The sequence below is a fragment of the Haematobia irritans genome, chromosome 4, assembly GCF_050003625.1.
Source record: "Haematobia irritans isolate KBUSLIRL chromosome 4, ASM5000362v1, whole genome shotgun sequence".
Taxonomy (NCBI): Eukaryota; Metazoa; Arthropoda; class Insecta; order Diptera; family Muscidae; genus Haematobia; species Haematobia irritans.
The window spans coordinates 34,840,875-34,912,963 of NC_134400.1; positions in this window are offsets into that span (position 1 = coordinate 34,840,875).

Consider the following 72,089-nt stretch of genomic DNA (forward strand, 5'->3'; position numbering starts at 1 on the left):
AAAAATTGAAAAATCCACCCAAACCTAAAAAAATTGAAATTTATATATGAAAAACTTCTTTTGCCCATATCTCCTTAAATATGCGTCCTAGAGCGAAAAGGACTTTAATTCGTGACCACCCAAAAAAAAATTGAAAAATCCACCCAAACCTAAAAAAATTGAAATTTTTATATGAAAAACTTCTTTTGCCCATATCTCCTAAACTAAGCGTCCTAGAGCGAAAAGGACTTTAAGTCGCGACCACCCCAAAAAAATTGAAAAATCCACCCAAAACCTAAAAAAATTGAAATTTTTATATGAAAAACTTCTTTTGCCCATATCTCCTAAACTAAGCGTCCTAGAGCGAAAAGGACGATAATTCGTGACCACCCCAAAAAATTTAAAAATCCACCCAAAACCTAAAAAAATTGAAATTTTTATATGAAAAACTTCTTTTGCCCATATCTCCTAAACTAAGCGTCCTAGAGCGAAAAAGACTTTAATTCGTGACCACCCCCAAAAAATTGAAAAATCCACCCAAAACCTAAAAAAATTGAAATTTTTATATGAAAAACTTCTTTTGCCCATATCTCCTAAACTAAGCGTCCTAGAGCGAAAAGGACTTTAATTCGTGACCACCCCCAAAAAATTGAAAAATCCACCCAAAACCTAAAAAAATTGAAATTTTTATATGAAAAACTTCTTTTGCCCATATCTCCTAAACTAAGCGTCATAGAGCGAAAAGGACTTTAATTCGTGACCACCCCCAAAAAATTGAAAAATCCACCCAAAACCTAAAAAAATTGAAATTTTTATATGAAAAACTTCTTTTGCCCATATCTCCTAAACTAAGCGTCCTAGAGCGAAAAGGACGATAATTCGTGACCACCCCAAAAAATTGAAAAATCCACCCAAAACCTAAAAAAATTGAAATTTTTATATGAAAAACTTCTTTTGCCCATATCTCCTAAACTAAGCGTCCTAGAGCGAAAAGGACTTTAATTCGTGACCACCCCCAAAAAATTGAAAAATCCACCCAAAACCTAAAAAAATTTAAATTTTTATATGAAAAACTTCTTTTGCCCATATCTCCTTAAATATGCGGCCTAGAGCGAAAAGGACTTTAATTCGTGACCACCCCCAAAACATTGAAAAATCCACCCAAAACCTAAAAAAATTGAAATTTTTATATGAAAAACTTCTTTTGCCCATATCTCCTAAACTAAGCGTCCTAGAGCGAAAAGGACTTTAATTCGTGACCACCCAAAAATATTGAAAAATCCACCCAAAACCTAAAAAAATTGAAATTTTTATATGAAAAACTTCTTTTGCCCATATCTCCTCGTGACCACCCCCAAAACATTGAAAAATCCACCCAAAACCTAAAAAAATTGAAATTTTTATATGAAAAACTTCTTTTGCCCATATCTCCTAAACTAAGCGTCCTAGAGCGAAAAGGACTTTAATTCGTGACCACCCAAAAAAAATTGAAAAATCCACCCAAACCTAAAAAAATTGAAATTTTTATATGAAAAACTTCTTTTGCCCATATCTCCTTAAATATGCGTCCTAGAGCGAAAAGGACTTTAATTCGTGACCACCCAAAAAAAATTGAAAAATCCACCCAAACCTAAAAAAATTGAAATTTTTATATGAAAAACTTCTTTTGCCCATATCTCCTAAACTAAGCGTCCTAGAGCGAAAAGGACTTTAATTCGTGACCACCCCCAAAAAATTGAAAAATCCACCCAAAACCTAAAAAAATTGAAATTTTTATATGAAAAACTTCTTTTGCCCATATCTCCTAAACTAAGCGTCCTAGAGCGAAAAGGACTTTAATTCGCGACCACCCCAAAAAAATTGAAAAATCCACCCAAAACCTAAAAAAATTGAAATTTTTATATGAAAAACTTCTTTTGCCCATATCTCCTAAACTAAGCGTCATAGAGCGAAAAGGACTTTAATTCGTGACCACCCAAAAAAATTGAAAAATCCACCCAAAACCTAAAAAAATTGAAACTTTTATATGAAAAACTTCTTTTGCCCATATCTCCTAAACTAAGCGTCCTAGAGCGAAAAGGACTTTAATTCGCGACCACCCCAAAAAAATTGAAAAATCCACCCAAAACCTAAAAAAATTGAAATTTTTATATGAAAAACTTCTTTTGCCCATATCTCCTAAACTAAGCGTCCTAGAGCGAAAAGGACGATAATTCGTGACCACCCCAAAAAATTGAAAAATCCACTCAAAACCTAAAAAAATTGAAATTTTTATATGAAAAACTTCTTTTGCCCATATCTCCTAAACTAAGCGTCCTAGAGCGAAAAAGACTTTAATTCGTGACCACCCCCAAAAAATTGAAAAATCCACCCAAAACCTAAAAAAATTGAAATTTTTATATGAAAAACTTCTTTTGCCCATATCTCCTAAACTAAGCGTCCTAGAGCGAAAAGGACTTTAATTCGTGACCACCCCAAAAAATTGAAAAATCCACTCAAAACCTAAAAAAATTGAAATTTTTATATGAAAAACTTCTTTTGCCCATATCTCCTAAACTAAGCGTCCTAGAGCGAAAAGGACTTTAATTCGTGACCACCCAAAAAAAATTGAAAAATCCACCCAAACCTAAAAAAATTGAAATTTTTATATGAAAAACTTCTTTTGCCCATATCTCCTTAAATATGCGTCCTAGAGCGAAAAGGACTTTAATTCGTGACCACCCAAAAAAAAATTGAAAAATCCACCCAAACCTAAAAAAATTGAAATTTTTATATGAAAAACTTCTTTTGCCCATATCTCCTAAACTAAGCGTCCTAGAGCGAAAAGGACTTTAATTCGCGACCACCCCAAAAAAATTGAAAAATCCACCCAAAACCTAAAAAAATTGAAATTTTTATATGAAAAACTTCTTTTGCCCATATCTCCTAAACTAAGCGTCCTAGAGCGAAAAGGACGATAATTCGTGACCACCCCAAAAAATTTAAAAATCCACCCAAAACCTAAAAAAATTGAAATTTTTATATGAAAAACTTCTTTTGCCCATATCTCCTAAACTAAGCGTCCTAGAGCGAAAAAGACTTTAATTCGTGACCACCCCCAAAAAATTTAAAAATCCACCCAAAACCTAAAAAAATTGAAATTTTTATATGAAAAACTTCTTTTGCCCATATCTCCTAAACTAAGCGTCCTAGAGCGAAAAGGACTTTAATTCGTGACCACCCCCAAAAAATTGAAAAATCCACCCAAAACCTAAAAAAATTGAAATTTTTATATGAAAAACTCTTTTGCCCATATCTCCTTAAATATGCGTCCTAGAGCGAAAAGGACTTTAATTCGTGACTACCCCAAAAAATTGAAAAATCCACCCAAAACCTAAAAAAATTGAAATTTTTATATGAAAAACTTCTTTTGCCCATATCTCCTTAAATATGCGTCCTAGAGCGAAAAGGACTTTAATTCGTGACCACCCCAAAAAATTGAAAAATCCACCCAAAACCTAAAAAAATTGAAATTTTTATATGAAAAACTTCTTTTGCCCATATCTCCTAAACTAAGCGTCCTAGAGCGAAAAGGACTTTAATTCGTGACCACCCCCAAAAAATTGAAAAATCCACCCAAAACCTAAAAAAATTGAAATTTTTATATGAAAAACTTCTTTTGCCCATATCTCCTAAACTAAGCGTCCTAGAGCGAAAAGGACTTTAATTCGTGACCACCCCCAAAAAATTGAAAAATCCACCCAAAACCTAAAAAAATTGAAATTTTTATATGAAAAACTTCTTTTGCCCATATCTCCTAAACTAAGCGTCCTAGAGCGAAAAGGACGATAATTCGTGACCACCCCAAAAAATTGAAAAATCCACCCAAAACCTAAAAAAATTGAAATTTTTATATGAAAAACTTCTTTTGCCCATATCTCCTAAACTAAGCGTCCTAGAGCGAAAAGGACTTTAATTCGTGACCACCCCCAAAAAATTGAAAAATCCACCCAAAACCTAAAAAAATTTAAATTTTTATATGAAAAACTTCTTTTGCCCATATCTCCTTAAATATGCGGCCTAGAGCGAAAAGGACTTTAATTCGTGACCACCCCCAAAACATTGAAAAATCCACCCAAAACCTAAAAAAATTGAAATTTTTATATGAAAATCTTCTTTTGCCCATATCTCCTAAACTAAGCGTCCTAGAGCGAAAAGGACTTTAATTCGTGACCACCCAAAAAAATTGAAAAATCCACCCAAAACCTAAAAAAATTGAAATTTTTATATGAAAAACTTCTTTTGCCCATATCTCCTCGTGACCACCCCCAAAACATTGAAAAATCCACCCAAAACCTAAAAAAATTGAAATTTTTATATGAAAAACTTCTTTTGCCCATATCTCCTAAACTAAGCGTCCTAGAGCGAAAAGGACTTTAATTCGTGACCACCCAAAAAAAATTGAAAAATCCACCCAAACCTAAAAAAATTGAAATTTTTATATGAAAAACTTCTTTTGCCCATATCTCCTTAAATATGCGTCCTAGAGCGAAAAGGACTTTAATTCGTGACCACCCAAAAAAAATTGAAAAATCCACCCAAACCTAAAAAAATTGAAATCTTTATATGAAAAACTTCTTTTGCCCATATCTCCTAAACTAAGCGTCCTAGAGCGAAAAGGACTTTAATTCGTGACCACCCCCAAAAAATTGAAAAATCCACCCAAAACCTAAAAAAATTGAAATTTTTATATGAAAAACTTCTTTTGCCCATATCTCCTAAACTAAGCGTCCTAGAGCGAAAAGGACTTTAATTCGCGACCACCCCAAAAAATTGAAAAATCCACCCAAAACCTAAAAAAATTGAAATTTTTATATGAAAAATTTCTTTTGCCCATATCTCCTAAACTAAGCGTCATAGAGCGAAAAGGACTTTAATTCGTGACCACCCAAAAAAATTGAAAAATCCACCCAAAACCTAAAAAAAATGAAATTTTTATATGAAAAACTTCTTTTGCCCATATCTCCTAAACTAAGCGTCCTAGAGCGAAAAGGACTTTAATTCGCGACCACCCCAAAAAAATTGAAAAATCCACCCAAAACCTAAAAAAATTGAAATTTTTATATGAAAAACTTCTTTTGCCCATATCTCCTAAACTAAGCGTCCTAGAGCGAAAAGGACGATAATTCGTGACCACCCCAAAAAATTGAAAAATCCACTCAAAACCTAAAAAAATTGAAATTTTTATATGAAAAACTTCTTTTGCCCATATCTCCTAAACTAAGCGTCCTAGAGCGAAAAAGACTTTAATTCGTGACCACCCCCAAAAAATTGAAAAATCCACCCAAAACCTAAAAAAATTGAAATTTTTATATGAAAAACTTCTTTTGCCCATATCTCCTAAACTAAGCGTCCTAGAGCGAAAAGGACTTTAATTCGTGACCACCCCCAAAAAATTGAAAAATCCACCCAAAACCTAAAAAAATTGAAATTTTTATATGAAAAACTTCTTTTGCCCATTCTCCTAAACTAAGCGTCCTAGAGCGAAAAGGACTTTAATTCGCGACCACCCCAAAAAAATTGAAAAATCCACCCAAAACCTAAAAAAATTGAAATTTTTATATGAAAAACTTCTTTTGCCCATATCTCCTAAACTAAGCGTCCTAGAGCGAAAAGGACGATAATTCGTGACCACCCCAAAAAATTGAAAAATCCACCCAAAACCTAAAAAAATTGAAATTTTTATATGAAAAACTTCTTTTGCCCATATCTCCTAAACTAAGCGTCCTAGAGCGAAAAAGACTTTAATTCGTGACCACCCCCAAAAAATTGAAAAATCCACCCAAAACCTAAAAAAATTTAAATTTTTATATGAAAAACTTCTTTTGCCCATATCTCCTTAAATATGCGGTCTAGAGCGAAAAGGACTTTAATTCGTGACCACCCCCAAAACATTGAAAAATCCACCCAAAACCTAAAAAAATTGAAATTTTTATATGAAAAACTTCTTTTGCACATATCTCCTAAACTAAGCGTCCTAGAGCGAAAAGGACTTTAATTCGTGACCACCCAAAAAAATTGAAAAATCCACCCAAAACCTAAAAAAATTGAAATTTTTATATGAAAAACTTCTTTTGCCCATATCTCCTCGTGACCACCCCCAAAACATTGAAAAATCCACCCAAAACCTAAAAAAATTGAAATTTTTATATGAAAAACTTCTTTTGCCCATATCTCCTAAACTAAGCGTCCTAGAGCGAAAAGGACTTTAATTCGTGACCACCCAAAAAAAATTGAAAAATCCACCCAAACCTAAAAAAATTGAAATTTTTATATGAAAAACTTCTTTTGCCCATATCTCCTTAAATATGCGTCCTAGAGCGAAAAGGACTTTAATTCGTGACCACCCAAAAAAAATTGAAAAATCCACCCAAACCTAAAAAAATTGAAATTTTTATATGAAAAACTTCTTTTGCCCATATCTCCTAAACTAAGCGTCCTAGAGCGAAAAGGACGATAATTCGTGACCACCCCAAAAAATTGAAAAATCCACCCAAAACCTAAAAAAATTTAAATTTTTATATGAAAAACTTCTTTTGTCCATATCTCCTAAACTAAGCGTCCTAGAGCGAAAAGGACTTTAATTCGTGACCACCCCCAAAAAATTGAAAAATCCACCCAAAACCTAAAAAAATTGAAATTTTTATATGAAAAACTTCTTTTGCCCATATCTCCTAAACTAAGCGTCCTAGAGCGAAAAGGACTTTAATTCGTGACCACCCAAAAAAATTGAAAAATCCACCCAAAACCTAAAAAAATTTAAATTTTTATATGAAAAACTTCTTTTGCCCATATCTCCTTAAATATGCGTCCTAGAGCGAAAAGGACTTTAATTCGTGACTACCCCAAAAAATTGAAAAATCCACCCAAAACCTAAAAAAATTGAAATTTTTATATGAAAAACCTCTTTTGCCCATATCTCCTTAAATATGCGTCCTAGAGCGAAAACGACTTTAATTCGTGACCACCCAAAAAAATTGAAAAATCCACCCAAAACCTAAAAAAATTGAAATTTTTATATGAAAAACTTCTTTTTCCCATATCTCCTAAACTAAGCGTCCTAGAGCGAAAAGGACGATAATTCGTGACCACCCCAAAAAATTGAAAAATCCACCCAAAACCTAAAAAAATTGAAATTTTTATATGAAAAACTTCTTTTGCCCATATCTCCTAAACTAAGCGTCCTAGAGCGAAAAGGACGATAATTCGTGACCACCCAAAAAAATTGAATAATCCACCCAAAACCTAAAAAAATTAAAATTTTTATATGAAAAACTTATTTTGCCCATATCTCCTTAAATATGCGTCCTAGAGCGAAAAGGACTTTAATTCGTGACCACCCCAAAAATTTTAAAAATCCACCCAAAACCTAAAAAAATTGAAATTTTTATATGAAAAACTTCTTTTGCCCATATCTCCTAAACTAAGCGTCCTAGAGCGAAAAGGACTTTAATTCGTGACCACCCCGAAAAATTGAAAAATCCACCCAAAACCTAAAAAAATTGAAATTTTTATATGAAAAACTTCTTTTGCCCATATCTCCTAAACTAAGCGTCCTAGAGCGAAAAGGACTTTAATTCGCGACCACCCCAAAAAAATTGAAAAATCCACCCAAAACCTAAAAAATTGAAATTTTTATATGAAAAACTTCTTTTGCCCATATCTCCTAAACTAAGCGTCATAGAGCGAAAAGGACTTTAATTCGTGACCACCCAAAAAAATTGAAAAATCCACCCAAAACCTAAAAAAATTGAAATTTTTATATGAAAAACTTCTTTTGCCCATATCTCCTAAACTAAGCGTCCTAGAGCGAAAAGGACTTTAATTCGCGACCACCCCAAAAAAATTGAAAAATCCACCCAAAACCTAAAAAAATTGAAATTTTTATATGAAAAACTTCTTTTGCCCATATCTCCTAAACTAAGCGTCCTAGAGCGAAAAGGACGATAATTCGTGACCACCCAAAAAAATTGAATAATCCACCCAAAACCTAAAAAAATTAAAATTTTTATATGAAAAACTTATTTTGCCCATATCTCCTTAAATATGCGTCCTAGAGCGAAAAGGACTTTAATTCGTGACCACCCCAAAAATTTTAAAAATCCACCCAAAACCTAAAAAAATTGAAATTTTTATATGAAAAACTTCTTTTGCCCATATCTCCTAAACTAAGCGTCCTAGAGCGAAAAGGACTTTAATTCGTGACCACCCCGAAAAATTGAAAAATCCACCCAAAACCTAAAAAAATTGAAATTTTTATATGAAAAACTTCTTTTGCCCATATCTCCTAAACTAAGCGTCCTAGAGCGAAAAGGACTTTAATTCGCGACCACCCCAAAAAAATTGAAAAATCCACCCAAAACCTAAAAAATTGAAATTTTTATATGAAAAACTTCTTTTGCCCATATCTCCTAAACTAAGCGTCATAGAGCGAAAAGGACTTTAATTCGTGACCACCCAAAAAAATTGAAAAATCCACCCAAAACCTAAAAAAATTGAAATTTTTATATGAAAAACTTCTTTTGCCCATATCTCCTAAACTAAGCGTCCTAGAGCGAAAAGGACTTTAATTCGCGACCACCCCAAAAAAATTGAAAAATCCACCCAAAACCTAAAAAAATTGAAATTTTTATATGAAAAACTTCTTTTGCCCATATCTCCTAAACTAAGCGTCCTAGAGCGAAAAGGACTTTAATTCGTGACCACCCAAAAAAAATTGAAAAATCCACCCAAACCTAAAAAAATTGAAATTTTTATATGAAAAACTTCTTTTGCCCATATCTCCTTAAATATGCGGCCTAGAGCGAAAAGGACTTTAATTCGTGACCACCCCCAAAACATTGAAAAATCCACCCAAAACCAAAAAAAATTGAAATTTTTATATGAAAAACTTCTTTTGCCCATATCTCCTAAACTAAGCGTCCTAGAGCGAAAAGGACTTTAATTCGTGACCACCCAAAAAAATTGAAAAATCCACCCAAAACCTAAAAAAATTGAAATTTTTATATGAAAAACTTCTTTTGCCCATATCTCCTCGTGACCACCCCCAAAACATTGAAAAATCCACCCAAAACCTAAAAAAATTTAAATTTTTATATGAAAAACTTCTTTTGCCCATATCTCCTAAACTAAGCGTCCTAGAGCGAAAAGGACTTTAATTCGTGACCACCCAAAAAAAATTGAAAAATCCACCCAAACCTAAAAGAATTGAAATTTTTATATGAAAAACTTCTTTTGCCCATATCTCCTTAAATATGCGTCCTAGAGCGAAAAGGACTTTAATTCGTGACTACCCCAAAAAATTGAAAAATCCACCCAAAACCTAAAAAAATTGAAATTTTTATATGAAAAACCTCTTTTGCCCATATCTCCTTAAATATGCGTCCTAGAGCGAAAACGACTTTAATTCGTGACCACCCAAAAAAATTGAAAAATCCACCCAAAACCTAAAAAAATTGAAATTTTTATATGAAAAACTTCTTTTTCCCATATCTCCTAAACTAAGCGTCCTAGAGCGAAAAGGACGATAATTCGTGACCACCCCAAAAAATTGAAAAATCCACCCAAAACCTAAAAAAATTGAAATTTTTATATGAAAAACTTCTTTTGCCCATATCTCCTAAACTAAGCGTCCTAGAGCGAAAAGGACGATAATTCGTGACCACCCAAAAAAATTGAATAATCCACCCAAAACCTAAAAAAATTAAAATTTTTATATGAAAAACTTATTTTGCCCATATCTCCTTAAATATGCGTCCTAGAGCGAAAAGGACTTTAATTCGTGACCACCCCAAAAATTTTAAAAATCCACCCAAAACCTAAAAAAATTGAAATTTTTATATGAAAAACTTCTTTTGCCCATATCTCCTAAACTAAGCGTCCTAGAGCGAAAAGGACTTTAATTCGTGACCACCCCGAAAAATTGAAAAATCCACCCAAAACCTAAAAAAATTGAAATTTTTATATGAAAAACTTCTTTTGCCCATATCTCCTAAACTAAGCGTCCTAGAGCGAAAAGGACTTTAATTCGCGACCACCCCAAAAAAATTGAAAAATCCACCCAAAACCTAAAAAATTGAAATTTTTATATGAAAAACTTCTTTTGCCCATATCTCCTAAACTAAGCGTCATAGAGCGAAAAGGACTTTAATTCGTGACCACCCAAAAAAATTGAAAAATCCACCCAAAACCTAAAAAAATTGAAATTTTTATATGAAAAACTTCTTTTGCCCATATCTCCTAAACTAAGCGTCCTAGAGCGAAAAGGACTTTAATTCGCGACCACCCCAAAAAAATTGAAAAATCCACCCAAAACCTAAAAAAATTGAAATTTTTATATGAAAAACTTCTTTTGCCCATATCTCCTAAACTAAGCGTCCTAGAGCGAAAAGGACGATAATTCGTGACCACCCAAAAAAATTGAATAATCCACCCAAAACCTAAAAAAATTAAAATTTTTATATGAAAAACTTATTTTGCCCATATCTCCTTAAATATGCGTCCTAGAGCGAAAAGGACTTTAATTCGTGACCACCCCAAAAATTTTAAAAATCCACCCAAAACCTAAAAAAATTGAAATTTTTATATGAAAAACTTCTTTTGCCCATATCTCCTAAACTAAGCGTCCTAGAGCGAAAAGGACTTTAATTCGTGACCACCCCGAAAAATTGAAAAATCCACCCAAAACCTAAAAAAATTGAAATTTTTATATGAAAAACTTCTTTTGCCCATATCTCCTAAACTAAGCGTCCTAGAGCGAAAAGGACTTTAATTCGCGACCACCCCAAAAAAATTGAAAAATCCACCCAAAACCTAAAAAATTGAAATTTTTATATGAAAAACTTCTTTTGCCCATATCTCCTAAACTAAGCGTCATAGAGCGAAAAGGACTTTAATTCGTGACCACCCAAAAAAATTGAAAAATCCACCCAAAACCTAAAAAAATTGAAATTTTTATATGAAAAACTTCTTTTGCCCATATCTCCTAAACTAAGCGTCCTAGAGCGAAAAGGACTTTAATTCGCGACCACCCCAAAAAAATTGAAAAATCCACCCAAAACCTAAAAAAATTGAAATTTTTATATGAAAAACTTCTTTTGCCCATATCTCCTAAACTAAGCGTCCTAGAGCGAAAAGGACTTTAATTCGTGACCACCCAAAAAAAATTGAAAAATCCACCCAAACCTAAAAAAATTTAAATTTTTATATGAAAAACTTCTTTTGCCCATATCTCCTTAAATATGCGGCCTAGAGCGAAAAGGACTTTAATTCGTGACCACCCCCAAAACATTGAAAAATCCACCCAAAACCTAAAAAAATTGAAATTTTTATATGAAAAACTTCTTTTGCCCATATCTCCTAAACTAAGCGTCCTAGAGCGAAAAGGACTTTAATTCGTGACCACCCAAAAAAATTGAAAAATCCACCCAAAACCTAAAAAAATTGAAATTTTTATATGAAAAACTTCTTTTGCCCATATCTCCTCGTGACCACCCCCAAAACATTGAAAAATCCACCCAAAACCTAAAAAAATTTAAATTTTTATATGAAAAACTTCTTTTGCCCATATCTCCTAAACTAAGCGTCCTAGAGCGAAAAGGACTTTAATTCGTGACCACCCAAAAAAAATTGAAAAATCCACCCAAACCTAAAAGAATTGAAATTTTTATATGAAAAACTTCTTTTGCCCATATCTCCTTAAATATGCGTCCTAGAGCGAAAAGGACTTTAATTCGTGACTACCCCAAAAAATTGAAAAATCCACCCAAAACCTAAAAAAATTGAAATTTTTATATGAAAAACCTCTTTTGCCCATATCTCCTTAAATATGCGTCCTAGAGCGAAAACGACTTTAATTCGTGACCACCCAAAAAAATTGAAAAATCCACCCAAAACCTAAAAAAATTGAAATTTTTATATGAAAAACTTCTTTTTCCCATATCTCCTAAACTAAGCGTCCTAGAGCGAAAAGGACGATAATTCGTGACCACCCCAAAAAATTGAAAAATCCACCCAAAACCTAAAAAAATTGAAATTTTTATATGAAAAACTTCTTTTGCCCATATCTCCTAAACTAAGCGTCCTAGAGCGAAAAGGACGATAATTCGTGACCACCCAAAAAAATTGAATAATCCACCCAAAACCTAAAAAAATTAAAATTTTTATATGAAAAACTTATTTTGCCCATATCTCCTTAAATATGCGTCCTAGAGCGAAAAGGACTTTAATTCGTGACCACCCCAAAAATTTTAAAAATCCACCCAAAACCTAAAAAAATTGAAATTTTTATATGAAAAACTTCTTTTGCCCATATCTCCTAAACTAAGCGTCCTAGAGCGAAAAGGACTTTAATTCGTGACCACCCCGAAAAATTGAAAAATCCACCCAAAACCTAAAAAAATTGAAATTTTTATATGAAAAACTTCTTTTGCCCATATCTCCTAAACTAAGCGTCCTAGAGCGAAAAGGACTTTAATTCGCGACCACCCCAAAAAAATTGAAAAATCCACCCAAAACCTAAAAAATTGAAATTTTTATATGAAAAACTTCTTTTGCCCATATCTCCTAAACTAAGCGTCATAGAGCGAAAAGGACTTTAATTCGTGACCACCCAAAAAAATTGAAAAATCCACCCAAAACCTAAAAAAATTGAAATTTTTATATGAAAAACTTCTTTTGCCCATATCTCCTAAACTAAGCGTCCTAGAGCGAAAAGGACTTTAATTCGCGACCACCCCAAAAAAATTGAAAAATCCACCCAAAACCTAAAAAAATTGAAATTTTTATATGAAAAACTTCTTTTGCCCATATCTCCTAAACTAAGCGTCCTAGAGCGAAAAGGACGATAATTCGTGACCACCCAAAAAAATTGAATAATCCACCCAAAACCTAAAAAAATTAAAATTTTTATATGAAAAACTTATTTTGCCCATATCTCCTTAAATATGCGTCCTAGAGCGAAAAGGACTTTAATTCGTGACCACCCCAAAAATTTTAAAAATCCACCCAAAACCTAAAAAAATTGAAATTTTTATATGAAAAACTTCTTTTGCCCATATCTCCTAAACTAAGCGTCCTAGAGCGAAAAGGACTTTAATTCGTGACCACCCCGAAAAATTGAAAAATCCACCCAAAACCTAAAAAAATTGAAATTTTTATATGAAAAACTTCTTTTGCCCATATCTCCTAAACTAAGCGTCCTAGAGCGAAAAGGACTTTAATTCGCAACCACCCCAAAAAAATTGAAAAATCCACCCAAAACCTAAAAAATTGAAATTTTTATATGAAAAACTTCTTTTGCCCATATCTCCTAAACTAAGCGTCATAGAGCGAAAAGGACTTTAATTCGTGACCACCCAAAAAAATTGAAAAATCCACCCAAAACCTAAAAAAATTGAAATTTTTATATGAAAAACTTCTTTTGCCCATAACTCCTAAACTAAGCGTCCTAGAGCGAAAAGGACTTTAATTCGCGACCACCCCAAAAAAATTGAAAAATCCACCCAAAACCTAAAAAAATTGAAATTTTTATATGAAAAACTTCTTTTGCCCATATCTCCTAAACTAAGCGTCCTAGAGCGAAAAGGACTTTAATTCGTGACCACCCAAAAAAAATTGAAAAATCCACCCAAACCTAAAAAAATTGAAATTTTTATATGAAAAACTTCTTTTGCCCATATCTCCTTAAATATGCGGCCTAGAGCGAAAAGGACTTTAATTCGTGACCACCCCCAAAACATTGAAAAATCCACCCAAAACCTAAAAAAATTGAAATTTTTATATGAAAAACTTCTTTTGCCCATATCTCCTAAACTAAGCGTCCTAGAGCGAAAAGGACTTTAATTCGTGACCACCCAAAAAAAATTGAAAAATCCACCCAAACCTAAAAAAATTGAAATTTTTATATGAAAAACTTCTTTTGCCCATATCTCCTTAAATATGCGTCCTAGAGCGAAAAGGACTTTAATTCGTGACCACCCAAAAAAAATTGAAAAATCCACCCAAACCTAAAAAAATTGAAATTTTTATATGAAAAACTTCTTTTGCCCATATCTCCTAAACTAAGCGTCCTAGAGCGAAAAGGACTTTAATTCGTGACCACCCCCAAAAAATTGAAAAATCCACCCAAAACCTAAAAAAATTGAAATTTTTATATGAAAAACTTCTTTTGCCCATATCTCCTAAACTAAGCGTCCTAGAGCGAAAAGGACTTTAATTCGCGACCACCCCAAAAAAATTGAAAAATCCATCCAAAACCTAAAAAAATTGAAATTTTTATATGAAAAACTTCTTTTGCCCATATCTCCTAAACTAAGCGTCATAGAGCGAAAAGGACTTTAATTCGTGACCACCCAAAAAAATTGAAAAATCCACCCAAAACCTAAAAAAATTGAAATTTTTATATGAAAAACTTCTTTTGCCCATATCTCCTAAACTAAGCGTCCTAGAGCGAAAAGGACTTTAATTCGCGACCACCCCAAAAAAATTGAAAAATCCACCCAAAACCTAAAAAAATTGAAATTTTTATATGAAAAACTTCTTTTGCCCATATCTCCTAAACTAAGCGTCCTAGAGCGAAAAGGACGATAATTCGTGACCACCCCAAAAAATTGAAAAATCCACTCAAAACCTAAAAAAATTGAAATTTTTATATGAAAAACTTCTTTTGCCCATATCTCCTAAACTAAGCGTCCTAGAGCGAAAAAGACTTTAATTCGTGACCACCCCCAAAAAATTGAAAAATCCACCCAAAACCTAAAAAAATTGAAATTTTTATATGAAAAACTTCTTTTGCCCATATCTCCTAAACTAAGCGTCCTAGAGCGAAAAGGACTTTAATTCGTGACCACCCCCAAAAAATTGAAAAATCCACCCAAAACCTAAAAAAATTGAAATTTTTATATGAAAAACTTCTTTTGCCCATATCTCCTTAAATATGCGTCCTAGAGCGAAAAGGACTTTAATTCGTGACTACCCCAAAAAATTGAAAAATCCACCCAAAACCTAAAAAAATTGAAATTTTTATATGAAAAACTTCTTTTGCCCATATCTCCTTAAATATGCGTCCTAGAGCGAAAAGGACTTTAATTCGTGACCACCCCAAAAAATTGAAAAATCCACCCAAAACCTAAAAAATTGAAATTTTTATATGAAAAACTTCTTTTGCCCATATCTCCTAAACTAAGCGTCCTAGAGCGAAAAGGACTTTAATTCGTGACCACCCCCAAAAAATTGAAAAATTCACCCAAAACCTAAAAAAATTGAAATTTTTATATGAAAAACTTCTTTTGCCCATATCTCCTAAACTAAGCGTCCTAGAGCGAAAAGGACGATAATTCGTGACCACCCCAAAAAATTGAAAAATCCACCCAAAACCTAAAAAAATTGAAATTTTTATATGAAAAACTTCTTTTGCCCATATCTCCTAAACTAAGCGTCCTAGAGCGAAAAGGACTTTAATTCGTGACCACCCCCAAAAAATTGAAAAATCCACCCAAAACCTAAAAAAATTTAAATTTTTATATGAAAAACTTCTTTTGCCCATATCTCCTTAAATATGCGGCCTAGAGCGAAAAGGACTTTAATTCGTGACCACCCCCAAAACATTGAAAAATCCACCCAAAACCTAAAAAAATTGAAATTTTTATATGAAAAACTTCTTTTGCACATATCTCCTAAACTAAGCGTCCTAGAGCGAAAAGAACTTTAATTCGTGACCACCCAAAAAAATTGAAAAATCCACCCAAAACCTAAAAAAATTGAAATTTTTATATGAAAAACTTCTTTTGCCCATATCTCCTCGTGACCACCCCCAAAACATTGAAAAATCCACCCAAAACCTAAAAAAATTGAAATTTTTATATGAAAAACTTCTTTTGCCCATATCTCCTAAACTAAGCGTCCTAGAGCGAAAAGGACTTTAATTCGTGACCACCCAAAAAAAATTGAAAAATCCACCCAAACCTAAAAAAATTGAAATTTTTATATGAAAAACTTCTTTTGCCCATATCTCCTTAAATATGCGTCCTAGAGCGAAAAGGACTTTAATTCGTGACCACCCAAAAAAAATTGAAAAATCCACCCAAACCTAAAAAAATTGAAATTTTTATATGAAAAACTTCTTTTGCCCATATCTCCTAAACTAAGCGTCCTAGAGCGAAAAGGACTTTAATTCGTGACCACCCCCAAAAAATTGAAAAATCCACCCAAAACCTAAAAAAATTGAAATTTTTATATGAAAAACTTCTTTTGCCCATATCTCCTAAACTAAGCGTCCTAGAGCGAAAAGGACGATAATTCGTGACCACCCCAAAAAATTGAAAAATCCACCCAAAACCTAAAAAAATTGAAATTTTTATATGAAAAACTTCTTTTGTCCATATCTCCTAAACTAAGCGTCCTAGAGCGAAAAGGACTTTAATTCGTGACCACCCCCAAAAAATTGAAAAATCCACCCAAAACCTAAAAAAATTGAAATTTTTATATGAAAAACTTCTTTTGCCCATATCTCCTAAACTAAGCGTCCTAGAGCGAAAAGGACTTTAATTCGTGACCACCCAAAAAAATTGAAAAATCCACCCAAAACCTAAAAAAATTTAAATTTTTATATGAAAAACTTCTTTTGCCCATATCTCCTTAAATATGCGTCCTAGAGCGAAAAGGACTTTAATTCGTGACTACCCCAAAAAATTGAAAAATCCACCCAAAACCTAAAAAAATTGAAATTTTTATATGAAAAACCTCTTTTGCCCATATCTCCTTAAATATGCGTCCTAGAGCGAAAACGACTTTAATTCGTGACCACCCAAAAAAATTGAAAAATCCACCCAAAACCTAAAAAAATTGAAATTTTTATATGAAAAACTTCTTTTGCCCATATCTCCTAAACTAAGCGTCCTAGAGCGAAAAGGACGATAATTCGTGACCACCCAAAAAAATTGAATAATCCACCCAAAACCTAAAAAAATTAAAATTTTTATATGAAAAACTTATTTTGCCCATATCTCCTTAAATATGCGTCCTAGAGCGAAAAGGTCTTTAATTCGTGACCACCCCAAAAATTTTAAAAATCCACCCAAAACCTAAAAAAATTGAAATTTTTATATGAAAAACTTCTTTTGCCCATATCTCCTAAACTAAGCGTCCTAGAGCGAAAAGGACTTTAATTCGTGACCACCCCGAAAAATTGAAAAATCCACCCAAAACCTAAAAAAATTGAAATTTTTATATGAAAAACTTCTTTTGCCCATATCTCCTAAACTAAGCGTCCTAGAGCGAAAAGGACTTTAATTCGCGACCACCCCAAAAAAATTGAAAAATCCACCCAAAACCTAAAAACTTGAAATTTTTATATGAAAAACTTCTTTTGCCCATATCTCCTAAACTAAGCGTCCTAGAGCGAAAAGGACGATAATTCGTGACCACCCCAAAAAATTGAAAAATCCACCCAAAACCTAAAAAAATTGAAATTTTTATATGAAAAACTTCTTTTGCCCATATCTCCTAAACTAAGCGTCCTAGAGCGAAAAGGACGATAATTCGTGACCACCCAAAAAAATTGAATAATCCACCCAAAACCTAAAAAAATTAAAATTTTTATATGAAAAACTTATTTTGCCCATATCTCCTTAAATATGCGTCCTAGAGCGAAAAGGACTTTAATTCGTGACCACCCCAAAAATTTTAAAAATCCACCCAAAACCTAAAAAAATTGAAATTTTTATATGAAAAACTTCTTTTGCCCATATCTCCTAAACTAAGCGTCCTAGAGCGAAAAGGACTTTAATTCGTGACCACCCCGAAAAATTGAAAAATCCACCCAAAACCTAAAAAAATTGAAATTTTTATATGAAAAACTTCTTTTGCCCATATCTCCTAAACTAAGCGTCCTAGAGCGAAAAGGACTTTAATTCGCGACCACCCCAAAAAAATTGAAAAATCCACCCAAAACCTAAAAAATTGAAATTTTTATATGAAAAACTTCTTTTGCCCATATCTCCTAAACTAAGCGTCATAGAGCGAAAAGGACTTTAATTCGTGACCACCCAAAAAAATTGAAAAATCCACCCAAAACCTAAAAAAATTGAAATTTTTATATGAAAAACTTCTTTTGCCCATATCTCCTAAACTAAGCGTCCTAGAGCGAAAAGGACTTTAATTCGCGACCACCCCAAAAAAATTGAAAAATCCACCCAAAACCTAAAAAAATTGAAATTTTTATATGAAAAACTTCTTTTGCCCATATCTCCTAAACTAAGCGTCCTAGAGCGAAAAGGACGATAATTCGTGACCACCCAAAAAAATTGAATAATCCACCCAAAACCTAAAAAAATTAAAATTTTTATATGAAAAACTTATTTTGCCCATATCTCCTTAAATATGCGTCCTAGAGCGAAAAGGACTTTAATTCGTGACTACCCCAAAAAATTGAAAAATCCACCCAAAACCTAAAAAAATTGAAATTTTTATATGAAAAACTTCTTTTGCCCATATCTCCTTAAATATGCGTCCTAGAGCGAAAAGGACTTTAATTCGTGACCACCCCCAAAAAATTGAAAAATCCACCCAAAACCTAAAAAAATTGAAATTTTTATATGAAAAACTTCTTTTGCCCATATCTCCTTAAATATGCGTCCTAGAGCGAAAAGGACTTTAATTCGTGACTAACCCAAAAAATTGAAAAATCCACCCAAAACCTAAAAAAATTGAAATTTTTATATGAAAAACTTCTTTTGCCCATATCTCCTTAAATATGCGTCCTAGAGCGAAAAGGACTTTAATTCGTGACCACCCCAAAAAATTGAAAAATCCACCCAAAACCTAAAAAATTGAAATTTTTATATGAAAAACTTCTTTTGCCCATATCTCCTAAACTAAGCGTCCTAGAGCGAAAAGGACTTTAATTCGTGACCACCCCCAAAAAATTGAAAAATTCACCCAAAACCTAAAAAAATTGAAATTTTTATATGAAAAACTTCTTTTGCCCATATCTCCTAAACTAAGCGTCCTAGAGCGAAAAGGACGATAATTCGTGACCACCCCAAAAAATTGAAAAATCCACCCAAAACCTAAAAAAATTGAAATTTTTATATGAAAAACTTCTTTTGCCCATATCTCCTAAACTAAGCGTCCTAGAGCGAAAAGGACTTTAATTCGTGACCACCCCCAAAAAATTGAAAAATCCACCCAAAACCTAAAAAAATTTAAATTTTTATATGAAAAACTTCTTTTGCCCATATCTCCTTAAATATGCGGCCTAGAGCGAAAAGGACTTTAATTCGTGACCACCCCCAAAACATTGAAAAATCCACCCAAAACCTAAAAAAATTGAAATTTTTATATGAAAAACTTCTTTTGCACATATCTCCTAAACTAAGCGTCCTAGAGCGAAAAGAACTTTAATTCGTGACCACCCAAAAAATTGAAAAATCCACCCAAAACCTAAAAAAATTGAAATTTTTATATGAAAAACTTCTTTTGCCCATATCTCCTCGTGACCACCCCCAAAACATTGAAAAATCCACCCAAAACCTAAAAAAATTGAAATTTTTATATGAAAAACTTCTTTTGCCCATATCTCCTAAACTAAGCGTCCTAGAGCGAAAAGGACTTTAATTCGTGACCACCCAAAAAAAATTGAAAAATCCACCCAAACCTAAAAAAATTGAAATTTTTATATGAAAAACTTCTTTTGCCCATATCTCCTTAAATATGCGTCCTAGAGCGAAAAGGACTTTAATTCGTGACCACCCAAAAAAAATTGAAAAATCCACCCAAACCTAAAAAAATTGAAATTTTTATATGAAAAACTTCTTTTGCCCATATCTCCTAAACTAAGCGTCCTAGAGCGAAAAGGACTTTAATTCGTGACCACCCCCAAAAAATTGAAAAATCCACCCAAAACCTAAAAAAATTTTAATTTTTATATGAAAAACTTCTTTTGCCCATATCTCCTAAACTAAGCGTCCTAGAGCGAAAAGGACGATAATTCGTGACCACCCCAAAAAATTGAAAAATCCACCCAAAACCTAAAAAAATTGAAATTTTTATATGAAAAACTTCTTTTGTCCATATCTCCTAAACTAAGCGTCCTAGAGCGAAAAGGACTTTAATTCGTGACCACCCCCAAAAAATTGAAAAATCCACCCAAAACCTAAAAAAATTGAAATTTTTATATGAAAAACTTCTTTTGCCCATATCTCCTAAACTAAGCGTCCTAGAGCGAAAAGGACTTTAATTCGTGACCACCCAAAAAAATTGAAAAATCCACCCAAAACCTAAAAAAATTTAAATTTTTATATGAAAAACTTCTTTTGCCCATATCTCCTTAAATATGCGTCCTAGAGCGAAAAGGACTTTAATTCGTGACTACCCCAAAAAATTGAAAAATCCACCCAAAACCTAAAAAAATTGAAATTTTTATATGAAAAACCTCTTTTGCCCATATCTCCTTAAATATGCGTCCTAGAGCGAAAACGACTTTAATTCGTGACCACCCAAAAAAATTGAAAAATCCACCCAAAACCTAAAAAAATTGAAATTTTTATATGAAAAACTTCTTTTGCCCATATCTCCTAAACTAAGCGTCCTAGAGCGAAAAGGACGATAATTCGTGACCACCCAAAAAAATTGAATAATCCACCCAAAACCTAAAAAAATTAAAATTTTTATATGAAAAACTTATTTTGCCCATATCTCCTTAAATATGCGTCCTAGAGCGAAAAGGTCTTTAATTCGTGACCACCCCAAAAATTTTAAAAATCCACCCAAAACCTAAAAAAATTGAAATTTTTATATGAAAAACTTCTTTTGCCCATATCTCCTAAACTAAGCGTCCTAGAGCGAAAAGGACTTTAATTCGTGACCACCCCGAAAAATTGAAAAATCCACCCAAAACCTAAAAAAATTGAAATTTTTATATGAAAAACTTCTTTTGCCCATATCTCCTAAACTAAGCGTCCTAGAGCGAAAAGGACTTTAATTCGCGACCACCCCAAAAAAATTGAAAAATCCACCCAAAACCTAAAAACTTGAAATTTTTATATGAAAAACTTCTTTTGCCCATATCTCCTAAACTAAGCGTCCTAGAGCGAAAAGGACGATAATTCGTGACCACCCCAAAAAATTGAAAAATCCACCCAAAACCTAAAAAAATTGAAATTTTTATATGAAAAACTTCTTTTGCCCATATCTCCTAAACTAAGCGTCCTAGAGCGAAAAGGACGATAATTCGTGACCACCCAAAAAAATTGAATAATCCACCCAAAACCTAAAAAAATTAAAATTTTTATATGAAAAACTTATTTTGCCCATATCTCCTTAAATATGCGTCCTAGAGCGAAAAGGACTTTAATTCGTGACCACCCCAAAAATTTTAAAAATCCACCCAAAACCTAAAAAAATTGAAATTTTTATATGAAAAACTTCTTTTGCCCATATCTCCTAAACTAAGCGTCCTAGAGCGAAAAGGACTTTAATTCGTGACCACCCCGAAAAATTGAAAAATCCACCCAAAACCTAAAAAAATTGAAATTTTTATATGAAAAACTTCTTTTGCCCATATCTCCTAAACTAAGCGTCCTAGAGCAAAAAGGACTTTAATTCGCGACCACCCCAAAAAAATTGAAAAATCCACCCAAAACCTAAAAAATTGAAATTTTTATATGAAAAACTTCTTTTGCCCATATCTCCTAAACTAAGCGTCATAGAGCGAAAAGGACTTTAATTCGTGACCACCCAAAAAAATTGAAAAATCCACCCAAAACCTAAAAAAATTGAAATTTTTATATGAAAAACTTCTTTTGCCCATATCTCCTAAACTAAGCGTCCTAGAGCGAAAAGGACTTTAATTCGCGACCACCCCAAAAAAATTGAAAAATCCACCCAAAACCTAAAAAAATTGAAATTTTTATATGAAAAACTTCTTTTGCCCATATCTCCTAAACTAAGCGTCCTAGAGCGAAAAGGACGATAATTCGTGACCACCCAAAAAAATTGAATAATCCACCCAAAACCTAAAAAAATTAAAATTTTTATATGAAAAACTTATTTTGCCCATATCTCCTTAAATATGCGTCCTAGAGCGAAAAGGACTTTAATTCGTGACCACCCCAAAAATTTTAAAAATCCACCCAAAACCTAAAAAAATTGAAATTTTTATATGAAAAACTTCTTTTGCCCATATCTCCTAAACTAAGCGTCCTAGAGCGAAAAGGACTTTAATTCGTGACCACCCCGAAAAATTGAAAAATCCACCCAAAACCTAAAAAAATTGAAATTTTATATGAAAAACTTCTTTTGCCCATATCTCCTAAACTAAGCGTCCTAGAGCGAAAAGGACTTTAATTCGCAACCACCCCAAAAAAATTGAAAAATCCACCCAAAACCTAAAAAATTGAAATTTTTATATGAAAAACTTCTTTTGCCCATATCTCCTAAACTAAGCGTCATAGAGCGAAAAGGACTTTAATTCGTGACCACCCAAAAAAATTGAAAAATCCACCCAAAACCTAAAAAAATTGAAATTTTTATATGAAAAACTTCTTTTGCCCATATCTCCTAAACTAAGCGTCCTAGAGCGAAAAGGACTTTAATTCGCGACCACCCCAAAAAAATTGAAAAATCCACCCAAAACCTAAAAAAATTGAAATTTTTATATGAAAAACTTCTTTTGCCCATATCTCCTAAACTAAGCGTCCTAGAGCGAAAAGGACTTTAATTCGTGACCACCCAAAAAAAATTGAAAAATCCACCCAAACCTAAAAAAATTGAAATTTTTATATGAAAAACTTCTTTTGCCCATATCTCCTTAAATATGCGTCCTAGAGCGAAAAGGACTTTAATTCGTGACCACCCAAAAAAAATTGAAAAATCCACCCAAACCTAAAAAAATTGAAATTTTTATATGAAAAACTTCTTTTGCCCATATCTCCTAAACTAAGCGTCCTAGAGCGAAAAGGACTTTAATTCGTGACCACCCCCAAAAAATTGAAAAATCCACCCAAAACCTAAAAAAATTGAAATTTTTATATGAAAAACTTCTTTTGCCCATATCTCCTAAACTAAGCGTCCTAGAGCGAAAAGGACGATAATTCGTGACCACCCCAAAAAATTGAAAAATCCACCCAAAACCTAAAAAAATTGAAATTTTTATATGAAAATCTTCTTTTGTCCATATCTCCTAAACTAAGCGTCCTAGAGCGAAAAGGACTTTAATTCGTGACCACCCCCAAAAAATTGAAAAATCCACCCAAAACCTAAAAAAATTGAAATTTTTATATGAAAAACTTCTTTTGCCCATATCTCCTAAACTAAGCGTCCTAGAGCGAAAAGGACTTTAATTCGTGACCACCCAAAAAAATTGAAAAATCCACCCAAAACCTAAAAAAATTTAAATTTTTATATGAAAAACTTCTTTTGCCCATATCTCCTTAAATATGCGTCCTAGAGCGAAAAGGACTTTAATTCGTGACTACCCCAAAAAATTGAAAAATCCACCCAAAACCTAAAAAAATTGAAATTTTTATATGAAAAACCTCTTTTGCCCATATCTCCTTAAATATGCGTCCTAGAGCGAAAAGGACTTTAATTCGTGACCACCCCGAAAAATTGAAAAATCCACCCAAAACCTAAAAAAATTGAAATTTTTATATGAAAAACTTCTTTTGCCCATATCTCCTAAACTAAGCGTCCTAGAGCGAAAAGGACTTTAATTCGCGACCACCCCAAAAAAATTAAAAATCCACCCAAAACCTAAAAAATTGAAATTTTTATATGAAAAACTTCTTTTGCCCATATCTCCTAAACTAAGCGTCATAGAGCGAAAAGGACTTTAATTCGTGACCACCCAAAAAAATTGAAAAATCCACCCAAAACCTAAAAAAATTGAAATTTTTATATGAAAAACTTCTTTTGCCCATATCTCCTAAACTAAGCGTCCTAGAGCGAAAAGGACTTTAATTCGCGACCACCCCAAAAAAATTGAAAAATCCACCCAAAACCTAAAAAAATTGAAATTTTTACATGAAAAACTTCTTTTGCCCATATCTCCTAAACTAAGCGTCCTAGAGCGAAAAGGACTTTAATTCGTGACCACCCCCAAAAAATTGAAAAATCCACCCAAAACCTAAAAAAATTTAAATTTTTATATGAAAAACTTCTTTTGCCCATATCTCCTAAACTAAGCGTCCTAGAGCGAAAAGGACGATAATTCGTGACCACCCCAAAAAATTGGAGAATCCACCCAAAACCTAAAAAAAATTGAAATTTTTATATGAAAAACTTCTTTTGCCCATATCTCCTAAACTAAGCGTCCTAGAGCGAAAAGGACTTTAATTCGTGACCACCCCCAAAAAATTGAAAAATCCACCCAAAACCTAAAAAAATTGAAATTTTTATATGAAAAACTTCTTTTGCCCATATCTCCTAAACTAAGCGTTCTAGAGCGAAAAGGACTTTAATTCGTGACCACCCCCAAAAAATTGAAAAATCCACCCAAAACCTAAAAAAATTGAAATTTTTATATGAAAAACTTCTTTTGCCCATATCTCCTAAACTAAGCGTCCTAGAGCGAAAAGGACTTTAATTCGTGACCACCCCCAAAAAATTGAAAAATCCACCCAAAACCTAAAAAAATTTAAATTTTTATATGAAAAACTTCTTTTGCCCATATCTCCTAAACTAAGCGTCCTAGAGCGAAAAGGACGATAATTCGTGACCACCCCAAAAAATTGGAGAATCCACCCAAAACCTAAAAAAAATTGAAATTTTTATATGAAAAACTTCTTTTGCCCATATCTCCTAAACTAAGCGTCCTAGAGCGAAAAGGACTTTAATTCGTGACCACCCCCAAAAAATTGAAAAATCCACCCAAAACCTAAAAAAATTGAAATTTTTATATGAAAAACTTCTTTTGCCCATATCTCCTAAACTAAGCGTCCTAGAGCGAAAAGGACTTTAATTCGTGACCACCCCCAAAAAATTGAAAAATCCACCCAAAACCTAAAAAAATTTAAATTTTTATATGAAAAACTTCTTTTGCCCATATCTCCTAAACTAAGCGTCCTAGAGCGAAAAGGATTTTAATTCGCGACCACCCCAAAAAAATTGAAAAATCCACCCAAAACCTAAAAAAATTTAAATTTTTATATGAAAAACTTCTTTTGCCCATATCTCCTAAACTAAGCGTCATAGAGCGAAAAGGACTTTAATTCGTGACCACCCAAAAAAATTGAAAAATCCACCCAAAACCTAAAAAAAATGAAATTTTTATATGAAAAACTTCTTTTGCCCATATCTCCTAAACTAAGCGTCCTAGAGCGAAAAGGACTTTAATTCGCGACCACCCCAAAAAAATTGAAAAATCCACCCAAAACCTAAAAAAATTGAAATTTTTATATGAAAAACTTCTTTTGCCCATATCTCCTAAACTAAGCGTCCTAGAGCGAAAAGGACGATAATTCGTGACCACCCCAAAAAATTGAAAAATCCACCCAAAACCTAAAAAAATTGAAATTTTTATATGAAAAACTTCTTTTGCCCATATCTCCTAAACTAAGCGTCCTAGAGCGAAAAAGACTTTAATTCGTGACCACCCCCAAAAAATTGAAAAATCCACCCAAAACCTAAAAAAATTGAAATTTTTATATGAAAAACTTCTTTTGCCCATATCTCCTAAACTAAGCGTCCTAGAGCGAAAAGGACTTTAATTCGTGACCACCCCCAAAAAATTGAAAAATCCACCCAAAACCTAAAAAAATTGAAATTTTTATATGAAAAACTTCTTTTGCCCATATCTCCTTAAATATGCGTCCTAGAGCGAAAAGGACTTTAATTCGTGACTACCCCAAAAAATTGAAAAATCCACCCAAAACCTAAAAAAATTGAAATTTTTATATGAAAAACTTCTTTTGCCCATATCTCCTTAAATATGCGTCCTAGAGCGAAAAAAAAATTGAAAAATCCACCCAAAACCTAAAAAAATTGAAATTTTTATATGAAAAACTTCTTTTGCCCATATCTCCTAAACTAAGCGTCCTAGAGCGAAAAGGACTTTAATTCGTGACCACCCCCAAAAAATTGAAAAATCCACCCAAAACCTAAAAAAATTGAAATTTTTATATGAAAAACTTCTTTTGCCCATATCTCCTAAACTAAGCGTCCTAGAGCGAAAAGGACGATAATTCGTGACCACCCCAAAAAATTGAAAAATCCACCCAAAACCTAAAAAAATTTAAATTTTTATATGAAAAACTTCTTTTGCCCATATCTCCTTAAATATGCGGCCTAGAGCGAAAAGGACTTTAATTCGTGACCACCCCCAAAACATTGAAAAATCCACCCAAAACCTAAAAAAATTGAAATTTTTATATGAAAAACTTCTTTTGCCCATATCTCCTAAACTAAGCGTCCTAGAGCGAAAAGGACTTTAATTCGTGACCACCCAAAAAAATTGAAAAATCCACCCAAAACCTAAAAAAATTGAAATTTTTATATGAAAAACTTCTTTTGCCCATATCTCCCCGTGACCACCCCCAAAACATTGAAAAATCCACCCAAAACCTAAAAAAATTGAAATTTTTATATGAAAAACTTCTTTTGCCCATATCTCCTAAACTAAGCGTCCTAGAGCGAAAAGGACTTTAATTCGTGACCACCCAAAAAAAATTGAAAAATCCACCCAAACCTAAAAAAATTGAAATTTTTATATGAAAAACTTCTTTTGCCCATATCTCCTTAAATATGCGTCCTAGAGCGAAAAGGACTTTAATTCGTGACCACCCAAAAAAAATTGAAAAATCCACCCAAACCTAAAAAAATTGAAATTTTTATATGAAAAACTTCTTTTGCACATATCTCCTAAACTAAGCGTCCTAGAGCGAAAAGGACTTTAATTCGTGACCACCCCCAAAAAATTGAAAAATCCACCCAAAACCTAAAAAAATTGAAATTTTTATATGAAAAACTTCTTTTGCCCATATCTCCTAAACTAAGCGTCCTAGAGCGAAAAGGACGATAATTCGTGACCACCCCAAAAAATTGAAAAATCCACCCAAAACCTAAAAAAATTGAAATTTTTATATGAAAAACTTCTTTTGCCCATATCTCCTTAAATATGCGTCCTAGAGCGAAAAGGACTTTAATTCGTGACTACCCCAAAAAATTGAAAAATCCACCCAAAACCTAAAAAAATTGAAATTTTTATATGAAAAACTTCTTTTGCCCATATCTCCTTAAATATGCGTCCTAGAGCGAAAACGACTTTAATTCGTGACCACCCAAAAAAATTGAAAAATCCACCCAAAACCTAAAAAAATTGAAATTTTTATATGAAAAACTTCTTTTGCCCATATCTCCTAAACTAAGCGTCCTAGAGCGAAAAGGACTTTAATTCGTGACCACCCCCAAAAAATTGAAAAATCCACCCAAAACCTAAAAAAATTGAAATTTTTATATGAAAAACTTCTTTTGCCCATATCTCCTAAACTAAGCGTCCTAGAGCGAAAAGGACTTTAATTCGCGACCACCCCAAAAAAATTGAAAAATCCACCCAAAACCTAAAAAAATTGAAATTTTTATATGAAAAACTTCTTTTGCCCATATCTCCTAAACTAAGCGTCATAGAGCGAAAAGGACTTTAATTCGTGACCACCCAAAAAAATTGAAAAATCCACCCAAAACCTAAAAAAATTGAAATTTTTATATGAAAAACTTCTTTTGCCCATATCTCCTAAACTAAGCGTCCTAGAGCGAAAAGGACTTTAATTCGCGACCACCCCAAAAAAAATGAAAAATCCACCCAAAACCTAAAAAAATTGAAATTTTTATATGAAAAACTTCTTTTGCCCATATCTCCTAAACTAAGCGTCCTAGAGCGAAAAGGACGATAATTCGTGACCACCCCAAAAAATTGAAAAATCCACCCAAAACCTAAAAAAATTGAAATTTTTATATGAAAAACTTCTTTTGCCCATATCTCCTAAACTAAGCGTCCTAGAGCGAAAAAGACTTTAATTCGTGACCACCCCCAAAAAATTGAAAAATCCACCCAAAACCTAAAAAAATTGAAATTTTTATATGAAAAACTTCTTTTGCCCATATCTCCTAAACTAAGCGTCCTAGAGCGAAAAGGACTTTAATTCGTGACCACCCCCAAAAAATTGAAAAATCCACCCAAAACCTAAAAAAATTGAAATTTTTATATGAAAAACTTCTTTTGCCCATATCTCCTTAAATATGCGTCCTAGAGCGAAAAGGACTTTAATTCGTGACTACCCCAAAAAATTGAAAAATCCACCCAAAACCTAAAAAAATTGAAATTTTTATATGAAAAACTTCTTTTGCCCATATCTCCTTAAATATGCGTCCTAGAGCGAAAAGGACTTTAATTCGTGACCACCCCAAAAAATTGAAAAATCCACCCAAAACCTAAAAAAATTGAAATTTTTATATGAAAAACTTCTTTTGCCCATATCTCCTAAACTAAGCGTCCTATAGCGAAAAGGACTTTAATTCGTGACCACCCCCAAAAAATTGAAAAATCCACCCAAAACCTAAAAAAATTGAAATTTTTATATGAAAAACTTCTTTTGCCCATATCTCCTAAACTAGAGCGAAAAGGACGATAATTCGTGACCACCCCAAAAAATTGAAAAATCCACCCAAAACCTAAAAAAATTGAAATTTTTATATGAAAAACTTCTTTTGCCCATATCTCCTAAACTAAGCGTCCTAGAGCGAAAAGGACTTTAATTCGTGACCACCCCCAAAAAATTGAAAAATCCACCCAAAACCTAAAAAAATTGAAATTTTTATATGAAAAACTTCTTTTGCCCATATCTCCTTAAATATGCGGCCTAGAGCGAAAAGGACTTTAATTCGTGACCACCCCCAAAACATTGAAAAATCCACCCAAAACCTAAAAAAATTTAAATTTTTATATGAAAAACTTCTTTTGCCCATATCTCCTAAACTAAGCGTCCTAGAGCGAAAAGGACTTTAATTCGTGACCACCCAAAAAAATTGAAAAATCTACCCAAAACCTAAAAAAATTTAAATTTTTATATGAAAAACTTCTTTTGCCCATATCTCCTTAAATATGCGTCCTAGAGCGAAAAGGACTTTAATTCGTGACTACCCCAAAAAATTGAAAAATCCATCCAAAACCTAAAAAAATTGAAATTTTTATATGAAAAACTTCTTTTGCCCATATCTCCTTAAATATGCGTCCTAGAGCGAAAACGACTTTAATTCGTGACCACCCAAAAAAATTGAAAAATCCTCCCAAAACCTAAAAAAATTGAAATTTTTATATGAAAAACTTCTTTTGCCCATATCTCCTAAACTAAGCGTCCTAGAGCGAAAAGGACGATAATTCGTGACCACCCCAAAAAATTGAAAAATCCACCCAAAACCTAAAAAAATTGAAATTTTTATATGAAAAACTTCTTTTGCCCATATCTCCTAAACTAAGCGTCCTAGAGCGAAAAGGACGATAATTCGTGACCACCCAAAAAAATTGAATAATCCACCCAAAACCTAAAAAAATTAAAATTTTTATATGAAAAACTTATTTTGCCCATATCTCCTTAAATATGCGTCCTAGAGCGAAATGGACTTTAATTCGTGACCACCCCAAAAATTTTAAAAATCCACCCAAAACCTAAAAAAATTGAAATTTTTATATGAAAAACTTCTTTTGCCCATATCTCCTAAACTAAGCGTCCTAGAGCGAAAAGGACTTTAATTCGTGACCACCCCGAAAAATTGAAAAATCCACCCAAAACCTAAAAAAATTGAAATTTTTATATGAAAAACTTCTTTTGCCCATATCTCCTAAACTAAGCGTCCTAGAGCGAAAAGGACTTTAATTCGCGACCACCCCAAAAAAATTGAAAAATCCACCCAAAACCTAAAAAAATTGAAATTTTTATATGAAAAACTTCTTTTGCCCATATCTCCTAAACTAAGCGTCATAGAGCGAAAAGGACTTTAATTCGTGACCACCCAAAAAAATTGAAAAATCCACCCAAAACCTAAAAAAATTGAAATTTTTATATGAAAAACTTCTTTTGCCCATATCTCCTAAACTAAGCGTCCTAGAGCGAAAAGGACTTTAATTCGTGACCACCCCCAAAAAATTGAAAAATCCACCCAAAACCTAAAAAAATTGAAATTTTTATATGAAAAACTTCTTTTGCCCATATCTCCTAAACTAAGCGTCCTAGAGCGAAAAGGACGATAATTCGTGACCACCCCAAAAAAATGGAAAATCCACCCAAAACCTAAAAAAATTTAAATTTTTATATGAAAAACTTCTTTTGCCCATATCTCCTAAACTAAGCGTCCTAGAGCGAAAAGGACTTTAATTCGCGACCACCCCAAAAAAATTGAAAAATCCACCCAAAACCTAAAAAAATTGAAATTTTTATATGAAAAACTTCTTTTGCCCATATCTCCTAAACTAAGCGTCATAGAGCGAAAAGGACTTTAATTCGTGACCACCCAAAAAAATTGAAAAATCCACCCAAAACCTAAAAAAATTGAAATTTTTATATGAAAAACTTCTTTTGCCCATATCTCCTAAACTAAGCGTCCTAGAGCGAAAAGGACTTTAATTCGCGACCACCCCAAAAAAATTGAAAAATCCACCCAAAACCTAAAAAAATTGAAATTTTTATATGAAAAACTTCTTTTGCCCATATCTCCTAAACTAAGCGTCTTAGAGCGAAAAGGACGATAATTCGTGACCACCCCAAAAAATTGAAAAATCCACCCAAAACCTAAAAAAATTTAAATTTTTATATGAAAAACTTCTTTTGCCCATATCTCCTAAACTAAGCGTCCTAGAGCGAAAAAGACTTTAATTCGTGACCACCCCCAAAAAATTGAAAAATCCACCCAAAACCTAAAAAAATTGAAATTTTTATATGAAAAACTTCTTTTGCCCATATCTCCTAAACTAAGCGTCCTAGAGCGAAAAGGACGATAATTCGTGACCACCCCAAAAAATTGAAAAATCCACCCAAAACCTAAAAAATTGAAATTTTTATATGAAAAACTTCTTTTGCCCATATCTCCTAAACTAAGCGTCCTAGAGCGAAAAAGACTTTAATTCGTGACCACCCCCAAAAAATTGAAAAATCCACCCAAAACCTAAAAAAATTGAAATTTTTATATGAAAAACTTCTTTTGCCCATATCTCCTAAACTAAGCGTCCTAGAGCGAAAAGGACTTTAATTCGTGACCACCCCCAAAAAATTTAAAAATCCACCCAAAACCTAAAAAAATTGAAATTTTTATATGAAAAACTTCTTTTGCCCATATCTCCTTAAATATGCGTCCTAGAGCGAAAAGGACTTTAATTCGTGACCACCCAAAAAAATTGAAAAATCCACCCAAAACCTAAAAAAATTGAAATTTTTATATGAAAAACTTCTTTTGCCCATATCTCCTTAAATATGCGTCCTAGAGCGAAAAGGACTTTAATTCGTGACCACCCCAAAAAATTGAAAAATCCACCCAAAACCTAAAAAAATTGAAATATTTATATGAAAAACTTCTTTTGCCCATATCTCCTAAACTAAGCGTCCTAGAGCGAAAAGGACTTTAATTCGTGACCACCCCCAAAAAATTGAAAAATCCACCCAAAACCTAAAAAAATTGAAATTTTTATATGAAAAACTTCTTTTGCCCATATCTCCTAAACTAAGCGTCCTAGAGCGAAAAGGACGATAATTCGTGACCACCCCAAAAAATTGAAAAATCCACCCAAAACCACAAAAAAATTGAAATTTTTATATGAAATACTTCTTTTGCCCATATCTCCTAAACTAAGCGTCCTAGAGCGAAAAGGACTTTAATTCGTGACCACCCCCAAAAAATTGAAAAATCCACCCAAAACCTAAAAAAATTTAAATTTTTATATGAAAAACTTCTTTTGCCCATATCTCCTTAAATATGCGGCCTAGAGCGAAAAGGACTTTAATTCGTGACCACCCCCAAAACATTGAAAAATCCACCCAAAACCTAAAAAAATTGAAATTTTTATATGAAAAACTTCTTTTGCCCATATCTCCTAAACTAAGCGTCCTAGAGCGAAAAGGACTTTAATTCGTGACCACCCAAAAAAATTGAAAAATCCACCCAAAACCTAAAAAAATTGAAATTTTTATATGAAAAACTTCTTTTGCCCATATCTCCTCGTGACCACCCCCAAAACATTGAAAAATCCACCCAAAACCTTAAAAAAATTGAAATTTTTATATGAAAAACTTCTTTTGCCCATATCTCCTAAACTAAGCGTCCTAGAGCGAAAAGGACTTTAATTCGTGACCACCCAAAAAAAATTGAAAAATCCACCCAAACCTAAAAAAATTTAAATTTTTATATGAAAAACTTCTTTTGCCCATATCTCCTTAAATATGCGTCCTAGAGCGAAAAGGACTTTAATGCGTGACCACCCAAAAAAAATTGAAAAATCCACCCAAACCTAAAAAAATTGAAATTTTTATATGAAAAACTTCTTTTGCCCATATCTCCTAAACTAAGCGTCCTAGAGCGAAAAGGACTTTAATTCGTGACCACCCCCAAAAAATTGAAAAATCCACCCAAAACCTAAAAAAATTGAAATTTTTATATGAAAAACTTCTTTTGCCCATATCTCCTAAACTAAGCGTCCTAGAGCGAAAAGGACGATAATTCGTGACCACCCCAAAAAATTGAAAAATCCACCCAAAACCTAAAAAAATTGAAATTTTTATATGAAAAACTTCTTTTGTCCATATCTCCTAAACTAAGCGTCCTAGAGCGAAAAGGACTTTAATTCGTGACCACCCCCAAAAAATTGAAAAATCCACCCAAAACCTAAAAAAATTGAAATTTTTATATGAAAAACTTCTTTTGCCCATATCTCCTAAACTAAGCGTCCTAGAGCGAAAAGGACTTTAATTCGTGACCACCCAAAAAAATTGAAAAATCCACCCAAAACCTAAAAAAATTTAAATTTTTATATGAAAAACTTCTTTTGCCCATATCTCCTTAAATATGCGTCCTAGAGCGAAAAGGACTTTAATTCGTGACTACCCCAAAAAATTGAAAAATCCACCCAAAACCTAAAAAAATTGAAATTTTTATATGAAAAACTTCTTTTGCCCATATCTCCTTAAATATGCGTCCTAGAGCGAAAACGACTTTAATTCGTGACCACCCAAAAAAATTGAAAAATCCACCCAAAACCTAAAAAAATTGAAATTTTTATATGAAAAACTTCTTTTGCCCATATCTCCTTAAATATGCGTCCTAGAGCGAAAACGACTTTAATTCGTGACCACCCAAAAAAATTGAAAAATCCACCCAAAACCTAAAAAAATTGAAATTTTTATATGAAAAACTTCTTTTGCCCATATCTCCTAAACTAAGCGTCCTAGAGCGAAAAGGACTTTAATTCGTGACCACCCCCAAAAAATTGAAAAATCCACCCAAAACCTAAAAAAATTGAAATTTTTATATGAAAAACTTCTTTTGCCCATATCTCCTAAACTAAGCGTCCTAGAGCGAAAAGGACTTTAATTCGCGACCACCCCAAAAAAATTGAAAAATCCACCCAAAACCTAAAAAAATTGAAATTTTTATATGAAAAACTTCTTTTGCCCATATCTCCTAAACTAAGCGTCATAGAGCGAAAAGGACTTTAATTCGTGACCACCCAAAAAAATTGAAAAATCCACCCAAAACCTAAAAAAATTTAAATTTTTATATGAAAAACTTCTTTTGCCCATATCTCCTAAACTAAGCGTCCTAGAGCGAAAAGGACTTTAATTCGCGACCACCCCAAAAAAATTGAAAAATCCACCCAAAACCTAAAAAAATTGAAATTTTTATATGAAAAACTTCTTTTGCACATATCTCCTAAACTAAGCGTCCTAGAGCGAAAAGGACTTTAATTCGTGACCACCCCCAAAAAATTGAAAAATCCACCCAAAACCTAAAAAAATTGAAATTTTTATATGAAAAACTTCTTTTGCCCATATCTCCTAAACTAAGCGTCCTAGAGCGAAAAGGACGATAATTCGTGACCACCCCAAATAATTGGAAAATCCACCCAAAACCTAAAAAAAATTGAAATTTTTATATGAAAAACTTCTTTTGCCCATATCTCCTAAACTAAGCGTCCTAGAGCGAAAAAGACTTTAATTCGTGACCACCCCCAAAAAATTGAAAAATCCACCCAAAACCTAAAAAAATTTAAATTTTTATATGAAAAACTTCTTTTGCCCATATCTCCTAAACTAAGCGTCCTAGAGCGAAAAGGACTTTAATTCGTGACCACCCCCAAAAAATTGAAAAATCCACCCAAAACCTAAAAAAATTGAAATTTTTATATGAAAAACTTCTTTTGCCCATATCTCCTAAACTAAGCGTCCTAGAGCGAAAAGGACTTTAATTCGCGGCCACAACAAAAAAATTGAAAAATCCACCCAAAACCTAAAAAAATTGAAATTTTTATATGAAAAACTTCTTTTGCCCATATCTCCTAAACTAAGCGTCATAGAGCGAAAAGGACTTTAATTCGTGACCACCCAAAAAAGTTGAAAAATCCACCCAAAACCTAAAAAAATTTAAATTTTTATATGAAAAACTTCTTTTGCCCATATCTCCTAAACTAAGCGTCCTAGAGCGAAAAGGACTTTAATTCGCGACCACCCCAAAAAAATTGAAAAATCCACCCAAAACCTAAAAAAATTGAAATTTTTATATGAAAAACTTCTTTTGCCCATATCTCCTAAACTAAGCGTCCTAGAGCGAAAAGGACGATAATTCGTGACCACCCCAAAAAATTGAAAAATCCACCCAAAACCTAAAAAAATTGAAATTTTTATATGAAAAACTTCTTTTGCCCATATCTCCTAAACTAAGCGTCCTAGAGCGAAAAAGACTTTAATTCGTGACCACCCCCAAAAAATTGAAAAATCCACCCAAAACCTAAAAAAATTGAAATTTTTATATGAAAAACTTCTTTTGCCCATATCTCCTAAACTAAGCGTCCTAGAGCGAAAAGGACTTTAATTCGTGACCACCCCCAAAAAATTGAAAAATCCACCCAAAACCTAAAAAAATTGAAATTTTTATATGAAAAACTTCTTTTGCCCATATCTCCTTAAATATGCGTCCTAGAGCGAAAAGGACTTTAATTCGTGACCACCCCAAAAAATTGAAAAATCCACCCAAAACCTAAAAAAATTGAAATTTTTATATGAAAAACTTCTTTTGCCCATATCTCCTAAACTAAGCGTCCTAGAGCGAAAAGGACTTTAATTCGTGACCACCCCCAAAAAATTGAAAAATCCACCCAAAACCTAAAAAAATTGAAATTTTTATATGAAAAACTTCTTTTGCCCATATCTCCTAAACTAAGCGTCCTAGAGCGAAAAGGACGATAATTCGTGACCACCCCAAAAAATTGAAAAATCCACCCAAAACCTAAAAAAATTGAAATTTTTATATGAAAAACTTCTTTTGCCCATATCTCCTAAACTAAGCGTCCTAGAGCGAAAAGGACTTTAATTCGTGACCACCCCCAAAAAATTGAAAAATCCACCCAAAACCTAAAAAAATTTAAATTTTTATATGAAAAACTTCTTTTGCCCATATCTCCTTAAATATGCGGCCTAGAGCGAAAAGGACTTTAATTCGTGACCACCCCCAAAACATTGAAAAATCCACCCAAAACCTAAAAAAATTGAAATTTTTATATGAAAAACTTCTTTTGCCCATATCTCCTAAACTAAGCGTCCTAGAGCGAAAAGGACTTTAATTCGTGACCACCCAAAAAAATTGAAAAATCCACCCAAAACCTAAAAAAATTGAAATTTTTATATGAAAAACTTCTTTTGCCCATATCTCCTCGTGACCACCCCCAAAACATTGAAAAATCCACCCAAAACCTAAAAAAATTGAAATTTTTATATGAAAAACTTCTTTTGCCCATATCTCCTAAACTAAGCGTCCTAGAGCGAAAAGGACTTTAATTCGTGACCACCCAAAAAAATTGAAAAATCCACCCAAACCTAAAAAAATTGAAATTTTTATATGAAAAACTTCTTTTGCCCATATCTCCTTAAATATGCGTCCTAGAGCGAAAAGGACTTTAATTCGTGACCACCCAAAAAAAATTTAAAAATCCACCCAAACCTAAAAAAATTGAAATTTTTATATGAAAAACTTCTTTTGCCCATATCTCCTAAACTAAGCGTCCTAGAGCAAAAAGGACTTTAATTCGTGACCACCCCCAAAAAATTGAAAAATCCACCCAAAACCTAAAAAAATTGAAATTTTTATATGAAAAACTTCTTTTGTCCATATCTCCTAAACTAAGCGTCCTAGAGCGAAAAGGACGATAATTCGTGACCACCCCAAAAATTGAAAAATCCACCCAAAACCTAAAAAAATTGAAATTTTTATATGAAAAACTTCTTTTGTCCATATCTCCTAAACTAAGCGTCCTAGAGCGAAAAGGACTTTAATTCGTGACCACCCCCAAAAAATTGAAAAATCCACCCAAAACCTAAAAAAATTGAAATTTTTATATGAAAAACTTCTTTTGCCCATATCTCCTAAACTAAGCGTCCTAGAGCGAAAAGGACTTTAATTCGTGACCACCCCCAAAAAATTGAAAAATCCACCCAAAACCTAAAAAAATTGAAATTTTTATATGAAAAACTTCTTTTGCCCATATCTCCTAAACTAAGCGTCCTAGAGCGAAAAGGACTTTAATTCGCGACCACCCCAAAAATTGAAAAATCCACCCAAAACCTAAAAAAATTGAAATTTTTATATGAAAAACTTCTTTTGTCCATATCTCCTAAACTAAGCGTCCTAGAGCGAAAAGGACTTTAATTCGTGACCACCCCCAAAAAATTGAAAAATCCACCCAAAACCTAAAAAAATTGAAATTTTTATATGAAAAACTTCTTTTGCCCATATCTCCTAAACTAAGCGTCCTAGAGCGAAAGGGACTTTAATTCGTGACCACCCAAAAAAATTGAAAAATCCACCCAAAACCTAAAAAAATTTAAATTTTTATATGAAAAACTTCTTTTGCCCATATCTCCTTAAATATGCGTCCTAGAGCGAAAAGGACTTTAATTCGTGACTACCCCAAAAAATTGAAAAATCCACCCAAAACCTAAAAAAATTGAAATTTTTATATGAAAAACTTCTTTTGCCCATATCTCCTAAACTAAGCGTCCTAGAGCGAAAAGGACTTTAATTCGTGACCACCCCCAAAAAATTGAAAAATCCACCCAAAACCTAAAAAAATTGAAATTTTTATATGAAAAACTTCTTTTGCCCATATCTCCTAAACTAAGCGTCCTAGAGCGAAAAGGACTTTAATTCGCGACCACCCCAAAAAAATTGAAAAATCCACCCAAAACCTAAAAAAATTGAAATTTTTATATGAAAAACTTCTTTTGCCCATATCTCCTAAACTAAGCGTCATAGAGCGAAAAGGACTTTAATTCGTGACCACCCCAAAAAATTGAAAAATCCACCCAAAACCTAAAAAAATTGAAATTTTTATATGAAAAACTTCTTTTGCCCATATCTCCTAAACTAAGCGTCCTAGAGCGAAAAGGACTTTAATTCGCGACCACCCCAAAAAAATTGAAAAATCCACCCAAAACCTAAAAAAATTGAAATTTTTATATGAAAAACTTCTTTTGCCCATATCTCCTAAACTAAGCGTCCTAGAGCGAAAAGGACGATAATTCGTGACCACCCCAAAAAATTGAAAAATCCACCCAAAACCTAAAAAAATTGAAATTTTTATATGAAAAACTTCTTTTGCCCATATCTCCTAAACTAAGCGTCCTAGAGCGAAAAAGACTTTAATTCGTGACCACCCTCAAAAAATTGAAAAATCCACCCAAAACCTAAAAAAATTGAAATTTTTATATGAAAAACTTCTTTTGCCCATATCTCCTTAAATATGCGTCCTAGAGCGAAAAGGACTTTAATTCGTGACTACCCCAAAAAATTGAAAAATCCACCCAAAACCTAAAAAAATTGAAATTTTTATATGAAAAACTTCTTTTGCCCATATCTCCTTAAATATGCGTCCTAGAGCGAAAAGGACTTTAATTCGTGACCACCCCAAAAAATTGAAAAATCCACCCAAAACCTAAAAAAATTGAAATTTTTATATGAAAAACTTCTTTTGCCCATATCTCCTAAACTAAGCGTCCTAGAGCGAAAAGGACTTTAATTCGTGACCACCCCCAAAAAATTGAAAAATCCACCCAAAACCTAAAAAAATTTAAATTTTTATATGAAAAACTTCTTTTGCCCATATCTCCTTAAATATGCGGCCTAGAGCGAAAAGGACTTTAATTCGTGACCACCCCCAAAACATTGAAAAATCCACCCAAAACCTAAAAAAATTGAAATTTTTATATGAAAAACTTCTTTTGCCCATATCTCCTAAACTAAGCGTCCTAGAGCGTCCCAAAACCTAAAAAAATTGAAATTTTTATATGAAAAACTTCTTTTGCCCATATCTCCTAAACTAAGCGTCCTAGAGCGAAAAGGACTTTAATTCGTGACCACCCAAAAAAATTGAAAAATCCACCCAAAACCTAAAAAAATTTAAATTTTTATATGAAAAACTTCTTTTGCCCATATCTCCTTAAATATGCGTCCTAGAGCGAAAAGGACTTTAATTCGTGACTACCCCAAAAAATTGAAAAATCCACCCAAAACCTAAAAAAATTGAAATTTTTATATGAAAAACTTCTTTTGCCCATATCTCCTAAACTAAGCGTCCTAGAGCGAAAAGGACTTTAATTCGTGACCACCCAAAAAAATTGAAAAATCCACCCAAAACCTAAAAAAATTTAAATTTTTATATGAAAAACTTCTTTTGCCCATATCTCCTTAAATATGCGTCCTAGAGCGAAAAGGACTTTAATTCGTGACTACCCCAAAAAATTGAAAAATCCACCCAAAACCTAAAAAAATTGAAATTTTTATATGAAAAACTTCTTTTGCCCATATCTCCTAAACTAAGCGTCCTAGAGCGAAAAGGACTTTAATTCGTGACCACCCCCAAAAAATTGAAAAATCCACCCAAAACCTAAAAAAATTGAAATTTTTATATGAAAAACTTCTTTTGCCCATATCTCCTAAACTAAGCGTCCTAGAGCGAAAAGGACTTTAATTCGCGACCACCCCAAAAAAATTGAAAAATCCACCCAAAACCTAAAAAAATTGAAATTTTTATATGAAAAACTTCTTTTGCCCATATCTCCTAAACTAAGCGTCATAGAGCGAAAAGGACTTTAATTCGTGACCACCCCAAAAAATTGAAAAATCCACCCAAAACCTAAAAAAATTGAAATTTTTATATGAAAAACTTCTTTTGCCCATATCTCCTAAACTAAGCGTCCTAGAGCGAAAAGGACTTTAATTCGCGACCACCCCAAAAAAATTGAAAAATCCACCCAAAACCTAAAAAAATTGAAATTTTTATATGAAAAACTTCTTTTGCCCATATCTCCTAAACTAAGCGTCCTAGAGCGAAAAGGACGATAATTCGTGACCACCCCAAAAAATTGAAAAATCCACCCAAAACCTAAAAAAATTGAAATTTTTATATGAAAAACTTCTTTTGCCCATATCTCCTAAACTAAGCGTCCTAGAGCGAAAAAGACTTTAATTCGTGACCACCCCCAAAAAATTGAAAAATCCACCCAAAACCTAAAAAAATTGAAATTTTTGTATGAAAAACTTCTTTTGCCCATATCTCCTTAAATATGCGTCCTAGAGCGAAAAGGACTTTAATTCGTGACTACCCCAAAAAATTGAAAAATCCACCCAAAACCTAAAAAAATTGAAATTTTTATATGAAAAACTTCTTTTGCCCATATCTCCTTAAATATGCGTCCTAGAGCGAAAAGGACTTTAATTCGTGACCACCCCAAAAAATTGAAAAATCCACCCAAAACCTAAAAAAATTGAAATTTTTATATGAAAAACTTCTTTTGCCCATATCTCCTAAACTAAGCGTCCTAGAGCGAAAAGGACTTTAATTCGTGACCACCCCCAAAAAATTGAAAAATCCACCCAAAACCTAAAAAAATTTAAATTTTTATATGAAAAACTTCTTTTGCCCATATCTCCTTAAATATGCGGCCTAGAGCGAAAAGGACTTTAATTCGTGACCACCCCCAAAACATTGAAAAATCCACCCAAAACCTAAAAAAATTGAAATTTTTATATGAAAAACTTCTTTTGCCCATATCTCCTAAACTAAGCGTCCTAGAGCGTCCCAAAACCTAAAAAAATTGAAATTTTTATATGAAAAACTTCTTTTGCCCATATCTCCTAAACTAAGCGTCCTAGAGCGAAAAGGACTTTATTTCGTGACCACCCAAAAAAATTGAAAAATCCACCCAAAACCTAAAAAAATTTAAATTTTTATATGAAAAACTTCTTTTGCCCATATCTCCTTAAATATGCGTCCTAGAGCGAAAAGGCCTTTAATTCGTGACTACCCCAAAAAATTGAAAAATCCACCCAAAACCTAAAAAAATTGAAATTTTTATATGAAAAACTTCTTTTGCCCATATCTCCTTAAATATGCGTCCTAGAGCGAAAACGACTTTAATTCGTGACCACCCAAAAAAATTGAAAAATCCACCCAAAACCTAAAAAAATTGAAATTTTTATATGAAAAACTTCTTTTGCCCATATCTCCTTAAATATGCGTCCTAGAGCGAAAACGACTTTAATTCGTGACCACCCAAAAAAATTGAAAAATCCACCCAAAACCTAAAAAAATTGAAATTTTTATATGAAAAACTTCTTTTGCCCATATCTCCTAAACTAAGCGTCCTAGAGCGAAAAGGACTTTAATTCGCGACCACCCCAAAAAAATTGAAAAATCCACCCAAAACCTAAAAAAATTGAAATTTTTATATGAAAAACTTCTTTTGCCCATATCTCCTAAACTAAGCGTCCTAGAGCGAAAAGGACGATAATTCGTGACCACCCCAAAAAATTGAAAAATCCACCCAAAACCTAAAAAAATTGAAATTTTTATATGAAAAACTTCTTTTGCCCATATCTCCTAAACTAAGCGTCCTAGAGCGAAAAAGACTTTAATTCGTGACCACCCCCAAAAAATTGAAAAATCCACCCAAAACCTAAAAAAATTGAAATTTTTATATGAAAAACTTCTTTTGCCCATATCTCCTTAAATATGCGTCCTAGAGCGAAAAGGACTTTAATTCGTGACTACCCCAAAAAATTGAAAAATCCACCCAAAACCTAAAAAAATTGAAATTTTTATATGAAAAACTTCTTTTGCCCATATCTCCTTAAATATGCGTCCTAGAGCGAAAAGGACTTTAATTCGTGACCACCCCAAAAAATTGAAAAATCCACCCAAAACCTAAAAAAATTGAAATTTTTATATGAAAAACTTCTTTTGCCCATATCTCCTAAACTAAGCGTCCTAGAGCGAAAAGGACTTTAATTCGTGACCACCCCCAAAAAATTGAAAAATCCACCCAAAACCTAAAAAAATTTAAATTTTTATATGAAAAACTTCTTTTGCCCATATCTCCTTAAATATGCGGCCTAGAGCGAAAAGGACTTTAATTCGTGACCACCCCCAAAATATTGAAAAATCCACCCAAAACCTAAAAAAATTGAAATTTTTATATGAAAAACTTCTTTTGCCCATATCTCCTAAACTAAGCGTCCTAGAGCGAAAAGGACTTTAATTCGTGACCACCCCCAAAAAATTGAAAAATCCACCCAAAACCTAAAAAAATTGAAATTTTTATATGAAAAACTTCTTTTGCCCATATCTCCTAAACTAAGCGTCCTAGAGCGAAAAGGACGATAATTCGTGACCACCCCAAAAAATTGAAAAATCCACCCAAAACCTAAAAAAATTGAAATTTTTATATGAAAAACTTCTTTTGCCCATATCTCCTAAACTAAGCGTCCTAGAGCGAAAAAGACTTTAATTCGTGACCACCCCCAAAAAATTGAAAAATCCACCCAAAACCTAAAAAAATTGAAATTTTTATATGAAAAACTTCTTTTGCCCATATCTCCTTAAATATGCGTCCTAGAGCGAAAAGGACTTTAATTCGTGACTACCCCAAAAAATTGAAAAATCCACCCAAAACCTAAAAAAATTGAAATTTTTATATGAAAAACTTCTTTTGCCCATATCTCCTTAAATATGCGTCCTAGAGCGAAAAGGACTTTAATTCGTGACCACCCCAAAAAATTGAAAAATCCACCCAAAACCTAAAAAAATTGAAATTTTTATATGAAAAACTTCTTTTGCCCATATCTCCTAAACTAAGCGTCCTAGAGCGAAAAGGACTTTAATTCGTGACCACCCCCAAAAAATTGAAAAATCCACCCAAAACCTAAAAAAATTTAAATTTTTATATGAAAAACTTCTTTTGCCCATATCTCCTTAAATATGCGGCCTAGAGCGAAAAGGACTTTAATTCGTGACCACCCCCAAAACATTGAAAAATCCACCCAAAACCTAAAAAAATTGAAATTTTTATATGAAAAACTTCTTTTGCCCATATCTCCTAAACTAAGCGTCCTAGAGCGTCCCAAAACCTAAAAAAATTGAAATTTTTATATGAAAAACTTCTTTTGCCCATATCTCCTAAACTAAGCGTCCTAGAGCGAAAAGGACTTTAATTCGTGACCACCCAAAAAAATTGAAAAATCCACCCAAAACCTAAAAAAATTTAAATTTTTATATGAAAAACTTCTTTTGCCCATATCTCCTTAAATATGCGTCCTAGAGCGAAAAGGACTTTAATTCGTGACTACCCCAAAAAATTGAAAAATCCACCCAAAACCTAAAAAAATTGAAATTTTTATATGAAAAACTTCTTTTGCCCATATCTCCTTAAATATGCGTCCTAGAGCGAAAACGACTTTAATTCGTGACCACCCAAAAAAATTGAAAAATCCACCCAAAACCTAAAAAAATTGAAATTTTTATATGAAAAACTTCTTTTGCCCATATCTCCTTAAATATGCGTCCTAGAGCGAGAACGACTTTAATTCGTGACCACCCCAAAAAAATTGAAAAATCCACCCAAAACCTAAAAAAATTGAAATTTTTATATGAAAAACTTCTTTTGCCCATATCTCCTAAACTAAGCGTCCTAGAGCGAAAAGGACTTTAATTCGCGACCACCCCCAAAAAATTGAAAAATCCACCCAAAACCTAAAAAAATTGAAATTTTTATATGAAAAACTTCTTTTGCCCATATCTCCTAAACTAAGCGTCCTAGAGCGAAAAGGACGATAATTCGTGACCACCCCAAAAAATTGAAAAATCCACCCAAAACCTAAAAAAATTGAAATTTTTATATGAAAAACTTCTTTTGCCCATATCTCCTAAACTAAGCGTCCTAGAGCGAAAAAGACTTTAATTCGTGACCACCCCCAAAAAATTGAAAAATCCACCCAAAACCTAAAAAAATTGAAATTTTTAAATGAAAAACTTCTTTTGCCCATATCTCCTTAAATATGCGTCCTAGAGCGAAAAGGACTTTAATTCGTGACTACCCCAAAAAATTGAAAAATCCACCCAAAACCTAAAAAAATTGAAATTTTTATATGAAAAACTTCTTTTGCCCATATCTCCTTAAATATGCGTCCTAGAGCGAAAAGGACTTTAATTCGTGACCACCCCAAAAAATTGAAAAATCCACCCAAAACCTAAAAAAATTGAAATTTTTATATGAAAAACTTCTTTTGCCCATATCTCCTAAACTAAGCGTCCTAGAGCGAAAAGGACTTTAATTCGTGACCACCCCCAAAAAATTGAAAAATCCACCCAAAACCTAAAAAAATTTAAATTTTTATATGAAAAACTTCTTTTGCCCATATCTCCTTAAATATGCGGCCTAGAGCGAAAAGGACTTTAATTCGTGACCACCCCCAAAATATTGAAAAATCCACCCAAAACCTAAAAAAATTGAAATTTTTATATGAAAAACTTCTTTTGCCCATATCTCCTAAACTAAGCGTCCTAGAGCGAAAAGGACTTTAATTCGTGACCACCCCCAAAAAATTGAAAAATCCACCCAAAACCTAAAAAAATTGAAATTTTTATATGAAAAACTTCTTTTGCCCATATCTCCTAAACTAAGCGTCCTAGAGCGAAAAGGACGATAATTCGTGACCACCCCAAAAAATTGAAAAATCCACCCAAAACCTAAAAAAATTGAAATTTTTATATGAAAAACTTCTTTTGCCCATATCTCCTAAACTAAGCGTCCTAGAGCGAAAAGGACTTTAATTCGTGACCACCCCCAAAAAATTGAAAAATCCACCCAAAACCTAAAAAAATTTAAATTTTTATATGAAAAACTTGTTTTGCCCATATCTCCTTAAATATGCGGCCTAGAGCGAAAAGGACTTTAATTCGTGACCACCCCCAAAACATTGAAAAATCCACCCAAAACCTAAAAAAATTGAAATTTTTATATGAAAAACTTCTTTTGCCCATATCTCCTAAACTAAGCGTCCTAGAGCGAAAAGGACTTTAATTCGTGACCACCCAAAAAAAATTGAAAAATCCACCCAAACCTAAAAAAATTGAAATTTTTATATGAAAAACTTCTTTTGCCCATATCTCCTTAAATATGCATCCTAGAGCGAAAAGGACTTTAATTCGTGACCACCCAAAAAAAATTGAAAAATCCACCCAAACCTAAAAAAATTGAAATTTTTATATGAAAAACTTCTTTTGCACATATCTCCTAAACTAAGCGTCCTAGAGCGAAAAGGACTTTAATTCGTGACCACCCCCAAAAAATTGAAAAATCCACCCAAAACCTAAAAAAATTGAAATTTTTATATGAAAAACTTCTTTTGCCCATATCTCCTAAACTAAGCGTCCTAGAGCGAAAAGGACGATAATTCGTGACCACCCCCAAAAAATTGAAAAATCCACCCAAAACCTAAAAAAATTGAAATTTTTATATGAAAAACTTCTTTTGCCCATATCTCCTAAACTAAGCGTCCTAGAGCGAAAAGGACGATAATTCGTGACCACCCCAAAAAATTGAAAAATCCACCCAAAACCTAAAAAAATTGAAATTTTTATATGAAAAACTTCTTTTGCCCATATCTCCTAAACTAAGCGTCCTAGAGCGAAAAGGACTTTAATTCGTGACCACCCCCAAAAAATTGAAAAATCCACCCAAAACCTAAAAAAATTTAAATTTTTATATGAAAAACTTGTTTTGCCCATATCTCCTTAAATATGCGGCCTAGAGCGAAAAGGACTTTAATTCGTGACCACCCCCAAAACATTGAAAAATCCACCCAAAACCTAAAAAAATTGAAATTTTTATATGAAAAACTTCTTTTGCCCATATCTCCTAAACTAAGCGTCCTAGAGCGAAAAGGACTTTAATTCGTGACCACCCAAAAAAAATTGAAAAATCCACCCAAACCTAAAAAAATTGAAATTTTTATATGAAAAACTTCTTTTGCCCATATCTCCTTAAATATGCATCCTAGAGCGAAAAGGACTTTAATTCGTGACCACCCAAAAAAAATTGAAAAATCCACCCAAACCTAAAAAAATTGAAATTTTTATATGAAAAACTTCTTTTGCCCATATCTCCTTAAATATGCGTCCTAGAGCGAAAAGGACTTTAATTCGTGACCACCCAAAAAAATTGAAAAATCCACCCAAAACCTAAAAAAATTTAAATTTTTATATGAAAAACTTCTTTTGCCCATATCTCCTTAAATATGCGTCCTAGAGCGAAAAGGACTTTAATTCGTGACTACCCCAAAAAATTGAAAAATCCACCCAAAACCTAAAAAAATTGAAATTTTTATATGAAAAACTTCTTTTGCCCATATCTCCTAAACTAAGCGTCCTAGAGCGAAAAGGACTTTAATTCGCGACCACCCCAAAAAAATTGAAAAATCCACCCAAAACCTAAAAAAATTGAAATTTTTATATGAAAAACTTCTTTTGCCCATATCTCCTAAACTAAGCGTCATAGAGCGAAAAGGACTTTAATTCGTGACCACCCAAAAAAATTGAAAAATCCACCCAAAACCTAAAAAAATTGAAATTTTTATATGAAAAACTTCTTTTGCCCATATCTCCTAAACTAAGCGTCCTAGAGCGAAAAGGACTTTAATTCGCGACCACCCCAAAAAAATTGAAAAATCCACCCAAAACCTAAAAAAATTGAAATTTTTATATGAAAAACTTCTTTTGCCCATATCTCCTAAACTAAGCGTCCTAGAGCGAAAAGGACGATAATTCGTGACCACCCCAAAAAATTGAAAAATCCACCCAAAACCTAAAAAAATTGAAATTTTTATATGAAAAACTTCTTTTGCCCATATCTCCTAAACTAAGCGTCCTAGAGCGAAAAAGACTTTAATTCGTGACCACCCCCAAAAAATTGAAAAACCACCCAAAACCTAAAAAAATTGAAATTTTTATATGAAAAACTTCTTTTGCCCATATCTCCTAAACTAAGCGTCCTAGAGCGAAAAGGACTTTAATTCGTGACCACCCCCAAAAAATTGAAAAATCCACCCAAAACCTAAAAAAATTGAAATTTTTATATGAAAAACTTCTTTTGCCCATATCTCCTTAAATATGCGTCCTAGAGCGAAAAGGACTTTAATTCGTGACTACCCCAAAAAATTGAAAAATCCACCCAAAACCTAAAAAAATTGAAATTTTTATATGAAAAACTTCTTTTGCCCATATCTCCTTAAATATGCGTCCTAGAGCGAAAAGGACTTTAATTCGTGACCACCCCAAAAAATTGAAAAATCCACCCAAAACCTAAAAAAATTGTAATTTTTAAATGAAAAACTTCTTTTGCCCATATCTCCTAAACTAAGCGTCATATAGCGAAAAGGACTTTAATTCGTGACCACCCCCAAAAAATTGAAAAATCCACCCAAAACCTAAAAAAATTGAAATTTTTATATGAAAAACTTCTTTTGCCCATATCTCCTAAACTAAGCGTCCTAGAGCGAAAAGGACGATAATTCGTGACCACCCCAAAAAATTGAAAAATCCACCCAAAACCTAAAAAAATTTAAATTTTTATATGAAAAACTTCTTTTGCCCATATCTCCTAAACTAAGCGTCCTAGAGCGAAAAGGACTTTAATTCGTGACCACCCCCAAAAAATTGAAAAATCCATCCAAAACCTAAGAAAATTGAAATTTTTATATGAAAAACTTCTTTTGCCCATATCTCCTTAAATATGCGTCCTAGAGCGAAAAGGAATTTAATTCGTGACTGCCCCAAAAAATTGAAAAATCCATCCAAAACCTAAAAAAATTGAAATTTTTATATGAAAAACTTCTTTTGCCCATATCTCCTTAAATATGCGTCCTAGAGCGAAAACGACTTTAATTCGTGACCACCCCAAAAAATTGAAAAATCCACCCAAAACCTAAAAAAATTGAAATTTTTATATGAAAAACTTCTTTTGCCCATATCTCCTAAACTAAGCGTCCTAGAGCGAAAAGGACGATAATTCGTGACCACCCAAAAAAATTGAATAATCCACCTAAAACCTAAAAAAATTAAAATTTTTATATGAAAAACTTATTTTGCCCATATCTCCTTAAATATGCGTCCTAGAGCGAAAAGGACTTTAATTCGTGACCACCCTAAAAATTTTAAAAATCCACCCAAAACCTAAAAAAATTGAAATTTTTATATGAAAAACTTCTTTTGCCCATATCTCCTAAACTAAGCGTCCTAGAGCGAAAAGGACTTTAATTCGTGACCACCCCGAAAAATTGAAAAATCCACCCAAAACCTAAAAAAATTTAAATTTTTATATGAAAAACTTCTTTTGCCCATATCTCCTAAACTAAGCGTCCTAGAGCGAAAAGGACTTTAATTCGCGACCACCCCAAAAAAATTGAAAAATCCACCCAAAACCTAAAAAAATTGAAATTTTTATATGAAAAACTTCTTTTGCCCATATCTCCTAAACTAAGCGTCATAGAGCGAAAAGGACTTTAATTCGTGACCACCCAAAAAAAATTGAAAAATCCACCCAAAACCTAAAAAAATTGAAATTTTTATATGAAAAACTTCTTTTGCCCATATCTCCTAAACTAAGCGTCCTAGAGCGAAAAGGACTTTAATTCGTGACCACCCCCAAAAAATTGAAAAATCCACCCAAAACCTAAAAAAATTGAAATTTTTATATGAAAAACTTCTTTTGCCCATATCTCCTAAACTAAGCGTCCTAGAGCGAAAAGGACGATAATTCGTGACCACCCCAAAAAATTGGAAAATCCACCCAAAACCTAAAAAAAATTGAAATTTTTATATGAAAAACTTCTTTTGCCCATATCTCCTAAACTAAGCGTCCTAGAGCGAAAAGGACTTTAATTCGTGACCACCCCCAAAAAATTGAAAAATCCACCCAAAACCTAAAAAAATTTAAATTTTTATATGAAAAACTTCTTTTGCCCATATCTCCTAAACTAAGCGTCCTAGAGCGAAAAGGACTTTAATTCGTGACCACCCCCAAAAAATTGAAAAATCCACCCAAAACCTAAAAAAATTGAAATTTTTATATGAAAAACTTCTTTTGCCCATATCTCCTAAACTAAGCGTCCTAGAGCGAAAAAGACTTTAATTCGTGACCACCCCCAAAAAATTGAAAAATCCACCCAAAACCTAAAAAAATTGAAATTTTTATATGAAAAACTTCTTTTGCCCATATCTCCTAAACTAAGCGTCCTAGAGCGAAAAGGACTTTAATTCGTGACCACCCCCAAAAAATTGAAAAATCCACCCAAAACCTAAAAAAATTGAAATTTTTATATGAAAAACTTCTTTTGCCCATATCTCCTAAACTAAGCGTCCTAGAGCGAAAAGGACGATAATTCGTGACCACCCCAAAAAATTGAAAAATCCACCCAAAACCTAAAAAAATTGAAATTTTTATATGAAAAACTTCTTTTGCCCATATCTCCTAAACTAAGCGTCCTAGAGCGAAAAGGACTTTAATTCGTGACCACCCCCACAAAATTGAAAAATCCACCCAAAACCTAAAAAAATTTAAATTTTTATATGAAAAACTTCTTTTGCCCATATCTCCTTAAATATGCGGCCTAGAGCGAAAAGGACTTTAATTCGTGACCACCCCCAAAACATTGAAAAATCCACCCAAAACCTAAAAAAATTGAAATTTTTATATGAAAAACTTCTTTTGCCCATATCTCCTAAACTAAGCGTCCTAGAGCGAAAAGGACTTTAATTCGTGACCACCCAAAAAAATTGAAAAATCCACCCAAAACCTAAAAAAATTGAAATTTTTATATGAAAAACTTCTTTTGCCCATATCTCCTCGTGACCACCCCCAAAACATTGAAAAATCCACCCAAAACCTAAAAAAATTGAAATTTTTATATGAAAAACTTCTTTTGCCCATATCTCCTAAACTAAGCGTCCTAGAGCGAAAAGGACTTTAATTCGTGACCACCCAAAAAAAATTGAAAAATCCACCCAAACCTAAAAAAATTGAAATTTTTATATGAAAAACTTCTTTTGCCCATATCTCCTTAAATATGCGTCCTAGAGCGAAAAGGACTTTAATTCGTGACCACCCAAAAAAAATTGAAAAATCCACCCAAACCTAAAAAAATTGAAATTTTTATATGAAAAACTTCTTTTGCACATATCTCCTAAACTAAGCGTCCTAGAGCGAAAAGGACTTTAATTCGTGACCACCCCCAAAAAATTGAAAAATCCACCCAAAACCTAAAAAAATTTAAATTTTTATATGAAAAACTTCTTTTGCCCATATCTCCTAAACTAAGCGTCCTAGAGCGAAAAGGACGATAATTCGTGACCACCCCAAAAAATTGAAAAATCCACCCAAAACCTAAAAAAATTGAAATTTTTATATGAAAAACTTCTTTTGTCCATATCTCCTAAACTAAGCGTCCTAGAGCGAAAAGGACTTTAATTCGTGACCACCCCAAAAAATTGAAAAATCCACCCAAAACCTAAAAAAATTGAAATTTTTATATGAAAAACTTCTTTTGCCCATATCTCCTAAACTAAGCGTCCTAGAGCGAAAAGGACTTTAATTCGTGACCACCCAAAAAAATTGAAAAATCCACCCAAAACCTAAAAAAATTTAAATTTTTATATGAAAAACTTCTTTTGCCCATATCTCCTTAAATATGCGTCCTAGAGCGAAAAGGACTTTAATTCGTGACTACCCCAAAAAATTGAAAAATCCACCCAAAACCTAAAAAAATTGAAATTTTTATATGAAAAACTTCTTTTGCCCATATCTCCTTAAATATGCGTCCTAGAGCGAAAACGACTTTAATTCGTGACCACCCAAAAAAATTGAAAAATCCACCCAAAACCTAAAAAAATTGAAATTTTTATATGAAAAACTTCTTTTGCCCATATCTCCTAAACTAAGCGTCCTAGAGCGAAAAGGACTTTAATTCGTGACCACCCCCAAAAAATTGAAAAATCCACCCAAAACCTAAAAAAATTGAAATTTTTATATGAAAAACTTCTTTTGCCCATATCTCCTAAACTAAGCGTCCTAGAGCGAAAAGGACTTTAATTCGCGACCACCCCAAAAAAATTGAAAATTCCACCCAAAACCTAAAAAAATTGAAATTTTTATATGAAAAACTTCTTTTGCCCATATCTCCTAAACTAAGCGTCATAGAGCGAAAAGGACTATAATTCGTGACCACCCAAAAAAATTGAAAAATCCACCCAAAACCTAAAAAAATTGAAATTTTTATATGAAAAACTTCTTTTGCCCATATCTCCTAAACTAAGCGTCCTAGAGCGAAAAGGACTTTAATTCGCGACCACCCCAAAAAAATTGAAAAATCCACCCAAAACCTAAAAAAATTGAAATTTTTATATGAAAAACTTCTTTTGCCCATATCTCCTAAACTAAGCGTCCTAGAGCGAAAAGGACGATAATTCGTGACCACCCCAAAAAATTGAAAAATCCACCCAAAACCTAAAAAAATTGAAATTTTTATATGAAAAACTTCTTTTGCCCATATCTCCTTAAATATGCGTCCTAGAGCGAAAAGGACTTTAATTCGTGACTACCCCAAAAAATTGAAAAATCCACCCAAAACCTAAAAAAATTGAAATTTTTATATGAAAAACTTCTTTTGCCCATATCTCCTTAAATATGCGTCCTAGAGCGAAAAGGACTTTAATTCGTGACCACCCCAAAAAATTGAAAAATCCACCCAAAACCTAAAAAAATTGAAATTTTTATATGAAAAACTTCTTTTGCCCATATCTCCTAAACTAAGCGTCCTATAGCGAAAAGGACTTTAATTCGTGACCACCCCCAAAAAATTGAAAAATCCACCCAAAACCAAAAAAAATTGAAATTTTTATATGAAAAACTTCTTTTGCCCATATCTCCTAAACTAAGCGTCCTAGAGCGAAAAGGACGATAATTCGTGACCACCCCAAAAAATTGAAAAATCCACCCAAAACCTAAAAAAATTGAAATTTTTATATGAAAAACTTCTTTTGCCCATATCTCCTAAACTAAGCGTCCTAGAGCGAAAAGGACTTTAATTCGTGACCACCCCCAAAAAATTGAAAAATCCACCCAAAACCTAAAAAAATTTAAATTTTTATATGAAAAACTTCTTTTGCCCATATCTCCTTAAATATGCGGCCTAGAGCGAAAAGGACTTTAATTCGTGACCACCCCAAAAAATTGAAAAATCCACCCAAAACCTAAAAAAATTGAAATTTTTATATGAAAAACTTCTTTTGCCCATATCTCCTAAACTAAGCGTCCTAGAGCGAAAAGGACTTTAATTCGTGACCACCCCCAAAAAATTGAAAAATCCACCCAAAACCTAAAAAAATTTAAATTTTTATATGAAAAACTTCTTTTGCCCATATCTCCTTAAATATGCGGCCTAGAGCGAAAAGGACTTTAATTCGTGACCACCCCCAAAAAATTGAAAAATCCACCCAAAACCTAAAAAAATTGAAATTTTTATATGAAAAACTTCTTTTGCCCATATCTCCTAAACTAAACGTCCTAGAGCGAAAAGGACGATAATTCGTGACCACCCCAAAAAATTGAAAAATCCACCCAAAACCTAAAAAATTGAAATTTTTGTATGAAAAACTTCTTTTGCCCATATCTCCTAAACTAAGCGTCCTAGAGCGAAAAGGACTTTAATTCGTGACCACCCAAAAAAATTGAAAAATCCACCCAAAACCTAAAAAAATTTAAATTTTTATATGAAAAACTTCTTTTGCCCATATCTCCTTAAATATGCGTCCTAGAGCGAAAAGGACTTTAATTCGTGACTACCCCAAAAAATTGAAAAATTCACCCAAAACCTAAAAAAATTGAAATTTTTATATGAAAAACTTCTTTTGCCCATATCTCCTTAAATATGCGTCCTAGAGCGAAAAGGACTTTAATTCGTGACCACCCAAAAAAATTGAAAAATCCACCCAAAACCTAAAAAAATTGAAATTTTTATATGAAAAACTTCTTTTGCCCATATCTCCTAAACTAAGCGTCCTAGAGCGAAAAGGACTTTAATTCGTGACCACCCAAAAAAAAATTGAAAAATCCACCCAAAACCTAAAAAAATTGAAATTTTTATATGAAAAACTTCTTTTGCCCATATCTCCTAAACTAAGCGTCCTAGAGCGAAAAGGACTTTAATTCGCGACCACCCCAAAAAAATTGAAAAATCCACCCAAAACCTAAAAAAATTGAAATTTTTATATGAAAAACTTCTTTTGCCCATATCTCCTAAACTAAGCGTCATAGAGCGAAAAGGACTTTAATTCGTGACCACCCAAAAAAATTGAAAAATCCACCCAAAACCTAAAAAAATTGAAATTTTTATATGAAAAACTTCTTTTGCCCATATCTCCTAAACTAAGCGTCCTAGAGCGAAAAGGACTTTAATTCGCGACCACCCCAAAAAAATTGAAAAATCCACCCAAAACCTAAAAAAATTGAAATTTTTATATGAAAAACTTCTTTTGCCCATATCTCCTAAACTAAGCGTCCTAGAGCGAAAAGGACGATAATTCGTGACCACCCCAAAAAATTGAAAAATCCACCCAAAACCTAAAAAAATTGAAATTTTTATATGAAAAACTTCTTTTGCCCATATCTCCTAAACTAAGCGTCCTAGAGCGAAAAAGACTTTAATTCGTGACCACCCCCAAAAAATTGAAAAACCACCCAAAACCTAAAAAAATTGAAATTTTTATATGAAAAACTTCTTTTGCCCATATCTCCTAAACTAAGCGTCCTAGAGCGAAAAGGACTTTAATTCGTGACCACCCCCAAAAAATTGAAAAATCCACCCAAAACCTAAAAAAATTGAAATTTTTATATGAAAAACTTCTTTTGCCCATATCTCCTTAAATATGCGTCCTAGAGCGAAAAGGACTTTAATTCGTGACTACCCCAAAAAATTGAAAAATCCACCCAAAACCTAAAAAAATTGAAATTTTTATATGAAAAACTTCTTTTGCCCATATCTCCTTAAATATGCGTCCTAGAGCGAAAAGGACTTTAATTCGTGACCACCCCAAAAAATTGAAAAATCCACCCAAAACCTAAAAAAATTGAAATTTTTATATGAAAAACTTCTTTTGCCCATATCTCCTAAACTAAGCGTCCTATAGCGAAAAGGATTTTAATTCGTGACCACCCCCAAAAAATTGAAAAATCCACCCAAAACCTAAAAAAATTGAAATTTTTATATGAAAAACTTCTTTTGCCCATATCTCCTAAACTAAGCGTCCTAGAGCGAAAAGGACGATAATTCGTGACCACCCCAAAAAATTGAAAAATCCACCCAAAACCTAAAAAAATTGAAATTTTTATATGAAAAACTTCTTTTGCCCATATCTCCTAAACTAAGCGTCCTAGAGCGAAAAGGACTTTAATTCGCGACCACCCCAAAAAAATTGAAAAATCCACCCAAAACCTAAAAAAATTGAAATTTTTATATGAAAAACTTCTTTTGCCCATATCTCCTAAACTAAGCGTCCTAGAGCGAAAAGGACGATAATTCGTGACCACCCCAAAAAATTGAAAAATCCACCCAAAACCTAAAAAAATTGAAATTTTTATATGAAAAACTTCTTTTGCCCATATCTCCTAAACTAAGCGTCCTAGAGCGAAAAAGACTTTAATTCGTGACCACCCCCAAAAAATTGAAAAACCACCCAAAACCTAAAAAAATTGAAATTTTTATATGAAAAACTTCTTTTGCCCATATCTCCTAAACTAAGCGTCCTAGAGCGAAAAGGACTTTAATTCGTGACCACCCCCAAAAAATTGAAAAATCCACCCAAAACCTAAAAAAATTGAAATTTTTATATGAAAAACTTCTTTTGCCCATATCTCCTTAAATATGCGTCCTAGAGCGAAAAGGACTTTAATTCGTGACTACCCCAAAAAATTGAAAAATCCACCCAAAACCTAAAAAAATTGAAATTTTTATATGAAAAACTTCTTTTGCCCATATCTCCTTAAATATGCGTCCTAGAGCGAAAAGGACTTTAATTCGTGACCACCCCAAAAAATTGAAAAATCCACCCAAAACCTAAAAAAATTGAAATTTTTATATGAAAAACTTCTTTTGCCCATATCTCCTAAACTAAGCGTCCTATAGCGAAAAGGATTTTAATTCGTGACCACCCCCAAAAAATTGAAAAATCCACCCAAAACCTAAAAAAATTGAAATTTTTATATGAAAAACTTCTTTTGCCCATATCTCCTAAACTAAGCGTCCTAGAGCGAAAAGGACGATAATTCGTGACCACCCCAAAAAATTGAAAAATCCACCCAAAACCTAAAAAAATTGAAATTTTTATATGAAAAACTTCTTTTGCCCATATCTCCTAAACTAAGCGTCCTAGAGCGAAAAGGACTTTAATTCGTGACCACCCCCAAAAAATTGAAAAATCCACCCAAAACCTAAAAAAATTAAAATTTTTATATGAAAAACTTCTTTTGCCCATATCTCCTTAAATATGCGGCCTAGAGCGAAAAGGACTTTAATTCGTGACCACCCCCAAAACATTGAAAAATCCACCCAAAACCTAAAAAAATTGAAATTTTTATATGAAAAACTTCTTTTGTCCATATCTCCTAAACTAAGCGTCCTAGAGCGAAAAGGACTTTAATTCGTGACCACCCAAAAAAATTGAAAAATCCACCCAAAACCTAAAAAAATTTAAATTTTTATATGAAAAACTTCTTTTGCCCATATCTCCTTAAATATGCGTCCTAGAGCGAAAAGGACTTTAATTCGTGACTACCCCAAAAAATTGAAAAATCCATCCAAAACCTAAAAAAATTGAAATTTTTATATGAAAAACTTCTTTTGCCCATATCTCCTTAAATATGCGTCCTAGAGCGAAAACGACTTTAATTCGTGACCACCCCAAAAAATTGAAAAATCCACCCAAAACCTAAAAAAATTGAAATTTTTATATGAAAAACTTCTTTTGCCCATATCTCCTAAACTAAGCGTCCTAGAGCGAAAAGGACGATAATTCGTGACCACCCAAAAAAATTGAATAATCCACCCAAAACCTAAAAAAATTAAAATTTTTATATGAAAAACTTCTTTTGCCCATATCTCCTTAAATATGCGTCCTAGAGCGAAAAGGACTTTAATTCGTGACCACCCCAAAAAATTGAAAAATCCACCCAAAACCTAAAAAAATTGAAATTTTTATATGAAAAACTTCTTTTGCCCATATCTCCTAAACTAAGCGTCCTAGAGCGAAAAGGACTTTAATTCGTGGCCACCCCGAAAAATTGAAAAATCCACCCAAAACCTAAAAAAATTGAAATTTTTATATGAAAAACTTCTTTTGCCCATATCTCCTAAACTAAGCGTCCTAGAGCGAAAAGGACTTTAATTCGCGACCACCCCAAAAAAATTGAAAAATCCACCCAAAACCTAAAAAAATTGAAATTTTTATATGAAAAACTTCTTTTGCCCATATCTCCTAAACTAAGCGTCATAGAGCGAAAAGGACTTTAATTCGTGACCACCCAAAAAAATTGAAAAATCCACCCAAAACCTAAAAAAATTGAAATTTTTATATGAAAAACTTCTTTTGCCCATATCTCCTTAAATATGCGTCCTAGAGCGAAAAGGACTTTAATTCGTGACTACCCCAAAAAATTGAAAAATCCATCCAAAACCTAAAAAAATTGAAATTTTTATATGAAAAACTTCTTTTGCCCATATCTCCTTAAATATGCGTCCTAGAGCGAAAACGACTTTAATTCGTGACCACCCCAAAAAATTGAAAAATCCACCCAAAACCTAAAAAAATTGAAATTTTTATATGAAAAACTTCTTTTGCCCATATCTCCTAAACTAAGCGTCCTAGAGCGAAAAGGACGATAATTCGTGACCACCCAAAAAAATTGAATAATCCACCCAAAACCTAAAAAAATTAAAATTTTTATATGAAAAACTTCTTTTGCCCATATCTCCTTAAATATGCGTCCTAGAGCGAAAAGGACTTTAATTCGTGACCACCCCAAAAAATTGAAAAATCCACCCAAAACCTAAAAAAATTGAAATTTTTATATGAAAAACTTCTTTTGCCCATATCTCCTAAACTAAGCGTCCTAGAGCGAAAAGGACTTTAATTCGTGGCCACCCCGAAAAATTGAAAAATCCACCCAAAACCTAAAAAAATTGAAATTTTTATATGAAAAACTTCTTTTGCCCATATCTCCTAAACTAAGCGTCCTAGAGCGAAAAGGACTTTAATTCGCGACCACCCCAAAAAAATTGAAAAATCCACCCAAAACCTAAAAAAATTGAAATTTTTATATGAAAAACTTCTTTTGCCCATATCTCCTAAACTAAGCGTCATAGAGCGAAAAGGACTTTAATTCGTGACCACCCAAAAAAATTGAAAAATCCACCCAAAACCTAAAAAAATTGAAATTTTTATATGAAAAACTTCTTTTGCCCATATCTCCTAAACTAAGCGTCCTAGAGCGAAAAGGACTTTAATTCGTGACCACCCCCAAAAAATTGAAAAATCCACCCAAAACCTAAAAAAATTGAAATTTTTATATGAAAAACTTCTTTTGCCCATATCTCCTAAACTAAGCGTCCTAGAGCGAAAAGGACTATAATTCGTGACCACCCCAAAAAATTGGAAAATCCACCCAAAACCTAAAAAAAATTGAAATTTTTATATGAAAAACTTCTTTTGCCCATATCTCCTAAACTAAGCGTCCTAGAGCGAAAAGGACTTTAATTCGTGACCACCCCCAAAAAATTGAAAAATCCACCCAAAACCTAAAAAAATTTAAATTTTTATATGAAAAACTTCTTTTGCCCATATCTCCTAAACTAAGCGTCCTAGAGCGAAAAGGACTTTAATTCGTGACCACACCCAAAAAATTGAAAAATCCACCCAAAACCTAAAAAAATTGAAATTTTTATATGAAAAACTTCTTTTGCCCATATCTCCTAAACTAAGCGTCCTAGAGCGAAAAAGACTTTAATTCGTGACCACCCCCAAAAAATTGAAAAATCCACCCAAAACCTAAAAAAATTTTTATATGAAAAACTTCTTTTGCCCATATCTCCTAAACTAAGCGTCCTAGAGCGAAAAGGACGATAATTCGTGACCACCCCAAAAAATTGAAAAATCCACCCAAAACCTAAAAAAATTGAAATTTTTATATGAAAAACGTCTTTTGCCCATATCTCCTAAACTAAGCGTCCTAGAGCGAAAAGGACTTTAATTCGTGACCACCCCCACAAAATTGAAAAATCCACCCAAAACCTAAAAAAAATTAAATTTTTATATGAAAAACTTCTTTTGCCCATATCTCCTTAAATATGCGGCCTAGAGCGAAAAGGACTTTAATTCGTGACCACCCCCAAAACATTGAAAAATCCACCCAAAACCTAAAAAAATTGAAATTTTTATATGAAAAACTTCTTTTGCCCATATCTCCTAAACTAAGCGTCCTAGAGCGAAAAGGACTTTAATTCGTGACCACCCAAAAAAATTGAAAAATCCACCCAAAACCTAAAAAAATTGAAATTTTTATATGAAAAACTTCTTTTGCCCATATCTCCTCGTGACCACCCCCAAAACATTGAAAAATCCACCCAAAACCTAAAAAAATTGAAATTTTTATATGAAAAACTTCTTTTGCCCATATCTCCTAAACTAAGCGTCCTAGAGCGAAAAGGACGATAATTCGTGACCACCCAAAAAAAATTGAAAAATCCACCCAAACCTAAAAAAATTGAAATTTTTATATGAAAAACTTCTTTTGCCCATATCTCCTTAAATATGCGTCCTAGAGCGAAAAGGACTTTAATTCGTGACCACCCAAAAAAAATTGAAAAATCCACCCAAACCTAAAAAAATTGAAATTTTTATATGAAAAACTTCTTTTGCACATATCTCCTAAACTAAGCGTCCTAGAGCGAAAAGGACTTTAATTCGTGACCACCCCCAAAAATTGAAAAATCCACCCAAAACCTAAAAAAATTGAAATTTTTATATGAAAAACTTCTTTTGCCCATATCTCCTAAACTAAGCGTCCTAGAGCGAAAAGGACGATAATTCGTGACCACCCCAAAAAATTGAAAAATCCACCCAAAACCTAAAAAAATTGAAATTTTTATATGAAAAACTTCTTTTGTCCATATCTCCTAAACTAAGCGTCCTAGAGCGAAAAGGACTTTAATTCGTGACCACCCCAAAAAATTGAAAAATCCACCCAAAACCTAAAAAAATTGAAATTTTTATATGAAAAACTTCTTTTGCCCATATCTCCTAAACTAAGCGTCCTAGATCGAAAAGGACTTTAATTCGTGACCACCCAAAAAAATTGAAAAATCCACCCAAAACCTAAAAAAATTTAAATTTTTATATGAAAAACTTCTTTTGCCCATATCTCCTTAAATATGCGTCCTAGAGCGAAAAGGACTTTAATTCGTGACTACCCCAAAAAATTGAAAAATCCACCCAAAACCTAAAAAAATTGAAATTTTTATATGAAAAACTTCTTTTGCCCATATCTCCTTAAATATGCGTCCTAGAGCGAAAACGACTTTAATTCGTGACCACCCAAAAAAATTGAAAAATCCACCCAAAACCTAAAAAAATTGAAATTTTTATATGAAAAACTTCTTTTGCCCATATCTCCTAAACTAAGCGTCCTAGAGCGAAAAGGACTTTAATTCGTGACCACCCCCAAAAAATTGAAAAATCCACCCAAAACCTAAAAAAATTGAAATTTTTATATGAAAAACTTCTTTTGCCCATATCTCCTAAACTAAGCGTCCTAGAGCGAAAAGGACTTTAATTCGCGACCACCCCAAAAAAATTGAAAAATCCACCCAAAACCTAAAAAAATTGAAATTTTTATATGAAAAACTTCTTTTGCCCATATCTCCTAAACCAAGCGTCATAGAGCGAAAAGGACTTTAATTCGTGACCACCCAAAAAAATTGAAAAATCCACCCAAAACCTAAAAAAATTGAAATTTTTATATGAAAAACTTCTTTTGCCCATATCTCCTAAACTAAGCGTCCTAGAGCGAAAAGGACTTTAATTCGCGACCACCCCAAAAAAATTGAAAAATCCACCCAAAACCTAAAAAAATTGAAATTTTTATATGAAAAACTTCTTTTGCCCATATCTCCTAAACTAAGCGTCATAGAGCGAAAAGGACTTTAATTCGTGACCACCCAAAAAAATTGAAAAATCCACCCAAAACCTAAAAAAATTGAAATTTTTATATGAAAAACTTCTTTTGCCCATATCTCCTAAACTAAGCGTCCTAGAGCGAAAAGGACTTTAATTCGTGACCACCCCCAAAAAATTGAAAAATCCACCCAAAACCTAAAAAAATTTAAATTTTTATATGAAAAACTTCTTTTGCCCATATCTCCTAAACTAAGCGTCCTAGAGCGAAAAGGACTTTAATTCGTGACCACACCTAAAAAAATTTAAATTTTTATATGAAAAACTTCTTTTGCCCATATCTCCTAAACTAAGCGTCCTAGAGCGAAAAGGACTTTAATTCGCGACCACCCCAAAAAAATTGAAAAATCCACCCAAAACCTAAAAAAATTGAAATTTTTATATGAAAAACTTCTTTTGCCCATATCTCCTAAACTAAGCGTCCTAGAGCGAAAAAGACTTTAATTCGTGACCACCCCCAAAAAATTGAAAAATCCACCCAAAACCTAAAAAAATTTAAATTTTTATATGAAAAACTTCTTTTGCCCATATCTCCTAAACTAAGCGTCCTAGAGCGAAAAGGACTTTAATTCGTGACCACCCCAAAAAAATTGAAAAATCCACCCAAAACCTAAAAAAATTGAAATTTTTATATGAAAAACTTCTTTTGCCCATATCTCCTAAACTAAGCGTCCTAGAGCGAAAAGGACTTTAATTCGTGACCACCCCCAAAAAATTGAAAAATCCACCCAAAACCTAAAAAAATTGAAATTTTTATATGAAAAACTTCTTTTGCCCATATCTCCTAAACTAAGCGTCCTAGAGCGAAAAGGACTTTAATTCGTGACCACCCCCACAAAATTGAAAAATCCACCCAAAACCTAAAAAAATTTAAATTTTTATATGAAAAACTTCTTTTGCCCATATCTCCTTAAATATGCGGCCTAGAGCGAAAAGGACTTTAATTCGTGACCACCCCCAAAACATTGAAAAATCCACCCAAAACCTAAAAAAATTGAAATTTTTATATGAATAACTTCTTTTGCCCATATCTCCTAAACTAAGCGTCCTATAGCGAAAAGGACTTTAATTCGTGACCACCCCCAAAAAATTGAAAAATCCACCCAAAACCTAAAAAAATTGAAATTTTTATATGAAAAACTTCTTTTGCCCATATCTCCTAAACTAAGCGTCCTAGAGCGAAAAGGACGATAATTCGTGACCACCCCAAAAAATTGAAAAATCCACCCAAAACCTAAAAAAATTGAAATTTTTATATGAAAAACTTCTTTTGCCCATATCTCCTAAACTAAGCGTCCTAGAGCGAAAAGGACTTTAATTCGTGACCACCCCCAAAAAATTGAAAAATCCACCCAAAACCTAAAAAAATTTAAATTTTTATATGAAAAACTTCTTTTGCCCATATCTCCTTAAATATGCGGCCTAGAGCGAAAAGGACTTTAATTCGTGACCACCCCCAAAACATTGAAAAATCCACCCAAAACCTAAAAAAATTGAAATTTTTATATGAAAAACTTCTTTTGCCCATATCTCCTAAACTAAGCGTCCTAGAGCGAAAAGGACTTTAATTCGTGACCACCCAAAAAAATTGAAAAATCCACCCAAAACCTAAAAAAATTTAAATTTTTATATGAAAAACTTCTTTTGCCCATATCTCCTTAAATATGCGTCCTAGAGCGAAAACGACTTTAATTCGTGACCACCCAAAAAAATTGAAAAATCCACCCAAAACCTAAAAAAATTGAAATTTTTATATGAAAAACTTCTTTTGCCCATATCTCCTAAACTAAGCGTCCTAGAGCGAAAAGGACGATAATTCGTGACCACCCCAAAAAATTGAAAAATCCACCCAAAACCTAAAAAAATTGAAATTTTTATATGAAAAACTTCTTTTGCCCATATCTCCTAAACTAAGCGTCCTAGAGCGAAAAGGACTTTAATTCGTGACTACCCCAAAAAATTGAAAAATCCATCCAAAACCTAAAAAAATTGAAATTTTTATATGAAAAACTTCTTTTGCCCATATCTCCTTAAATATGCGTCCTAGAGCGAAAACGACTTTAATTCGTGACCACCCAAAAAAATTGAAAAATCCACCCAAAACCTAAAAAAATTGAAATTTTTATATGAAAAACTTCTTTTGCCCATATCTCCTAAACTAAGCGTCCTAGAGCGAAAAGGACGATAATTCGTGACCACCCCAAAAAATTGAAAAATCCACCCAAAACCTAAAAAAATTGAAATTTTTATATGAAAAACTTCTTTTGCCCATATCTCCTAAACTAAGCGTCCTAGAGCGAAAAGGACGATAATTCGTGACCACTCAAAAAAATTGAATAATCCACCCAAAACCTAAAAAAATTAAAATTTTTATATGAAAAACTTATTTTGCCCATATCTCCTTAAATATGCGTCCTAGAGCGAAAAGGACTTTAATTCGTGACCACCCCAAAAATTTTAAAAATCCACCCAAAACCTAAAAAAATTGAAATTTTTATATGAAAAACTTCTTTTGCCCATATCTCCTAAACTAAGCGTCCTAGAGCGAAAAGGACTTTAATTCGTGACCACCCCGAAAAATTGAAAAATCCACCCAAAACCTAAAAAAATTGAAATTTTTATATGAAAAACTTCTTTTGCCCATATCTCCTAAACTAAGCGTCCTAGAGCGAAAAGGACTTTAATTCGCGACCACCCCAAAAAAATTGAAAAATCCACCCAAAACCTAAAAAAATTGAAATTTTTATATGAAAAACTTCTTTTGCCCATATCTCCTAAACTAAGCGTCCTAGAGCGAAAAGGACTTTAATTCGTGACCACCCCGAAAAAATTGAAAAATCCACCCAAAACCTAAAAAAATTGAAATTTTTATATGAAAAACTTCTTTTGCCCATATCTCCTTAAATATGCGTCCTAGAGCGAAAAGGACTTTAATTCGTGACCACCCAAAAAAAATTGAAAAATCCACCCAAACCTAAAAAATTGAAATTTTTATATGAAAAACTTCTTTTGCCCATATCTCCTAAACTAAGCGTCCTAGAGCGAAAAGGACTTTAATTCGTGACCACCCCCAAAAAATTGAAAAATCCACCCAAAACCTAAAAAAATTGAAATTTTTATATGAAAAACTTCTTTTGCCCATATCTCCTAAACTAAGCGTCCTAGAGCGAAAAGGACGATAATTCGTGACCACCCCAAAAAATTGAAAAATCCACCCAAAACCTAAAAAAATTGAAATTTTTATATGAAAAACTTCTTTTGTCCATATCTCCTAAACTAAGCGTCCTAGAGCGAAAAGGACGATAATTCGTGACCACCCCCAAAAAATTGAAAAATCCACCCAAAACCTAAAAAAATTGAAATTTTTATATGAAAAACTTCTTTTGCCCATATCTCCTAAACTAAGCGTCCTAGAGCGAAAAGGACTTTAATTCGTGACCACCCAAAAAAATTGAAAAATCCACCCAAAACCTAAAAAAATTTAAATTTTTATATGAAAAACTTCTTTTGCCCATATCTCCTTAAATATGCGTCCTAGAGCGAAAAGGACTTTAATTCGTGACTACCCCAAAAAATTGAAAAATCCACCCAAAACCTAAAAAAATTGAAATTTTTATATGAAAAACTTCTTTTGTCCATATCTCCTTAAATATGCGTCCTAGAGCGAAACGACTTTAATTCGTGACCACCCAAAAAATTGAAAAATCCACCCAAAACCTAAAAAAATTGAAATTTTTATATGAAAAACTTCTTTTGCCCATATCTCCTTAAATATGCGCCCTAGAGCGAAAACGACTTTAATTCGTGACCACCCAAAAAAATTGAAAAATCCACCCAAAACCTAAAAAAATTGAAATTTTTATATGAAAAACTTCTTTTGCCCATATCTCCTAAACTAAGCGTCCTAGAGCGAAAAGGACTTTAATTCGTGACCATCCCCAAAAAATTGAAAAATCCACCCAAAACCTAAAAAAATTGAAATTTTTATATGAAAAACTTCTTTTGCCCATATCTCCTAAACTAAGCGTCCTAGAGCGAAAAGGACTTTAATTCGCGACCACCCCAAAAAAATTGAAAAATCCACCCAAAACCTAAAAAAATTGAAATTTTTATATGAAAAACTTCTTTTGCCCATATCTCCTAAACTAAGCGTCCTAGAGCGAAAAAGACTTTAATTCGTGACCACCCCCAAAAAATTGAAAAATCCACCCAAAACCTAAAAAAATTGAAATTTTTATATGAAAAACTTCTTTTGCCCATATCTCCTTAAATATGCGTCCTAGAGCGAAAAGGACTTTAATTCGTGACTACCCCAAAAAATTGAAAAATCCACCCAAAACCTAAAAAAATTGAAATTTTTATATGAAAAACTTCTTTTGCCCATATCTCCTAAACTAAGCGTCCTAGAGCGAAAAGGACTTTAATTCGTGACCACCCCCAAAAAATTGAAAAATCCACCCAAAACCTAAAAAAAATTTAAATTTTTATATGAAAAACTTCTTTTGCCCATATCTCCTTAAATATGCGGCCTAGAGCGAAAAGGACTTTAATTCGTGACCACCCCCAAAACATTGAAAAATCCACCCAAAACCTAAAACAATTGAAATTTTTATATGAAAAACTTCTTTTGCCCATATCTCCTAAACTAAGCGTCCTAGAGCGAAAAGGACTTTAATTCGTGACCACCCAAAAAAATTGAAAAATCCACCCAAAACCTAAAAAAATTGAAATTTTTATATGAAAAACTTCTTTTGCCCATATCTCCTCGTGACCACCCCCAAAACATTGAAAAATCCACCCAAAACCTAAAAAAATTGAAATTTTTATATGAAAAACTTCTTTTGCCCATATCTCCTAAACTAAGCGTCCTAGAGCGAAAAGGACTTTAATTCGTGACCACCCAAAAAAAATTGAAAAATCCATCCAAACCTAAAAAAATTGAAATTTTTATATGAAAAACTTCTTTTGCCCATATCTCCTTAAATATGCGTCCTAGAGCGAAAAGGACTTTAATTCGTGACCACCCAAAAAAAAATTGAAAAATCCACCCAAACCTAAAAAAATTGAAATTTTTATATGAAAAACTTCTTTTGCCCATATCTCCTAAACTAAGCGTCCTAGAGCGAAAAGGACTTTAATTCGTGACCACCCCCAAAAAATTGAAAAATCCACCCAAAACCTAAAAAAATTGAAATTTTTATATGAAAAACTTCTTTTGCCCATATCTCCTAAACTAAGCGTCCTAGAGCGAAAAGGACGATAATTCGTGACCACCCCAAAAAATTGAAAAATCCACCCAAAACCTAAAAAAATTGAAATTTTTATATGAAAAACTTCTTTTGTCCATATCTCCTAAACTAAGCGTCCTAGAGCGAAAAGGACTTTAATTCGTGACCACCCCCAAAAAATTGAAAAATCCACCCAAAACCTAAAAAAATTGAAATTTTTATATGAAAAACTTCTTTTGCCCATATCTCCTAAACTAAGCGTCCTAGAGCGAAAAGGACTTTAATTCGTGACCACCCAAAAAAATTGAAAAATCCACCCAAAACCTAAAAAAATTTAAATTTTTATATGAAAAACTTCTTTTGCCCATATCTCCTTAAATATGCGTCCTAGAGCGAAAAGGACTTTAATTCGTGACTACCCCAAAAAATTGAAAAATCCACCCAAAACCTAAAAAAAATTGAAATTTTTATATGAAAAACTTCTTTTGCCCATATCTCCTTAAATATGCGTCCTAGAGCGAAAACGACTTTAATTCGTGACCACCCAAAAAAATTGAAAAATCCACCCAAAACCTAATAAAATTGAAATTTTTTATGAAAAACTTCTTTTGCCCATATCTCCTAAACTAAGCGTCCTAGAGCGAAAAGGATGATAATTCGTGACCACCCCAAAAAATTGAAAAATCCACCCAAAACCTAAAAAAATTGAAATTTTTATATGAAAAACTTCTTTTGCCCATATCTCCTAAACTAAGCGTCCTAGAGCGAAAAGGACGATAATTCGTGACCACCCCAAAATATTGGAAAATCCACCCAAAACCTAAAAAAAATTGAAATTTTTATATGAAAAACTTCTTTTGCCCATATCTCCTAAACTAAGCGTCCTAGAGCGAAAAGGACTTTAATTCGTGACCACCCCCAAAAAATTGAAAAATCCACCCAAAACCTAAAAAAATTTAAATTTTTATATGAAAAACTTCTTTTGCCCATATCTCCTAAACTAAGCGTCCTAGAGCGAAAAGGACTTTAATTCGTGACCACCCCCAAAAAATTGAAAAATCCACCCAAAACCTAAAAAAATTGAAATTTTTATATGAAAAACTTCTTTTGCCCATATCTCCTAAACTAAGCGTCCTAGAGCGAAAAGGACTTTAATTCGCGACCACCCCAAAAAAATTGAAAAATCCACCCAAAACCTAAAAAAATTGAAATTTTTATATGAAAAACTTCTTTTGCCCATATCTCCTAAACTAAGCGTCATAGAGCGAAAAGGACTTTAATTCGTGACCACCCAAAAAAATTGAAAAATCCACCCAAAACCTAAAAAAATTGAAATTTTTATATGAAAAACTTCTTTTGCCCATATCTCCTAAACTAAGCGTCCTAGAGCGAAAAGGACTTTAATTCGCGACCACCCCAAAAAAATTGAAAAATCCACCCAAAACCTAAAAAAATTGAAATTTTTATATGAAAAACTTCTTTTGCCCATATCTCCTAAACTAAGCGTCCTAGAGCGAAAAGGACGATAATTCGTGACCACCCCAAAAAATTGAAAAATCCACCCAAAACCTAAAAAAATTGAAATTTTTATATGAAAAACTTCTTTTGCCCATATCTCCTAAACTAAGCGTCCTAGAGCGAAAAGGACTTTAATTCGTGACCACCCCGAAAAAATTGAAAAATCCACCCAAAACCTAAAAAAATTGAAATTTTTATATGAAAAACTTCTTTTGCCCATATCTCCTCAAATATGCGTCCTAGAGCGAAAAGGACTTTAATTCGTGACTACCCCAAAAAATTGAAAAATCCACCCAAAACCTAAAAAAATTGAAATTTTTATATGAAAAACTTCTTTTGCCCATATCTCCTTAAATATGCGTCCTAGAGCGAAAAGGACTTTAATTCGTGACCACCCCAAAAAATTGAAAAATCCACCCAAAACCTAAAAAAATTGAAATTTTTATATGAAAAACTTCTTTTGCCCATATCTCCTAAACTAAGCGTCCTAGAGCGAAAAGGACTTTAATTCGTGACCACCCCCAAAAAATTGAAAAATCCACCCAAAACCTAAAAAAATTGAAATTTTTATATGAAAAACTTCTTTTGCCCATATCTCCTAAACTAAGCGTCCTAGAGCGAAAAGGACGATAATTCGTGACCACCCCAAAAAATTGAAAAATCCACCCAAAACCTAAAAAAATTGAAATTTTTATATGAAAAACTTCTTTTGCCCATATCTCCTAAACTAAGCGTCCTAGAGCGAAAAGGACTTTAATTCTCCTTAAATATGCGGCCTAGAGCGAAAAGGACTTTAATTCGTGACCCCCCCCAAAACATTGAAAAATCCACCCAAAACCTAAAAAAATTGAAATTTTTATATGAAAAACTTCTTTTGCCCATATCTCCTAAACTAAGCGTCCTAGAGCGAAAAGGACGATAATTCGTGACCACCCAAAAAAATTTAAAAATCCACCCAAAACCTAAAAAAATTGAAATTTTTATATGAAAAACTTCTTTTGCCCATATCTCCTCGTGACCACCCCCAAAACATTGAAAAATCCACCCAAAACCTAAAAAAATTTAAATTTTTATATGAAAAACTTCTTTTGCCCATATCTCCTAAACTAAGCGTCCTAGAGCGAAAAGGACTTTAATTCGTGACCACCCAAAAAAAATTGAAAAATCCACCCAAACCTAAAAAAATTGAAATTTTTATATGAAAAACTTCTTTTGCCCATATCTCCTTAAATATGCGTCCTAGAGCGAAAAGGACTTTAATTCGTGACCACCCAAAAAAAATTGAAAAATCCACCCAAACCTAAAAAATTGAAATTTTTATATGAAAAACTTCTTTTGCCCATATCTCCTAAACTAAGCGTCCTAGAGCGAAAAGGACTTTAATTCGTGACCACCCCCAAAAAATTGAAAAATCCACCCAAAACCTAAAAAAATTGAAATTTTTATATGAAAAACTTCTTTTGCCCATATCTCCTAAACTAAGCGTCCTAGAGCGAAAAGGACGATAATTCGTGACCACCCCAAAAAATTGAAAAATCCACCCAAAACCTAAAAAAATTGAAATTTTTATATGAAAAACTTCTTTTGTCCATATCTCCTAAACTAAGCGTCCTAGAGCGAAAAGGACTTTAATTCGTGACCACCCCCAAAAAATTGAAAAATCCACCCAAAACCTAAAAAAATTGAAATTTTTATATGAAAAACTTCTTTTGCCCATATCTCCTAAACTAAGCGTCCTAGAGCGAAAAGGACTTTAATTCGTGACCACCCAAAAAAATTGAAAAATCCACCCAAAACCTAAAAAAATTTAAATTTTTATATGAAAAACTTCTTTTGCCCATATCTCCTTAAATATGCGTCCTAGAGCGAAAAGGACTTTAATTCGTGACTACCCCAAAAAATTGAAAAATCCACCCAAAACCTAAAAAAATTGAAATTTTTATATGAAAAACTTCTTTTGCCCATATCTCCTTAAATATGCGTCCTAGAGCGAAAACGACTTTAATTCGTGACCACCCAAAAAATTGAAAAATCCACCCAAAACCTAAAAAAATTGAAATTTTTATATGAAAAACTTCTTTTGCCCATATCTCCTTAAATATGCGTCCTAGAGCGAAAACGACTTTAATTCGTGACCACCCCCAAAAAATTGAAAAATCCACCCAAAACCTAAAAAAATTGAAATTTTTATATGAAAAACTTCTTTTGCCCATATCTCCTAAACTAAGCGTCCTAGAGCGAAAAGGACTTTAATTCGCGACCACCCCAAAAAAATTGAAAAATCCACCCAAAACCTAAAAAAATTGAAATTTTTATATGAAAAACTTCTTTTGCCCATATCTCCTAAACTAAGCGTCCTAGAGCGAAAAAGACTTTAATTCGTGACCACCCCCAAAAAATTGAAAAATCCACCCAAAACCTAAAAAAATTGAAATTTTTATATGAAAAACTTCTTTTGCCCATATCTCCTTAAATATGCGTCCTAGAGCGAAAAGGACTTTAATTCGTGACTACCCCAAAAAATTGAAAAATCCACCCAAAACCTAAAAAAATTGAAATTTTTATATGAAAAACTTCTTTTGCCCATATCTCCTTAAATATGCGTCCTAGAGCGAAAAGGACTTTAATTCGTGACCACCCCAAAAAATTGAAAAATCCACCCAAAACCTAAAAAAATTGAAATTTTTATATGAAAAACTTCTTTTGCCCATATCTCCTAAACTAAGCGTCCTAGAGCGAAAAGGACTTTAATTCGTGACCACCCCCAAAAAATTGAAAAATCCACCCAAAACCTAAAAAAATTGAAATTTTTATATGAAAAACTTCTTTTGCCCATATCTCCTAAACTAAGCGTCCTAGAGCGAAAAGGACGATAATTCGTGACCACCCCAAAAAATTGAAAAATCCACCCAAAACCTAAAAAAATTGAAATTTTTATATGAAAAACTTCTTTTGCCCATATCTCCTAAACTAAGCGTCCTAGAGCGAAAAGGACTTTAATTCGTAACCACCCCCAAAAAATTGAAAAATCCACCCAAAACCTAAAAAAATTTAAATTTTTATATGAAAAACTTCTTTTGCCCATATCTCCTTAAATATGCGGCCTAGAGCGAAAAGGACTTTAATTCGTGACCACCCCCAAAACATTGAAAAATCCACCCAAAACCTAAAAAAATTGAAATTTTTATATGAAAAACTTCTTTTGCCCATATCTCCTAAACTAAGCGTCCTAGAGCGAAAAGGACTTTAATTCGTGACCACCCAAAAAAATTGAAAAATCCACCCAAAACCTAAAAAAATTGAAATTTTTATATGAAAAACTTCTTTTGCCCATATCTCCTCGTGACCACCCCCAAAACATTGAAAAATCCACCCAAAACCTAAAAAAATTGAAATTTTTATATGAAAAACTTCTTTTGCCCATATCTCCTAAACTAAGCGTCCTAGAGCGAAAAGGACTTTAATTCGTGACCACCCAAAAAAAATTGAAAAATCCATCCAAACCTAAAAAAATTGAAATTTTTATATGAAAAACTTCTTTTGCCCATATCTCCTTAAATATGCGTCCTAGAGCGAAAAGGACTTTAATTCGTGACCACCCAAAAAAAAATTGAAAAATCCACCCAAACCTAAAAAAATTGAAATTTTTATATGAAAAACTTCTTTTGCCCATATCTCCTAAACTAAGCGTCCTAGAGCGAAAAGGACTTTAATTCGTGACCACCCCCAAAAAATTGAAAAATCCACCCAAAACCTAAAAAAATTGAAATTTTTATATGAAAAACTTCTTTTGCCCATATCTCCTAAACTAAGCGTCCTAGAGCGAAAAGGACGATAATTCGTGACCACCCCAAAAAATTGAAAAATCCACCCAAAACCTAAAAAAATTGAAATTTTTATATGAAAAACTTCTTTTGTCCATATCTCCTAAACTAAGCGTCCTAGAGCGAAAAGGACTTTAATTCGTGACCACCCCCAAAAAATTGAAAAATCCACCCAAAACCTAAAAAAATTTAAATTTTTATATGAAAAACTTCTTTTGCCCATATCTCCTAAACTAAGCGTCCTAGAGCGAAAAGGACTTTAATTCGTGACCACCCAAAAAAATTGAAAAATCCACCCAAAACCTAAAAAAATTTAAATTTTTATATGAAAAACTTCTTTTGCCCATATCTCCTTAAATATGCGTCCTAGAGCGAAAAGGACTTTAATTCGTGACTACCCCAAGAAATTGAAAAATCCACCCAAAACCTAAAAAAATTGAAATTTTTATATGAAAAACTTCTTTTGCCCATATCTCCTAAACTAAGCGTCCTAGAGCGAAAAGGATGATAATTCGTGACCACCCCAAAAAATTGAAAAATCCACCCAAAACCTAAAAAAATTTAAATTTTTATATGAAAAACTTCTTTTGCCCATATCTCCTAAACTAAGCGTCCTAGAGCGAAAAGGACGATAATTCGTGACCACCCAAAAAAATTGAATAATCCACCCAAAACCTAAAAAAATTAAAATTTTTATATGAAAAACTTATTTTGCCCATATCTCCTTAAATATGCGTCCTAGAGCGAAAAGGACTTTAATTCGTGACCACCCCAAAAATTTTAAAAATCCACCCAAAACCTAAAAAAATTGAAATTTTTATATGAAAAACTTCTTTTGCCCATATCTCCTAAACTAAGCGTCCTAGAGCGAAAAGGACTTTAATTCGTGACCACCCCGAAAAATTGAAAAATCCACCCAAAACCTAAAAAAATTGAAATTTTTATATGAAAAACATCTTTTGCCCATATCTCCTAAACTAAGCGTCCTAGAGCGAAAAGGACTTTAATTCGTGACCACCCCCAAAAAATTGAAAAATCCACCCAAAACCTAAAAAAATTGAAATTTTTATATGAAAAACTTCTTTTGCCCATATCTCCTAAACTAAGCGTCCTAGAGCGAAAAGGACGATAATTCGTGACCACCCCAAAAAATTGAAAAATCCACCCAAAACCTAAAAAAATTGAAATTTTTATATGAAAAACTTCTTTTGCCCATATCTCCTAAACTAAGCGTCCTAGAGCGAAAAGGACGATAATTCGTGACCACCCAAAAAAATTGAATAATCCACCCAAAACCTAAAAAAATTAAAATTTTTATATGAAAAACTTATTTTGCCCATATCTCCTTAAATATGCGTCCTAGAGCGAAAAGGACTTTAATTCGTGACCACCCCAAAAATTTTAAAAATCCACCCAAAACCTAAAAAAATTGAAATTTTTATATGAAAAACTTCTTTTGCCCATATCTCCTAAACTAAGCGTCCTAGAGCGAAAAGGACTTTAATTCGTGACCACCCCGAAAAATTGAAAAATCCACCCAAAACCTAAAAAAATTGAAATTTTTATATGAAAAACTTCTTTTGCCCATATCTCCTAAACTAAGCGTCCTAGAGCGAAAAAGACTTTAATTCGCGACCACCCCAA